Below are 72,089 nucleotides of genomic sequence, written 5' to 3'. Positions count from 1 at the left end.
TGGAGGTAATGCAACTCTATATGCAGCAGATCCAATTCGCTCCAAGATCTCATACGGGCCCATAAATCTAGGTGTCAACTTCTTTGCCTTAATGGATCTACCAATGCCTGTCACGGAGAAACCTTCAAAAATACATGATCTCCTACTTCAAACTCTAACGGCCGTCTCCTCTTATCAGCATAGCTCTTCTGTCGGCTCTGAGCTGTTAGCAATTTTTGCTTAATCATTGCAATCTTCTGGGTGGTCTGCTCTACAATTTCTGGACCAATGATACTCCTCTCACTTAATTCTGTCCAACACAAAGGCGATCTACACTTCCTTCCATACAAGGCCTCATAAGGCGCCATCCCAATACTAGAATGATAGCTGTTATTATAAGCAAATTCAGCTAATGGCAAATGATTATCCCAACTACCTGGTAGTTCAATGGCACAAGCTCTCAACATGTCCTCCAAAGTCTGGATCGTCCTCTCTGTTTGTCCATCTGTTTGGGGGTGGTATGCGGTGCTAAAACTCAGTCTGGTACCCATAGCCTTCTGTAGCGCACCCCAAAAGTTTGAAGTGAACCTTGGGTCACGATCTGACACAATTCTAGAGGGTATACCATGAAGTCTAACTATCTCCTTAATGTATATCTCAGCAAATTTCTCTAATGTAGAGGTAAACTTGATCGCCAAAAAGTGAGCTGATTTGGTGAGTCGGTCTACTATCACCCAAATAGCATCCTTACTCGAGGGTGTTCTTGGCAGTCCAGTGATGAAATCCATAGAAATATCATCCCATTTCCACTTTGGAATATCTAACGGTTGCAGTGTTCCAGCTGGCTTCTGATGTTCTATCTTTATCTTCTGACACGTTAAACATCTAGAAACAAATTCAGTTACATCTTTCTTCATTCCTGGCCACCACCAACCTCGCTTCAAATCATGGTACATTTTAGTTATACCGGGATGAATTGTATATTTGCTCCTATGAGCTTCTTCTAAAAGGATATTCCTCAATCTTGGATCATTAGGTACACAAACTCTACCTTTATACTTCATCACTGTGTCCTCAGAGATGGTAAAATTTGGGGCCTTACCTACCACTATCTCCTTCCTTATATTCCTTAAGTAGTCATCACTCTGCTGTGAGACTCTGAGATCTTCCCAGAATTTGCTCTCAAAGTCTGCTACCTGGAGTGCGGCCATTTGATGTTCAATCACATCTACTGGAACATCATGAAAACTGTTCCATAAATGATATTCATGAACCATCAAATGTGCAGCATGAATAGTCTTTCTACTTAAGGCATCAGCTACCACGTTAGCCTTACCCGGATGGTAATGTAATTCAAAGTCATAATCCTTTAGAAATTCCATCCATCGTCGCTGCCTCATATTAAGCTCTTTTTGATCAAATAAATACTTCAGGCTCTTATGGTCACTGAAGATTTGAAACTTAGATCCATACAAGTAGTGTCTCCATATCTTCAGAGCAAACACAACTGCAGCTAACTCCAAATCATGAGTAGGGTAATTTTCCTCGTGTGGTCTCAACTGTCTGGAGGAATAGGCAACCACTCGGTCATTTTGCATCAAAACACATCCTAAACCCTTTAAAGAAGCATCAGTGTACAGAGTGTACGGCACCACAGGGTCAGGAATAGTCAATACTGGAGTAGTGGTTAACCTCTTTTTCAATTCTTGGAAAGCAGCTTCACATTTGTCAGTCCAAATAAATGGGGCATCCTTCTTAGTCAGCTTAGTTAAGGGCATCGCAATTTGCGAAAATCCCTTAATAAAGCGACGATAATAACCTGCTAAACCTAAAAAGCTTCGTATCTCTGTAACAGATTTTGGCTGTTCCCACTTCATCACTGCATCAATCTTGCTAGGATCCACCGCAACTCCGTCTCTGGACACAACATGGCCCAAAAACTTTACTTCTTGGAGCCAAAATTCACACTTGTTAATTTGGCATAAAGCTTATGTTCCCTCAAAACTTGCAAGACGATTCTTAAATGTTCACCATGAGCCTCCTCATCCTTTGAATAAATAAGAATGTCATCAATAAACACTACTACAAACTTATCTAAATAGGGTCGAAAGATCCTATTCATGTAATCCATGAATACCGCAGGAGCATTCGTAAGTCCAAACGGCATCACCATGAATTCATAATGCCCATATCTCGTCCGAAATGCTGTCTTAGGTATATCCTCTGCTCTCACTCTCAATTGGTGGTACCCTGACCTTAAGTCAATCTTTGAGAAAACTGCGGATCCCACAAGCTGATCCAGCAAATCATCGATTCTCGGAAGTGGATATTTGTTCTTGATGGTTACTTTGTTCAATTGTCTATAATCAATGCACAATCGGAGGCTTCCGTCCTTCTTCTTTACAAAAAGGACTGGAGATCCCCAAGGTGAAACACTCGGTCTGATGAAACCCTTCTCAAGTAGCTCTTCAATTTGCTTTTTCAGTTCCGCTAACTCTGAAGGGGACATCCGATAAGGAGCCTTAGAAATTGGCCCTGTACCGGGTACCAATTCAATTGAGAACTCTACCTCGCGCTTTGGGGGTAAACCGGAGACTTCGTCTGGAAATACATCCGCAAATTCTTTGACAATTGGGATATTCTTCACGCCTTCATCAATCTCAGCTTGGATAGAGAAGAAAACCATGTAGGCCTGGCAACCCTTCTTCATACATCTATCAACTTGCGCCGCCGACAAGAAAACATGATCTTGAGTCTCGACTGGGGTCACCGACAAAGAAGATAAAGACACACTCCTCTCTCTACAATCTAGGATAGCACCATTTGCAGCCATCCAATTCATTCCCACAATTACATCCATACCTCTCAGTGGTAGGATAATTAAGTCCATAGTTGTTTTCCTATTTTTAAACTCGACTACTAGGTTAAGGCATGCCTTAGCGGTCCTCACAGATTCTCCCGCAGGAGTAGACACATTCATATCAAAAGGTAAAATACACACAGGCAAATCAAGGTTCTTTACACAAGTTTCAGAAATAAAAGAGTGTGTAGCACCCGAATCAAATAGTGCAACAATATCATGATGAAGGATTTTGATGTTACCTCTAATGGCATCTGGGGAGTTCATGGTGTCCTGAGTAAGAGCAAACACACGGCCAGAGACAGTAGGATGTTGGGAAGGGTTCTTCATATTTGAGCCCTGGTTGTCCCCACAAAACTTTGCAATGTGACCGGGTTTCCCACAAATGTAACAGACCCAGCACTGTCCGAAATGACGACGCCCGCATTTAGTGCACTGTTGAGAGCTCGCTGTACTCGGGGCAGGGGTAGATACTGTTGGGCTCCTCTGTGACCCGTGATAACTACTATGATAGCTCCTCTGTCCTTGGCCCCTTTGAAATGGACCCTTCTGCCTTCCTTGGTTCCATGAGCTACTCGAACCCTGATGGTTTTTTTCATAATGCCTCCGGTGGGTCGAGGGTAGGTTGGGGGTCTACTATATGAATAACCCCTCTTCTCTCTCTCAACCTCCTTCTTACTGCGAGCTACTACTTGTAGTTTTATGCACATTTCATCATAATCTCGGATATCTAGATGAGCCAATTGTTCCCTCAATTCTGGTCTAGCCTTCTCCAATAAGCGCTTAGCCTTCCATTCGGAATCATCCCTATACTGCAGGTACGTGGAGTATCTAGATAACTCCTGAAACTTAGCAATGAATGTGTCCTCATCGAGGTTCCCTTGCTTAAAGGCATGGAATTCCGCTTCCTTCTCAGACCTTAACTCTGATGGAAAGTAATGCCTGAATAATTTTTCCTTGAATTCCTCCCAGGTGAGTGTAGAATCATCCCTGGGCCCTGCTGTCTCCCACCAATCTCTTGCTCCTTTCACTAGGAGCACTAATGCTACTTGTACTTTTTGATTGCTGGTGCATGTGACTACTCGAAAGATGGATTCGAGTCTCTTCACCCATTCCTCTACCACGGATCAAACGTAGGAGGGTTAAACTTCCTAACAGTTTCCCACACATCAGTAATGGTCGGTGGGGCTCTCTGTTCCTCCTGCCTAATTTCCTTCCTTCTAGACTCATGATCTCTCGGAGTGGCAGGATGTGAGGAACTGCCTTCCCCCACATGACTCTCAACATGAGCCCTATCTCCATTTTCAGTTACCTTTTGCCTCTTTAGCTCCGTCAACTCTTGTTCGTATCCTTGAACCTTGTCTGTTAATGTTTTTACAAGCATTCTTAATTCCGCCAAGTCAGGCTCCTCATTTGGCAGTGGCGGTGGCAGGTGCTCATGTTGGAATCCTGAGTTACCACGAGTAACAGGCATTTTCTCTCCCCTCCTAAAGGATACAAGATATAAATAATAAAATTAGCCTAGCTATATAATGGCCATACAATGAGAAGCACCATAACAATGTATATTGCCAACCGACTATATGCAATGCACCACACATAATAAATACATATTAAATTCACACAAGTAATAGTTTCAAACAAAAGTTTAAATAAGTATTACTAAAATAGAGGCTCGAAACATGATGCTCTGATACCAATATGTACACCCTCAAATTTACAGACCGATTTTTCACAAGTTATTAATTCAACAAATCCTTTTTTTTTATTTTTTTTTCATTGAACCCTTATCATGGTAGAAAAATTTCTACCACGATACATCCAAGACAATATACCACGGGTCTTAAAATATCTAAAAAACAATTAGAACCATGAGGGACAGACATAATCTCTGGTCATATAAATACTTTTAATAAAAAGGATTAGAGTTTACATGCTCACAAAGAAGATATGTCCTAAGTTGGCACAAGATACATTGTATAATCCAAAATAAGAGGCAACGTAAAAGATGGTGTCTCATACACCATAATTACACCTCTGGTGCTTTCTCGGCCGGACTCGCTCCTGTAAAAATATTAACCACGGGGAATGAGACTTAAAAGTCCCAGTAACCAAAAATTAATATGTAATGATGCATGCGGATGTAACTAATCATGCGATTGCTAAGTGGGCACACAAAACATTTAACCGAACAATATTTTCAAACAAACCGAACAAGTATTTAATTGCATGACTGCACCTTATATCCTCCTTTCACCATGCTCGGACGCCAAATCACCCGGCCAAAGGTGAGTTGGACCAAGCGACACGCCACTCATTGGGTCCAATGAGGGCTTACCACGTGGTAATAATTAACCGAACAGAAATTCCCATTAACACCATACATTAAAATACCCTGACAAGTCATGCATCATTCAAATATCCAAACAGAAATATATCCGAACAATAATATCTCATCATGATAAACAAAAATAAATTTTTAACCCACTTGGCAATAATTTCAAACAAGTATATAACAGTATTTATTTTCAATAATTCATAATTTTTCCAAACAACAAAACAACACATAACCATTCACAAACACACTCATCACAACACATTAATAATGGTTACCTTGTGTCTTGAATAACAAGTTCCCCTTCACAACTCCTTTTTCACCACTATCTTTGTCAATATAATCTACATAATTATTTCACAATACTATATATTAATTTTACATTAAAATAAATAACTCTAATTTAAAGAGTTAGAAAGTCTTAGATCTATAGTCCATATTAACACTAATTTAAGATTTATGCCTCATTTAACTTCAAATTCTTTTCTAAAATTCTCGTACCCTAATGAACTATTTTTTTTTATCCTCAATTCACTTCTAGTATCACAATTTCATCCTTCTATATTCTAAAAATTCATCCAAAAATAAATTAAATTTTTAGAATTATCCTGAAGCCTCAAATCACCTTTCTATAACCTCAAAAATACCTATTCATACTTAAATAAATATTTAATAATCATAGGTTTATCCCTACGTCTCAGATTCCACATAAATTCAACCATATAGATCTAGATTTTAACTCAAAAATTCTTAAACATGAGTTTCAACCTTAAAAAAATATTCTATAATATTTTTATATCCTAAGAATTTTAACCTATATTTTTAATCCATCATATCATCAGATTAACTATCCTATAGAAAAATCCTAATCAAAATATTTACTCTATCCTACAAAATAATCATATCACTAGAAAGCTAATATTATTTAGAAAATAACTATAAAATTAATTTTGTAATTAAATAAATTTTTAAATGCTAATCTAAACAGGAAAGTTAGAACATACCTGAAGAAAAAGAAAATAATCCCCCCTTGCGAGAAAACGCCGAGCAACGTGAGAGGAAGAGAGAAAAATAATATAAAAATGGGATTGTGAGTCCCAAAATTATATTAAAAAAAACTATAGGTTTGAATTTAATTATTCAAACCTTTGGGCCAAAAGTTGCAATTTTCTCTAAATTGCATCTTAGCCTCTCATGCTTCCTAATGCACACACCCCCTCCTTTTTATACATGAGGGCACCTCTTCTCTTCCCTCATCTAACCAATGTGGGACTTAGAAACAACAACCTTCCACCCCCTTTTTTTTTGTTCCTTCTACCTTCTCTTTTTTTTAACACATACATAAAAAAAAATTATTTATGTATTATATCTTAACTAAATATTTCTTATGTGATTTTAAATTTAAATTTTTAAATTCATAATTAAATACCTAACCATAATATTATTTCTAAATAACCTCAAATAATATAAATTCCTATTATTATCATTTTTTTCTCAAAACCTAAATTCCACAATTTCTTTATTATATAAAAAATCAGGATGTTACATTTATAGCCTCTAAAATGCTTCCAATGTTGTCTAAGAGTGAACCCTAGCAGAGCTTGATTTGTCCTCTTCGTTTTCTTCTTCTTTTTTTCTCCTTTTCTGTCTCAACTCGTAATTGATAAGCTACAAAAAATGGCCATACGCCATAATGCATGGCATAGAGTGGTCCTTATTTCACATTTGAAGTGTCTGTGTGCCACGGTGGATGCTCTCCATGCCACGGCATGTGGCACAGCAACATCAACTCTTTATTTTTTGGTCCTTTTGATGCTCGGGTGGCTCGACTTGATACTGAACCCATATTTAGGGCTAAAATATAATCAAATATGATTATTAAACCTCCCTAGTTACACACCACTATAATTTACTCAATTATCCTAATTAGTTTTAGTTAATTAGGGGATTAAAAAATGAGTTGTTACATTGTGTAATCAAAGCCAAATGTTAGATGATAGTATATTAAGTTTCTTTTCTATGAATTGTGTTGGGTGGTTATAATCCAACTATAGTTCTTTTTGGGTTTAAATAGCAGAAGTAGTAGTTATATGTTATAAGGAATATTTGTGAAATGGTCAAAAGATTTGTTGAAATACATGATGGCTTTAAATTTTCTATTTTATTTTGTTTGTTATAGTTTTAGATTATACGGGAGGGTATGAGCTTTTCACACTTATTTTTGTTTATGAATGCTTGGGATCTTAAATTTTGAAAATGATTATTTAATAAGCCAATTTTTTTTTTTTACCATGGTAGTCATTTAAAAAGAAAGATGGTTTCATTTCTTTCTACTATTGTAGTCATTTTTTAAAAGGTAGATTGTTTTTATAAATTATATTTTACTCTTTTCTATCATGGTAGTGCTTTCAAGTTAAAGAATTGTTTTGAGAAGGGGACTGGTTGACTTTTATTCATCATAGTAGACATCTATCTACCATGATTAGGCTAATTATTTTGGAAAAATAATTGAGAGCATTGTAAGAATCTAGCAGAGAAAGAGGGAGATATTAACAATATTAACTTCAAATTAATGGTAGGGGCCAAATTGCTACAAGTTTAATTATTCAAGGTTTAAAATGCACCAGATATGAGTTTAGAGTTCAAATTGCTTCTGGGCTTATAATTTATGGTTCAAATTGTTATTTAATCCTAATATTAATTAGTGGGTAAGACATATATATTTAGCCGTATATATTTAATATATTTTTATCTAAGCAAATCAAGACAAGGGCATTTTAGTGTATTAATAATATTAATATCAAGAGTTTGTTATAGAATGAATAATTTATAGAAAATTCACATGTTTTGATTTAATTAAAAACAAATATCTTAAATATATATGACTAAATATATGAATTGTTGTTTTAATCAGTCAACTAGCTCTTACATTTATAATAGGAGGGAGTATTGCTTGAATGTTTTAGGCGCGCAAAATGATCTGTTTTCTAATTTTATCGATTTTTTTCCCCTTATCAAGAGGAAAAATTGTTGGGAGAGGTACGAGCTACAATATTCTATATTATGTGTGCCAAGCAAGGATGACTCCAGAAACCAATACATGTGAGGGCAAACATTGAAAACTAATTAAAATATGAGGGGCAAAACACTAATTTTTACAGTTTTTTTATAAGTAAAATAAAAAATTTCAAAAAAAAATTCAAGAGAGCTATGAATTTTTTTGGGGATTTTTTTTTAGGGGGGGTGGTCATTTGGAACGTCCCTAGTGCCAAGTGATATATTCTACGGTTTATTCCCTTCAATATATATATATATATATATATTCTATGGTTTATAATAAAAGGGTAACTGGAGGACTTTCGAGGTATGCTGCAGAGGAGGGTGACTGTTTTGGTTCTCGAAAAATGCTGACACGTAAAATATTTGCCAATCCTTTCTATGAACATGCCTTGTGCAGTTGTACTACGAGACGTGATGTACATCATAAGCATCCATCGCGCAACAACTTGGTAGGGAAAGAATTTAATATATTTAATAAAGATTTTTAACAAGTAAATATTCATAAATTAATTAATAAAGTTATTTTTTTAAAAAAAATCTAATTAAAAAAGGTTATTGTTTTGAAAAGCATTAGATCTGTCCGAAATTCTTATAATCTACTCCCACTGTCCTAAATTATAAAATATTTTTTAAAAAATTTTTTCATCTTAAAATATAAAATATTTTGGATAGATTAAAATTTTATTAAATGCACCAATTTTAATATTATCTTTTCTCTCTCTATAATTAATTTTCATCTATTCTCTTTTTAATGTATTAAATGATGGGTATTTTAAAAAGTTTATATTTTTATTTTGGAAAGATAAAGTTGTTAAATATATTTAATAATATTTATTGATATGTGAGATTTTATTTAAAAGTGTCTTATAATTTAAGATTCAGGAAGTACTAAACTTTTTCTGTGATCCTTCGGTAATATTCTCTCAATTTTTTTTAATGCCATAATTGACGAAAATGCCAAATTAATACTTCAACACATGGTAAAAGATTAGAGAAATTTACTTCAAGTCAAAATTATTTATTATGAATTTTTTATCATTTTTGGATGTTGTCTTATTGACAGTAATTTTATTGGATATAAAGTCATGCATTAAATATAAATATCTTTTTAAACAAAGATTTGAATTTTGATCATTACATTGTGAGTAGTTAATCTTTTTCCAAAAACCCAAGGTCTAACCCTGTTGAATTTTCACATAAGTTTACGTACATACGTACGTACGTATAAAATTAAATTTCAAAAAATGTAGGAAACTGTTTTAACTTAAAAAAAAAAAAACTTTTATCGCGAATTAAATGCCTGCAATTTTTTCTGCATTAGCCTAATAATTAATCATTACCCAACTCATTAGCACCTGATTATTCTTAATTGATCTCTAGTCCATTAAGATTTTCAAGGACCCATTTGTTTAAGATTAAAAAATAAGTAATTTTTAAATAGTTTAAATATTTTATAAAAATAAATTTATTTTGTAAATATTTTATAAAAAACAGACATTATTTTATGTTTAGTTACAATAATAAAAAATAATTATTAGTTAATTATTTTTAAATTGTATGATATCTTTTTTTATTTTTATTTTATAAAAATAAATTATTATTATATTATTTTAAATTTTTATGGTATATTTGCATATCCCATCTCTTTAAAACCCTCTCTCTCATCTATCATATTAGATTATATTCAAAAGTTAATCAAAATAGTTTATTAAAATAATCAATTTTTAATTTTGATTATTTTCAAAAATTTAAACAAATATTATAAAAAATCATAAAATTATTTTTTAAAAAAAATAAGTGCTTTTTTTCATAAAATAAGTTAAAATAAACGAGTTCTTATAGTAACCAATTGGCTAAAGCAGATTGTGCCCCGAATATGTATTGCGAACTGGATAGAGAAATTACCAACCAAGAAAACAGTAATGTGCTCTGAAGCCGCTGGAGCCGTCGTGGGCAGTAAATTAATAGAGATAAATATCTAAATTTTCCTGTCATAGTTTTAAAATCAGAACACAACGCACGATCAATTTTCATTCAATTTGACAATCTATTTATTTTCATATACATGATATTTTGGCAAAACCGAGCTTCAAGTGATGTGGTGGACCAAGCCATTGTGTTTTGTCTTTTGTGCGACTTACGAAACTTTCTATGGCTGAAGTGACATGACATATAGCGATGCAGGTTTGTGTAGGTGTATTTGCGAAAAGAAACAAAAAAAAAAAGGAACTCAGTCACGAATTTTCAGTGCCACTGCTTGGAGAAAGCAAGGTCTTTCAAGTTTGGCATGTCCCCATATTACAAGATCCTGATTTGCCTTTTTTGTAGCTATATATATATATATAATCTCATTATAATGACTTGTCTCATATTAGATGTTTAAATTATTGGGCTCAATTAGCCCCTCGAAAGGGAAAAAGAGAGCTTGAATTGGACAACCCCGTGGCAATGCAAGAAGACATGTAAGTTTGTTCAATATCACCTCTTAATTACTTCAAGAGCTTAAAGTAATGAATTTATGAATTATTTTACTTTCATACATTTTCTTCATTCCATACTCTATATCCAATGTGATATTTTTCTCTGTTCTCTTATATCAGGCGGCAAATTACTTTCATTTGACTTCTTAACATTAAATGTGAGTAGCAAAAACGTATTCTCATTATTTTGCTTGTTAGATTTCTCACATTAAATATGTTTAAAGATAGTATATTCCACCAAAATAGTTTAAGCCATTTGATTAAATATTTTTTAAACTTATATATTTATAATATATTTTTTAGTCTTTTAAATTTTGGATTTTTTGATGTTCTAATATTGCTCACATTCTATAAAGACCTTGGCTCAATTTGATTGGTGCTTGGGTTGGTGTGCAATATGTAATATTTTTAATCTAGGCTTCTATTGTATATATTTACATAATAACTCTCTATCGTGACAAAACTATGAGCACATTAAATAAGAGAGAAAAGTTTAAATTTATAGGGCCAAGTAGCAATAATAAGGTATGTGTGTATAAACAAGTTCCATATCATACCTCACCAAAACTTTATAATAATATCGTATTCTCTCACCTATATATCTTCGTAAATTAAACTCTCCAATTTGACTTCTCCACTCTTCCACATTAAGTGAAGTTCACATTCCAACAGAAATCACTTTAAAAAATCATTGCTCAACTATATAAGCATTCCAATCCATTCATCCAACTAAAGTAAAAGAAAGAAGACGAAAGAAATAATGATATTTAAGAAGGAAGGAAGGAAGAAGACAAAGAATCGGAGTTGATTAGAAGGTGGGTGATCCCCATACAAGCAATTGGTGTGGCCAATTATTTCCCACAGTGAATGATTAGGCGAAATAAAAGTGAAGTGAAAGTACTGTTTGTAATTTAGCTTTTTGTTTCTGCAAACATTCAGTGGTGGTGGCGGTGGACTCGTACCTTTCCCTGTGTTGGGTGTGTGTTCATTAATGTGTGTGTGGGGCCTCTTCCGTTCCAAAGGAGGGGCCCGTTTGTTTATTATTGAGCTTGTATAGTTCACTTGGGAGTTTTAATATTTTTAACATATAATGTTTGGTCCAATTACAATGTGGTTTTAACAAGTTTTTGAAATCTAATTCACTTAAATTTTTATTTTACTAAAAAAATAAATTTTTATAAAAATTTAAAAAAATACAAAAATAGTAGAGGTATAGTATTAAAAAAATATGACAAGGCAATACAAGAGGGGAGGGAGGGAACTCATAATTAATTAATTAATTAATTACAAATGGATAATTAATTAATTATAAACGCATCCGTTTGAAATTAGGTATGTGGACACGGGGAAATGGGTGGTCAAGTCTTGTCCCTTTTGCTCGTGAGAGGGGAAAATGAAAGACGCTTTGGGGTTCTGTTCCTGGTGCGCACTTTTGTTGAATGATATTGAAGTGAAGCGGTGATGCGTATATTTGGGTTCGATAACTATATTTGATATAGATATTTACTTAAATTATTAAAATTTAAATAAATAATTATAAATTTATATTTTATTTAAAATTAATAAATAAATAAATTTATTTAAATAATTTATTTATATTTTAATAATTTAGATAGTACTGGTATTTAAATTTAAATGTCTATATTAAATACTGAATTTAAATTTGTGGAGGGAGAGGCATGGCAGTACAGTAGCCAATAGTTAAGTGTCATGTCAGCCAGTAATATCAAAATGGGCCCACCCACAGGTCACTGATGCCACAACGTCTACTTGACTTTTGCACCCTCCTCTGCCGCTTGCGCGTTCCAAATTTTATCATGTCTCACGCTTTTCCTGTTCTCCCTCCATGTCATCGACCAACCCACGTATCCTCTCCTCGACACCATTCCAAACCAAAAGTAACATTAGTGTATTCGAATCAAGCCGATAACTTGCGCCAAATTTAACGAATTAACCCAGACTCAATTTAAAAAAAATTAGAATTGGATTTAATTATATATATATATTTTTAAAAAAATATAATACTTTAAGCTTAATTCAAATACGCCGGGTTCAAATAAGCTCAATCACCAAAATTTCAGCTTTATATATATATATATAGTTAGTAATTTTGATAAAGCCTGACATGCCAACTGAACTTAATTGTAAAAAGTTTGGTTCAAATTTGATTACATGAATTTTTTTAAGAAGATATAATATTTTAATCTCGACTTAAATAAATTTGACATGAATTGAGATTGATCTGAATAATCCAGCTCTATATTTGAGTTATTATAGATCTAAAATGTACAGACCTTGTAAGTGTAAAATTCAATAAATCCTTAAACAAGGGGGAAAATGAAGGAAAAGCACCCCCTACGGTGTTCACTCAACAGAGTAGTCTCCTTCAAAAAATAATCCATGATATTTAGCAACAAACTATCGATGAACTGTGAAAGGAAAAAAATTCTATATTTTCATTACATATTTTTTAAAAAAATTATAATTATAATAATTGTAGGTAGCATGACTTCTTTTTTTAATTCCATATAATACATGAGACCGTGTAATTGTATCTAAAGTTTATTATAGTAATTCTATAAAAAGGTAACCTATTGCTCTGAATGTCCAATAAAATAAAAATGTAGTTAATTGAAAAATAAGGAAAAAGAACAACTAAGGAACTCATAAAGAAAGTAATACTAAATTAAGATCTCATCACAACTTAGATTCCCAAATTTAGTATTTATTTTTTATACTTTAGCTCTGAATTTAGCTTTAAAAAAAGTCTAATTTGGTATTGATTTTTGATCATGAGGTTCTTAATTATTATTTTCCTGTAAAACAATTCCGTAATTAAAATGTTTAAAATTTGTTGTCATCATGGAATTTGGACATTTTTCATCACCTGTCGTTGCCTAGCCCTCCATGAAGAATGAAGAGGGAGGAATTTGAAGGGATAAGTACAATATCGTCCCCTCAGCTTCCATGATTTGAACGTGTAAGATGATTCATAAAATATCAAAGCTCATGAAGAAGTGTAGTTGTCGGAAGCTTGCGTGGAAGGAGGCAAATACAGGGAGCGGCACTTGCGGGCATGCGTGCGGTCGTCATCTCCGAATTAATGGAAGCATCAATACGCACACCAGACCGCAACTAAGCAAAGCTGTCTCTGGAATCATATATATGATGATGATGATGATTATGCATAGAAAGTGGCTCTACCTGCTCGCTCCTTCTTCATCTTCTTCAATTCCTTCCCCTTGTCCTTCATCTTCACGCCCGTAAAAGGACCCCCACGCCCACAACCGGACAAAACAAGGGACAACCACCAAAACCCAACTAAATATTGCTTAACTCATGAACAAGGCCTTCCACGTCCCACAACTTCATTGAGTTTTGAAATCTTCTTGATTTATAATGCTATTAACATGAGTCAATCTGCAACGGGATGGGTTGGTATAACTTATATCTTGTGCTGGTTGTAATTCTATCAACTCTCTGTGAGTTGACAAAAACAATTTTTTAATTTTAAAAATTATAAATTCACCTCTCTTTCTCTTTTTTTTTTGGCAAAAGAAAAATCATATATTTCTCTTAAAAACTAAATATTCAAATAACAATAAAAGTTCTTTTAATCAAGCCATGCTTATATAAATATGAATTAATAGAAATACTCCATATATCTCCTTTTCTCTTTACCTTATTTTAACATTTTTACTACAAGATTGATGCTCTGATTTAAAATACTAATTTTCTTAAAAAAAATATTATGATGATTTAAACTGTGACTATTAAATTACTATTTAATATATTCAATTCATACAAACTAAACATTTTGATCTCTGTGTCTACTATTTTTCCCTTTTATGTTCAAATTAAAATGATAGTATAATATTATATATTTAGCACCTCATAAATATGTTTATTTTTTAAAAATAAAAATGATAAATAAACTTTCTTTATTTGCTAACTTGGTCAGCACTATCTTGCGAACAAGATAATCTAAATAAGTTATCATGTAAAGAAAGCATAGTATAACATAATGTTTTATTCATTTTTGTCTCGATCATATTTAGATTACATTTTATCACCACTTAAATATACAAGCCATGTGCATTTATTATTTTTTATCATAATTTAAACTTGAATTAAATAAATGTATAAGTGTGAAATACTTAGATTGCAATTCCATATATGGTTGATCTAAATGTTTTACTTAAGCTCAATATCATTTATTTATTTTATGCCTATTTTTTTTAAAATATAATCACGCAAACACGCCAACTCTTAGGCTAGCTTGCTGCTGGTTTAAATTATGATGTGTGGGCCAAAATCACCCCACATCTAATTGAACTTATATTTTTCCAACCTAACGCATCCCTTTTTTGCTGGTTGGCAGGAGTGTGGTCTCAACTCATATTACTGACTTTATTAACTTGTATGTTTGCGATGTTATTCCTTAGGGATAAAAAACACACTGTATATATCCTCGATAGCAAAGAGAATATTACAAGTCACAACCACTCGCTAAAGCATATGATCGTGTTGTTGATTGTGTAAAAAGATGCAACACTTTGCAAGTGAGTAGAGATGGCGCGCGTGTGAGTGTTTTTTTCCGTGCGATATATTTGTGGGTGCTCCAAATAGTTTATTGAAGAATCAAATAAGTAGCTAGTCCTTTCTTTTTATTCTTCCCGCTCTGTACCCAACTATGTATACGGTGCACTTCGTGAGCTATATTTGGTGGATCGAAAAGCTTGTCTGCTTCTACAGCCTAATAAACCAAATGATACCAAAAAGGAACTTCCGTCCGTGTTTCGAAATTCATTTGATGACGAGAGGTTAAGACGAGAGTTAGATAATAAGAGAAGCACTATAGCAACTTTTTATGATTCAAGTTAAGTTTAGTAATTAATGATTTATTGCATGAATTAATCAGTAGAAATTAAGATTCATGCAAAGTTTTTATAAATCAAAGAACATACTGCACTCGGGAGCAAATATTATGCGATTATAACTTTTTCTTCTTTATCATAGTATTCTTTAGCTGGGCTGTCCTCCTTACTAGTCTGTTAAAATTAATGGCTTTAAGAGATATGCGTGACTTAGTTTATTAACAAAAAGAGAGAGATATGCGTGACTTTAGTTAATGTAAATGTATATTGTTTTGATATGACTATTCACTGGGTTATATTTGAGTACTGTTAGGTTCAATTGAGGGCAGCTTTTTTCAAAAATATTTTTTGCCTTTACTTGGACTAAGAACCCAAAATTTCATGCTTAAGGGGTCATAAGCTTTTTTACTAAAACCTGCATTTGTTGTAAGGGTGAGCAAAACCGAGTCAAAACTAAAAATTGAACTGAATCGAATCGAATTTTATCTATTTGATTCGGTCTATTTAATTTTTCAGTTTGATTCAATTTTTTTATTTTAAATATTTTGATTGATCGGTTCGATTCGGTTAGTAAAATTTAAAATCGAATAGACCAAACCGACCAAATTACATATAATTCATTAATTTATAAATTATATTTAAGTTATAAATTATTTTATTTTATTTTTATTTTTTTATTTTAATAAAGAATAAAAAATAATAACATCATTTGAAATTCTATTTCAGTCAGTCACTCTTAACCCTATTTTTTATAAATTATTTATTTGATTATCCATGCCTTATAATATTTGGGCTTTATATCATATGGATTTAATTAAAATAGGCTCATATTGAAAAAAATGAATAGAAAAAAAGGCCCAATTTTATAGTATTGTTTGTTTTAATATTTAAAAAAGGGTCCAATTTCAATAGCCCGATATAAAATTAAAAACTGAATTAACCGACCGAACCAAATTATCAAATTTTGATTCGGTCTTTATTCGGTTCGATTCGGTTTTCATTTTCAGTGTTATTCAGTCGATCGGTTCTACATATTTTGAGACCGAATCAAATCGAACTGACCGATGCTTATCCCTAATTTGTTGGTAGTTAATGTAAATGTTTGTGATAAATAGTTCTAGGCCTGTATTTTGTACATATATGAATAATAACTTCTTATAAATTCTATATATTATATATAGGTGAATTGATATGCGGATACAAATAAATTTTATTTTTGGGTGAAAATTAGTGTTTTAAGTGGAAATGTTTGATAAAATAATTGTTTCACCCACTTTCAATGAACTATAGAGCTCAATTGACAATTTAACAGGAGTAATATAGGCACGACGGGTTCAGAATGTTTGTGGGGTTATTTGGCGGCCATGATAATTTGCTGGGTAAACACGGGCGTGCAGTTTGATATTATGGCCCATACATTCAAGATCAGGGTTGCTTATAGGGCTTTTGTCATTTTTGTCGGTTGGGTTCAGAACCTTTTTACGTGGAGTCCAAGACAAGTCTCGGCCTGTAAAACTGAAACTATAAATTTGCTGCAGTGCGTAATGAGGGAAACGTCTATGGCTGGAAGTGTGATGGGCGCTCATCTGCAGAAAAAACTCTAGATCCTCATCTACAATTTTGCCTATGTGGGATCCCATGTAGAGTCAAAAATAAGGGTTAAACTTAGAGGATTAGGCTTGAAAATCTTATTTAAATAAAGGTTTGAGTTTTAAAAAGAATTTTTTTTTAATGTAATCAGGTTTAAGGGTTTGATCCTAATAAACTCTGTAAAAAAGGACTCAAGTTTGAGCAACCCTTCAAACCCTGTTATATTATTATTATTATTATTATTTTTGTAAAACATGTGTTTAAAATCAATGACTTGCTTATTTGATCCTACATGCATTATATTATTATTAATTTTAATTTATTCTAAAAATAATTTAATATAATTTAATAAATATTAGTGTGTAGTATAGAATTTTTGATTTTTTTTATAATTATTATATTTGTGTATTTATAAAAAATGAACTATTTTTTAACTAAGATTTAAATTTTATTACTAAACTTTTAAATGTGTGTTATTTAATTTTTAAAAAATTATGAGGATTTTATTTTTTTTAATTTTAGAATATTTTAATTAATTTATAATGTTTACTTTTTTTTATTTTTAAAAAAAGACTTGCAAGCCCAACCCTGAATCTTTCACATAAAGATCGGGCTTAAAAAATGAAACTAAAAATGAGAAATTGAACTTTAGAATTCATGCTCTTAAGAATCAAGCTTACTTATATTTTCAGCTCTAATTCCATGGTGGTTCTCTGTGTTCTAACTTTTGCTTCTTTCTTTGCTGGCCAAAGATTAGAACGTGAGAATTTCTGTTTGCCTCTTTTCATGCTTTGAGATTATAATTTTGTTTCAAATGAACACGTAAGCTCAGTCACGTTCTTCTTACCAAGTTGGACTAAGGCAGCACAAACTCTGAATGCAGTAGCATTAGGCACGCATCATAGCCAAGATTTATTACATTCTCTTGCATTTTCTCAGCAATTTGTATTACGCATGCACTTATCCTCCGTCTTTTTTCAATTTTTTTCTTTGATCAATGAACATTAATCATCTCTCTAAGAACTGAAGAAAAGATTTTGAGTGGAAATGATTTTATCTTATTCATCTTGTGAATGCTTTATATAATACAAGGAAGTATCATTCCATATGTTACATAACCAACTAAAGTTGACATGTGTATTTGCCATGGTTATAATTGAATAACTTATCTAACTGAATATTTATCCTAACATGTCCTCACAAACTGAGGGTTGTATAGGAACAACACTTAATTTGTCTCAAAATTGATGAGATAATTTTTGTACCCAAAGGTTTCGTAAAAACATCAATAACTTGGTCACATGTAGGGATATGAGCAATAAAAATCTCTATGCATTGAGCCTTCTCTCTTACAAAGTAAATGTCAACATGCTTGGTCTCAGCCTGAAAAATAAAGTTAGTTATGAGATGAATGGCACTTTAGTTGTCACAAAGAACTCGTGGAGGATGAATAGCGGAGACCCCCAACTCACGAAGAAGAGATTGAACACAAGCAAGTTTAGCAACAACATGTGCCAGACTACAACATTTTGCTTTGACTAGTGGGCAAAGATACAAGCTCCCAAGTACCATTACAAATCAAAGCATCATACTCATCATTCATGGCTTGTTTTTAAGGACGAGCCATGAGAATAGCTCAAACTGTTTGAGATTCACAAAAAGTAATAAGAGCCTTGAATTTAAAAATATCTACCTTAATTTTAGAAACGGTGGTAAGTTATTCACGTTGCTTTTTTAAAAAAGTAACGTTGATAATTTCACATATTCAATATTTATTTATAAAATTATCACTGCCTTTATTTTTTATGTCACTTTTATAAAAAGTAATGTAAATTGAGAAATGTAAAATGTATAATTTGTAGTAGTACACATGCAAATCAAAGATAGGAATTAAAATGTGAAGCAATGGAGGACCAAACCATGTACTCGTGCTAATCAAGCTTTTGCTTAAATCTATAATTAGTGTCTTACTCGTGGGTTATAATCCATTAAGGCTCTCTTAATCTCTAACTGTCCGGCTATCTGATGTTAAACAAATTGGAGGTTTTAAGGGTTTTTTCACACCAGCACCAAGACACTCAATTTGTACTAGTGGAAAATGCATAGCTAGAAGTTCCCCTTCATTGGAGAAGACAAAAGGCACCAAAAAAATTGATTATACATCAATTGGCAGCAAGTGATATGTACTCAAAACTTTAGAACGTACTAATTATGAGAGAATATCGGTTGGATTTGGGGACTATTGCTTGCTTTGGTAGGATGTTAATTGAAATTTATAGTCTGAAGCGGTTACTTTATGATAAAAAAAAAAACAATTTGTTTTTGTTCAGCTTGATTTATCGAAATGGTAGAGATCATTACTAAGCCACGAATAGAATTAACGGGGGAAAAAACTTTAAAAGCCAATTTGGATTGTTTTAAAAGATTTAGATAGTATATTGGGCTGCTTTTGATGAAACAGAAATATCATTAAATGGCCTAATCACAAACAAAATTAATGCGAATGATTTTCTGTAATTTAGAATCTTTAGGTTGATCATTTTCCCTTTTTTTGTGACTGCTCAATTTTTTTTAATGGATTTAGATAGTATATTGGGCTGCTCTTGATCTTATCGGATCCCGAAAAAGGAAAAAGACCCGAGTAGTCTCCTAATTGGTCCTACCGATAGAAATAATGCTGAAAAAAGATGGAGGTAAAAAAATGGATAAAGAGGGAACTTACTCGTGGCCTAAGATAGTAAGAGCACGAGGATAATGTTCGTGTCCAGGAGTTGTGGGGAAACAAGTTCGCCTAAAAATTTCTAAAACTTGTTGACTTCTTCGGCCTTCATCACCCTTCTTCTCCCCTGATGCCAAGTGGGCAACTACAAAGCAAAAACTTGTTCCTTCAATCAACATGCTAACTGCGACGGAACCTCTGTTTCCCAAATAGCCCATTATGCCACATGCTACTGAACAAACTCTCACATTTGAGATGCAGCACTTGTTGAGCAACTCCTGTCTCATCCACACACTAATGAATACTCCAACCATCTTCTTGCTTGCAAGCAGCGAGTACCTATTGTCTTCTTTCGGTTTGACATTTTGAGTCTTCCATTCTGCCGTCCCCTGTGTTCCTGCATGGCTGCTATAACTCCTCTTTCCAGATATGCTGTTCTCTTCATGGACATAGCTTTCACTTGGTGATGAATTTAGCATTCGTGTTAACCATGGACATCCATACTTGTCGTTCAAAGTTCTTCCTTTAAGCAGGTTCCAACTTGTTGGGTCTTCTGCTCCTATCACGGCCAATGTGTTCAGCGGTACAATCTCTTGAAATCTGAAATAAAATCATTTTAGTGCAACTTTCTTTCTTTCTTAGTTATAAAATATAAAGAATTTTATTCGTTTGACGTGACTCGGGCTCGAATATTACCCTAGAACATATATATCTGCAGCATTCTTGAGATTCAACCACTCATCCAATCTACGGCAAAGCTTACTACTGGAGATCTTCCAGCAACGTTCCAAGCACCTACAAAGATTCCAAAACGGGCAAAAACGTGCGTTACCATACATTGGCCGTGAGCTAAATTCTCTTTACTCATCCTGATTTATTTTCTAAAAAGAAAATCATCTGAAATTATACCTTAGCTCTTTCGTTAAAATACATGGGTCAAATTCCAAGGAGCGATGGGAAAGATCGTGGCTGGTGTCATCACTTTCATCCTCAACTTTATCTGTAACAGAACTCCATTCGAAATTACTTTAGGAACAACGATAATAAATCCGATTTGTCCCTTTGTTTCTATTTTCTTGAATTAAATATAGAGGAAACCTTTTTTTCACCCAGACTCTGTGATGATTTGTCTTTGTGATTCCTAGTAAAAAAAACTTGGGAAACGTCCGAGATCTCGGCTTCTGGTTCTACTTGCCCATTACTCTGGTCATGTGGTCCAGTCCGTTCAGACCACACCAATGATGAGAGGCAAGGTAAGCACGCAACTTCTGCATCCAGTTGAGAGCTCTAGTTTGTTTTTAGTTTTTTTTTTTTTTTTGAGAGCGGCTTCTAGCTTTCTACCTTTTTTGCCCTCAATAGCATACCAATGTGGGATATTTTGCTGAAATGGGTTATTGGGTTAATCGCGTACTCCAATTAGAAAACATAGACTGTCCTAGCCAATGCTTTGATAAAATCAAGCCTTCAACGTTAGACACGATAGAGACATGAGGTGTCAAGTATTAAAAAAAAAAAAACATAAAAGTGCGTTAGAACTTGGAAGGCAACTAAGTGGGACCGTGGAAGGAAGCTTCTTTCACCAAACATTAAGCCTTGAGGCCAAGGGTGTATTAAGAAGGCTTAATCTAGAGGCAAAAGGAAACGATGGGCCTATGACTAATAAGTTTGTATCCACTGTTGAACTTTTATTATTTTTAAAGGAGTTAATCACAACTGATGGACAAAAATGTCAATGTGAGAATTGCACTTAGTTTGAATGGAGATAGTGTTGTTTAACTATCGTTGGATGCTTATTCTATTTTTGGTTTCATTAAGCATCGTACCATACCATATTTGCAATATGTTTTTTTTTCCCAGAAAATTACAGATAAGGACCTCTGAATATTACAAATAACTAATTAGGATGAAATTATGAAATTAAATTTTAGGACTAGGGTGTTACTTGTAGCTTTAAAAATAATATTTTGAATTAAAAAGTCCTTGCATGAAATGTCAACTTATAATTTGTTAGTGCTAAAATCATTTAACTGGGTTGAAAATTTAGTTTAAAGAGATTATGAAATCACTTTATTTGAGTTGAAAATGTTTTTATTCTTGTACTTATAATTGGCAAACTTAAAACTGTTAGTGCTAAAATAATTTTAATTGGGTTACGAATTTAGTTGAAGGGGTTATGAAATTGTTTTATTTAATTGAAAATTTTTTTTCTCTCAAACTCACAAAATTGGTTACCAAACTTACAATTGATTAATTTAAAATCTGTTAATGTTGAAATCTGGTTTGAAATTCAGGTAAAAGGGGTTATGAAATCATTTAATTTAAATTGGAAAATATTTTATTCCCAAACTTGTAAATTTGGTCACCAAATAAGGTATTTTAGTTAAAGTACTATTTTTAAAACTACAAAAAACTTTAAAACTACAAAAAAAATATGATCCTAAAATTCAGTTTCAAATTTTCATGGTCTTAATTGATTATTTGTGATATCTGAAAGCCATTATTTGTAATTTTTTCTCTCTTTTTTACGTCACATTCGTTGCTAAACTTTGACTTTTATTCCCAGCGCCCCCTATCCTATCCCAGTATCCCTGGTCAAATATTTGCCTTATTGCCTATACTACTATTGTTTCATGATCACAATAATTTTTTTAAAAATATATAAATAATAATTTAATCTTTTAAAATGTTATAATTTTTGTAAAATTTTAAAACTTTTTTATATTTTTTATAAATTTATATAAATTACCAAACTATTCTTGTCAAAAATAAGTAATTTAAAAGTTTTGTTTAAATATTCACAATTTTTTTTCTTATATTCATAATTATGCAACAGTAAATAAAAAATTTAATATGCAAAGGTATGATTTACTGTTATATTATTGCAAATATAAAAAAATTGTAAATATTTAAATAAAATTTGTGAATTATTTATTTTTAATAAGGGCAATTTAATAATTTATATAAAAAAAAATATAAATATTTACATGTGAAGCTGTGTTGATATTACATTATTGCAAATATAAAAAAAAAGTTATGAATATTTAAATAAAATTTGTGAATCACTTATTTTTAATAAAGATAATTTAATAATTTATATAAATTTATTAATGATAAAAAAGTTTTTAAAAATTTCAGGAGAATTATGACATTTTGAGAGATCAAATTATTATTTATATATTTAAAAAAGATTTTATTATCATTTTTTTTTGTATCATTTGTCTGTGTTAAGGTCAAATATTTTTTTTTTTTACATTTAAGTGTTAATATCATAGTCATATGTTAAAAATTGAAAAAAAAAAATGGTCAGAATAGAATTCATCAACAAACTGGCAACTGGCCCTCACATGCAATACCGCCCTATCCTTTTCGATCCGTGGCATCTCTCGTTCCCAAACCTTGTTTTCCACTAAGGCGCCTTTGGCTACCCGTTGATAATCATTCATTCGATTTTTTGTTTTTTCGCCACATATTCGATTTTACTTATCCTAGTTTTGCTTCTTTTTTTTTTGGTTTAAATATTTAGCCAGAAAAATGCTTATATTAAATATTGTATCTGAATATTTGTTTCCATATTTTTGCAGAATATTGTTGAATATAATGTCTTTATATACTAAATTAATTATACGAATAATCAAAATATTCATATTTTTAATTTGTAACATGCACTCATTTAAATTTAGAGATGAAGATAAAAATGGGTCTAAATTGAAATGAGTCATTTTATGTTTATATAATTATAATAGTTTCATTTCCTTTTTATTATATTTTATTTCATTCTGCCTATCAAAATCAAACCAACTCTATCACCGTTCCGCCTCGTACATGAAGTATGTGTATGTATTATAGAGATTTCTATGTTAAAATTAAACTGATAATATGAGGATCAGAGGATTCTAAATCCAGCTGATCGGGTAATTGAATAATGGTAATAGTTGTGTTATTTGTTTGGTCATTTTACTTGGATAAATTTAACATGAATTTCTCCCATTCAGTGGAAAAAAAATTGCTGATTTGGAATTTTTCAACAAACAAATGGGTTGCCTAGAAAAGAAGACATGGATTCAGTCCGAAGCACCAAAAAAAAAAAAAACAAACAGAGAGATGTGGATTGCGTCTCTTAACTTGGGTCCAACACGAAAGGCACCATTAAAATCTGGAGATCGACCTTTAAAAAAAAAAAATTAATTGGAGATCAACTAGATTGTGGGGTTTTATGTTTCTAATTAATTTGAGGTAAGTTACCAATAAGTTTTGGTCTAGTGAAAAAAATTAATTTCTCACAATATCATAAATTAATGTTCGAATTTTTGTTAAGAGAGTGCTCATATTTAGTGGTCGCAGTGCCTCAAATATAATTATTTTCAATAAAATAATAAGTGTGGTTAACCCAAAGCAAATTGAGGTAGGTTATATTGGTTCATGATTATGACTCATAAATAGCAGTACAACTTTCTATAAATTTATTTTTTGGTACAAACTTTCCATTAATTTTATATCTTATATAAATACAGGTATATAGACATGTAGATACAACATCTATGCATAATATTTCTACCTTATCATTTCTATATCTTGTTCGATCTTAAAAAGTATTTCAAAGTTCACAACTGTGCTGCTATTATTTTAATTTTTTTTTCCCATGAGGAATGACTTTAAGTTTGATGTAACGAATGATGAGCAGGAAAAAGAAATCTTATATGATTTTGTGAAGAAAAAGTTTCTTTTTCTTTTTTTACACTCAACGTCAAAATAGAATTTGTAATGACCCATACGATTCAAAGGTCATAAGAATATTGTCACTTACATACTACTAAAAATTTGATACAATGCATGGAAAACATGTTGACTCTGTAATATGCACACTTATATTCTTTGTTGTTTCAAATAAGAGGGATAATATTTTTATTATTATCTATATTTGATTTGATTAAAAAAATGTGTTGGTTGTTAAAGGAAATTAAAGTGCACTTTTCTTTGTTCGTTGGCTAATAAAAGAGCTTGAAATCCCTTTGTTTTAAATACAAGTCTTTTACTCACTTTATTAAAAAATATAAAACATTTTAACTGACTTTCACTCCTTAATAAAGTAATTATTTATTTTTAAACTAACCCTATATTTTATATATATCCTTATTAAATAATATTTAGATATACAAACTAAGAAATACAAATTATATATTAACATATTGACGAACTTGCTTATAATCTGTGTGTCGAATAAATTAAAATTATACTTTGAAACGGAGGGTGTACATTGGTTCAAGATGCATCGACCAACACCACTACCACAACAACATCAACTAGAAATGAATGAGACATTAGAAATATTCTTTTGCTGTGCCATCACGCGCGGTACTGCGAATTTTACCACATGGGAACCTTGCTTTTTTTCTTTTTTCTTTTTTCTTTTTTTTGGTAAAAGAGAGGCGGGGACCAATAAGATATATTAACTAAGAAAGTGGGGATTCAAATCCCATAAAATCGGTGAGCACTTGAGTCCTTAGATAAGGAGGGACTTCATCTGAGAAAGTGCCTCTTTTGCAAGACTGTCAGCGACTCTATTTTGATTTCTCTTGCACTTTTTTCTCTTGGGAATTCTCACATCCTTTGACACTGAAATAAATTCAAGCTTGTTTAGTTGAGTTAATCCACATAGGTAACCTTGCTTTTCAAATATAATTACTAATCAATATTGAATGATTTTTCTTTCAACATGGATGGATGAGAGTTAAGATTAGATAGAATATATGATATACATGTACAAGCAGCATGGGGCCTGTATGAAGAGTCTGGTGCATTGTTAAGTTAGAGGAATATGATTTGGAGAGAAAGTTAGAAAAGAACATTTTTCTCACCTCTTCTTTTCTTTTCTTTTTTTTTTTTCAATTGAAAATCAGAAACATGGATTTGAACTAAAACAAACATATTAAACAGATAGTCACCCTGTCGAGCATGTGACCTGCAAATGCCTCATTAATAACATTTTAATTGGTGTTGATCCATACTGTAGGTAACTAGCAAATTGCTAGAGTTGTGTCAGACTAAGGGCGTGTCTGATGTGGTGTAGGCCATCCCAAAAACCACGTTCCAGAACATGAAACTCGGAAGCAACCTTCCATGTTTACTCCAATGTAAGACGCACTTTTTCACATTTCGAAACATGGTTTTCGGGGAGGTGTATAGTGCTAAATTAGGCTAGCAAATTCTTATACTGGTAGTTGGTGAATGAAGCCAATAAATATGAAAATTGACTTGTTAAATCAGCTCATGACAGTTTCGTTGATATTACTTGATTGGCTCTCCCTTAGGGGGTTGTCGGAGGTTAGTGGAGTTAGATAAATAGGGGACCCTGCCAGCGAATAGAGGACCAAATTATGCTATTTGTATGGACTCCCATGTAGCCTTTTACTTAAGAAACAGGTAAATAGTGAATGAAGGCTTTTTTCCCCTAAGAAATAATGATGGCTAGTAATTAGTAATTATGAGAAGGGTAAATTAGAGGCACTCAAATAAAACGTGAGGGAGGGCATTTTTTCATAAAGTTAGAAAAGAATACAAAATTGTAGCTGTCTTTGGGATTAAGCTTCTACAACAAGACACTTCAATCCTTTAGGTGTCATGTTGGAGTTCTTCTGGAACCTGTAATTTTCAGCTTGTCTAGCGTCGGAGACTAAATGCTGCCTAAACATGGTAATGAAAGCTTCCACTCTCTCATTCAGTTCCTCCTTTGACAGCCGTGGTACCTCATCCTCCACCACCGCCTCTTCCTCCTCCTCCTTCTCATCTCTCTCATTCTGAAAATCCCTTGTCCAACACTGTTCTTTGTAGCAATCTTTTCCATCTTCTATTTCTTGAGAAAATTCACATGTCCTCTTCTTCCTTGTCTTGTCATTCTTCACTGCTTCAACAATGCCTTCATTTGCTGAGCTTCGAGGGCGCAGGGACATGAATACAATGGCTAAGAGGATGAGATTGAGGATAAGAAACACCCAGGCACGCCACTGCTCAACTTGAAAGCGTTTTAGACACACCATTAGAAGAACTGTACCTGCTGTGAACACTATTGTCTGTATTGTATCCTCCTCGTGCTCTGTCTCCTTGGCTTCTCTCTCACATTCCTGTTCTTCACCTCCATATTTAGGCTTCCTTCGATGTATGTATGAATTGGAGAGAAAGAGAAGCGGGGGGGGGGGGGAGAATGACGTTGGGTTTGCCAATGGAGTGGAGCTAGACTTGACCATATATATCGCTGGGGAAAAGAGAAAGTGAATCCTGTGTGCGGGAATGATTTGCTTAGTTGGTTATGTGAGGGATAGCAATATCCACTATGAGGGATAAAGTTGTAATGATGAGAGGACCTCACAGGAATCGGTGAGTGGTGTAAGCTGCTGAGGAGACAAGCGAACATAATACATACAAAGGCCTGCCGCTCTGCCACAACTGCTAAATATTCCATGTGCTCATCATTGCCAGCTCCTTAGGATTTTGTTTTGTTAGTCAGTCTATGTTTTGAGCTTGGCGTGCAAACCAATAACCACTAGCGCCATAGGAGTGATTGCCTCCTAGTGTTGGCGCGTGGCGATAATCACCCTTTCCCATTTAAAGTTACAGTAGTCATTGCACTCCCGAAATCTCTACTTTCTTTGAGTTTTTACCTTTTGATGTTGCCTTGAAAAAGAGTAAAGCAAATGGGCACAACGAAGAATTAATATCCCAGGAAAACCAGGTAGAAAAGTAGGGAAATCAGAATGTCATGAGCTGCTGATTGAAATTATTTTTATTTTATTATTTTAAAAATTAGTGTTTTATAAAACATATTCTGAAAATAAAATAATAATAAAATAAATATTTTTTTTCATTCTTCCTTATTTTACAGAACAATAATTACAAAACAACTACAAGTTATTTTCATTTTTTTATTCTCTAAAATAATATTTTATTTTTTTATTTTCTAAAATATTTTTTTAAAAATAAGTTACTAAACAAGATTTTTTGTTTTTTTGTTTTAGAGACCAAAAAAATATTCTTAAAACAGGTTTTCAAACAAGCTTTTAAAATCGAATTACTTGCAGGTGCTTTCTGAAAGAAAACAAGTTCTTTAGTGTTTTTCTTTTGGGCGAGGGAAAGGTGGTTCACAAAACGTCGCAGAGGTGGTGGAAGTAAGGATTATAACGTGACGGGCAAAGAGCACGCCTGATCCGCACAAACAATAACAGAAGACCCCACATGTCCTTTTGATATAAAGCTATGTTTCCTTCTTGCTTCATGCTAGTCTCCTCAAAAGCACTCAGTCAGAGTACATCCTAGATTCTTTCTCGATACAAAGGTTCGTGTCTTTCTGGCCATCTGCGATACGATCTTTCATCAGGAAATATCAATAAAATTTCTCTCTCTCTCTCTCGAATTTGGCTGTATGATTTGTTGCTGGAATATTTTCAAAATAAAAATTTTAAATTAAAGAGTTATATCTTTATAAATTAAAAAATATTTTATAAAAGATTAAGTAGAGAGTTATAATCATTAAGGTTATGTCTTTAAATTTTAAAAGTATCTTTAAAGAGTTATACAACTAAAAAAAATATCATATTAAAAGCATGTTTCTTTTTATAAAAAATTATTATAAATAACTTTTAATTAATATTTAATTATTAAATTATGTAGATTTATAAATTAATATAGGGATATTCATAAATTAACATAAGATTATTCATGAATCAATATAAAAGCTATGAATCAACATTGATTATTACTTTTAAAGAGAGTTGTATTATTTAAAAGGTATCACTCCAAGACATTATTTTAATAACTATAAATATCCATTACCATCACTCTAGGATAATTAAAAAGAGATTCATCAATTAAAATTCATTGTCCTTATTTTTTTGAGTGCAATGGGGATAAATTCAAATTATCACCTTGTAAAACTATTGTTGTCTTAACTTGAATCTTAGTAATACAAACCATACTTGATTTTTATTATATTATAAAAGAAATTCATCATCAACCCAACTTGCACATAAAAATTAAAAAAAGGTGAGAGTAAATTAAACCTAAAAAAAAGTGTTGTCCACACCTTAAAAATGATGTGTACAACTCTCTTCTTTATTTTTACCTCTTTTGTTCCCTGCCAACATTTATTATTGCTTTTTAAGAATTACATGTACCTATTTGAGGTTGAAAGTAAGACAGGAGTCAAGACTAGGTTGCAGCAGCCAAGTAGAAGAATTTGAATCCTTAACTTTTACAGTAATTGTAAATATGAAATGTGGGAATCATTTTAATTATTTTTCTTCGTTTCAGTTCGTCTTCTTTTCCTGAGCCATATTCATCTCCAGCGAGAAAAACATGTGGCTTTACACTAAAATTGTGCAATGACGACGCGAACCAAATTATCTTTATGTGATTTTTTTTCCCCAAAAAAAAAGGGCTATTCTTTCCTTTGATATGGTTTATTTACAAATATACCTACCAATTTCAGAAGTTGGAAAGAATTTTAGACATTAGAAAAGAAACAATTGAGAGAAGTGAGTCTTTAAATTTGGCGAGCTATAATATTGAGAAATAACGTTTGTTTCTATAACACTAAAAACGACTTAACTCTGCTGCATCGACTTCTTCAACTCGCAAATCTAGTTGGTCAGATTTGCTCATTCAATCAAATGTACTTTGTTATTTATTTTTTTAATGCATGCTTGTTTAATCTGTGACCCTAAATCATTTGATCCATACGAATTGAGCTGTCCTATCGCCCCTTTCGCAGTTCCATTTGTCACAATCCTTCCGTGGAAACCAACTCCGGCATCAATCATATGAACGTTCCCCCTTTGCATCCCACTCATCTTTCTAGAGTTGAACGGAATTACCATCAACATGCCAACGAGAGTGCATCCAACATAATGATAAAAGAAGTCACAGTGGAGGCACCCCAACGTACTGTCTCTCTGAACCCAAAAACAGTGCGGGTTTTGGAAATGGACTCAGCTTCCCTCCTCTGTGCCTCTGAACAGTTCATAGTAAATAAGTATTTATTTTTTATTTGTTAAAATAAAAAATTTATATAAGCTGTAAAAAATTTTAATAAATCTGTTCATTAGTTTTGACTGTCCAAAATTAATATTAATGATCTAAATTTAATATTAAAAATACAAAAAAATTAATATTAAGTTTTCACTGTCTAGCATGTATTTGAATAATTAATTTGTAAAAAATTTAATATTAAATGTGAATTATTCATATAAATTCTAGATTGTTCAGGCTGGTAAACATATTTATTAAACTTTTTTTACAATTTATATAAATTTTTTATTTTAATAAATATAAATAAAAAATAAAAAACATTAAATTTGAATAATTCAGATTTAATTTGGACAGCTCAAATATATCCTCTCCTCATGAAGGCATGGAGGGAAGTCGAGTCCTCCAGAAATTACCTTCTTACTATTACATATTTTGTTTTTTTTTTTTTTTTTAAAAACGGAATCGGGAAAGATTATCAGATTACTGGCCACGCCCTTGTTTAACATCCAAGAGAAGCATGCTGGCATTCTCATCATTTTCGACATCACCCAAATTAATTCAACCTTCAGCGCAGCCATATGCTTGAGAATATGTCGAGTCCATAAATTATTTCAAACGACAATCAGTAACATGTTAAATACAATCAGAATTCACAGGTTACAAAAAGAGTTATAAAACAAATTGCCTGCATCACGGCTGCAGGATTCATATTTGGTTTTGATCAAATTCAAAACAAACATAGCTCGCAAAAAGACATTTAAATCCGCGGTAAACGAGTTGGAAGATCTGCCGGAACATCAGCACTATCCTGCCATGTGAAGAAACAATTTTAGTACAGGCATCAAGGAAGTTAATAATGCCTGTAACCAACAAAAATTAAACCATAAAGACTATGCCAGCAAGCCAAAGCATCAGGGCCAGTTTGTTTAAAGATTAAAAATTTGATTTTAGTTGAGCAACTAAACATGAGAAAATTGCTCGGAGCATGTGTCAATTGTTGGAAGAACTCAAACTAAATACGAGGAATTCTGGTGGAAAAACAAAAACACTAAACATGAGGGATGTGTTGGAAAAACTCATTTCAATAAGTTATTTGGAAATAACTTATTAAAAAAAGCTAAAAATAGATTTTGCCCCCCAACAAAACCTTCATGATTAGTATAATGTTCTTCCAATAATTCGTGTTAAACTCAATTAAAATAAACAGGCCCTTAATCACATGAACAAGCCAAATCACTCTCCTATACTGAAGTAGAGCATGAATTCATTCTCTCGTGGTGTCTGTCGTTAACCGTTACTGTCAACAAAAAGAAAATGCCTCCATTTTTATAAATATTTCCGTGGTTTTATTTTATCTGGTTGCACCTATAAGCTATCGTATGCAAAATATATTGGATGAAGATACTACAGACCTAAGTCTGACGTCAAATTATATTTGAAGTGCTGACACTAATTTTCCATAAAAAACTTCCAAACTAGTCCTAGACCTCCTAGGAAGATAACTTTTATATACTTGATTCTTATTGGAGTAGAATTAGGGCCAGTTGTACCTTGAGATATCTTGTTAACATTCTTGTAGTACTGAAATTAAATCCCTGAACTGGTTCTCCTTTCGTTCGAGATGCATTAAGTTGCTTTCTGACTTGAGTGGCCAATGACTACATAAACATTTAAAAATAAAAATGTTTAGAGAAGAAGCATATCCAAGCAGAAAGAGACATAACAGCTAGAACATTGTATTTTACCACAAGGGTAAGAGCAAAGTATCTATTCACTTGTAGTCTTATTATACCCCTGATACCTTTAATTTCGGATGATTATCAAAAGTTAACTATTTATATATTTAACTGGAGAAATGAAAAATTATGATTCATGGCCCAATGTTTTAGTTGATAGACTACAAAAACTAAATCATATTGAAAAATGTTAAAATTAAACGTATAAACCTCAGGGTAAAAAAATTAAAACTTCTAAACAAATTATTGTTTTTTTCATGAAAGAAGTCTAACTTCTCTAAATGATTCTTCAAAGAATTCCCATTTCCCACATCAGTTTAATCCCTTTGTAATTTTTTCCGATCATTTGAAAGTTATCATCTTTCCTAGATGGAAAGAGTAACGCAGAATGTTTTTTAAATTTATCATATTTATTGGTAGTATACTTAATACTACATTTCTTAGTATGAATAAAAAGCTACAAGTCCAAATTATTGCTATCAATATCAAACACCATATATTTTCAAATTTCAATAAAATTATCTATGGACTGTATTAAAAATGAACATGATCTAGACTGTCAAAATTATGATATGTGATTTTTGTTCACTGTAACTCAAGTTCAATATTATACCAAATATTCTAGCCTTCCTTTTGTTTTCCCAAAAAAATAAATTTCAGCTTCTAGCATTGTCTTTCGGGGCAATTTTGACAGTTGATTTTATTTCCAAGGTTTTTTATTTTGATCATATGAAAAAGAATTTTTTTTACGACAACATTTTTTTTAAAGAAGGTGAAAGAGATTATATTCCACTCAAAAAATTATATCAATATTAATTTGCAAAAAGGTTCTAAAATCCTTTAGTTCATAGCATTATATTTGTTAAGTGTTAATAGCAGGAGAAGTATCATTTGTTATTTCAAAAAGTATTTTTAAAGAAAGGAAAAACTTATATACCTAGCTTTATATATTTAAAATGTTTGTTTCTAATTAAATCAAGGCATGTGTATTGTTTATAGATATTTATTCTATAAAAACTCTTGTTATTAATATTACTAACACATCAAAATCTATTCATTTTGATTTGATTGGAAAAATATATATTAAGCATGTAAGGCTATGTATCCAAGTCTTTCCCGATAAAGAATCTAGCATGCAATCTTCTTGACAATTAAATTTATAATCCGGAGAAAAGTGAAAACTAGCGCTTTACTTCACACATTAAATTGGCAAGGTGCTATAAGAGTCATATTTCATTTATTAATGCATACCTTTCCCAGCTCCACTCCCCACTGGTCAAAAGAATTGATGCCCCATATGAAACCTTCTACAGCAATTCTGTGCTCATAAATTGCCAATAACTGGAAACACAGAGGAGAGATGATAGTAAGTCCAAGAACACAATTTGCATGACTATGGGACACATTGCAAGAAAGGTATGTACTATGTTATTAAGATCTAGTGCATGCATCATGATCAAAGACTAGCGCCATAAAGATTTTTAAGAAACTTGACCAAATTGCTCAGGCATTCCAGACTCTCATCTGAAAGGCACAAGCATGCCAAGTCAGAATAATCAAAATTTTCTGGATAAAATTATTCACAAGACTGGGGATGTGGGGAAACAATATAAATTTGGTGGAGGAAAACAATTCAGTGCTTTAATCCATCCATCAAATGGAAATTGGTATTCTAGTAATACAAAGGTTAGAAGTTATAACTTGAGGAATGAGAATCACAAATAAGCATGATGCTGAATGAGATGAAAGGATCCTAAATGGAATTTCATTGCATGATGGGTTGTCATCCAACGCAGAACTCATGTTTGAAGAGGCATCTTCGGTTATGTCATGAAAGCATTCAGTGGATACCAAAAGGAAAATCAGTTAAGAGTCCAGCATTTTATATTTTCCACCCACATGTTTTTCTCTAGTACTCAAGTAACAAAAGAAATTTTAATTGGATGTTTGGTATAAGGAAAAAATGCTTTCTAGAAAGGAAAAGGGAAATGTATCTAGAAAGAAAATGGCATAGATGCATTTCCCATTTCCTTTCTTGAAAGCATTTTTCAATAAACCAAACATGCACTAAAGCTCCCCAAGCAGAAGAGATGTTCTCAATTTTCATGGGAGATTCCATGCCAAACATGAGGAAGGACATGCAAAGTTAAGTAAGGTGAGGAACAGACTAGACTTGCAGCTTTGTAAGACAAGTGTCATATTGCTAATATGGCACATCAAATAGATAATACAACATATGATTTGCCCTACCTTTCTCAGAGGTAAGGGCATCAGTCAGATAAAACTTTAACTTTCGGCTATGAGAACACAGGCAATTCTTAAGAGCCTTCCATCAATTCTAAATAATTTCCTTTTCTTTCTATTGAGGGCACTCTTTATTCAAATATTCAAATTCAAAAAAAAAAAAAAGTCACAAGCTCGAGGATCTCAAACCTGTCCAATATTATAAGCATTCAGTGATGGAAGCAAAAGGCTGAGAGAAGGGCGATTGCCAGAGAATGTCTACCATAGAAATAGTCAAGGGTAAGGAGGACCACTTATCAATCTATAATGCAAAAAGTAGCACAAAAACATATGAGAAATCACCTTGTGAGGAATAAGATGCGGATCAACATTCTCTTTTTGCAACTGCTCTGCGGTCTACAAGATATTGATGGTTAATTATGTACCTCTAGAAAATCAAATAATGCGAGTATAATATTAATATAGCCCACGACTGGATAAAACTTAACATGTTCTCTGCCATCCATGCTGTCTCATTAACTTTGAGAGTAATGCCACTTCACGCAAAGACTATAGTAAAAAAAAAAAAAATTAAAAAGGAAGGATCCTTAATTTTTAGCAAGAAGATAAGGTTAATCTAATTTTTTTATTTGGAATTTAATCATTGGAAGTAATCACAAATGTCATCACTAGTGCCAGTTTCTTTTTTCTTCCCTTGTTTGCTGCTAGTTCTCTAAAAAATGACATTTGGATGCTTTACAACTTCCATAAGAGAAAAGAGAAGAAGCGTACCTTTCCATTTGCAAGGGCATCTGGTTGTGCAAAGAAGTTGGACATTAGCTCATCATGGTTGCTCACAACCTCACCTTCAGAAGAAGAAAGCAAGCAAAGAATCATTTCATTGGTCAAAAACCAAAATATCAAAATAGAAACATTAAACAAGCCACCATCCATGATACATTTGATTATGGAAATAGAGGTCTTCAGCCCCTAAAAAAAAAAAAATCAGAAATAGAGGTCTCACCTTTCAGGTAAACTGGTTGTTGACTTTTCACAGCTCCAACAAAATCACAAGGAACAATGCGCCCCTGCAAGCAAGGAGATGATGTGTCATTCAACAATCAAACCCCCGGGGAGTTCATTGATACTGAGAACTAAGAATCTAACTTCCGCATATATTAATGAAAGAACCAGAAAGGAAATGAGGTACATGTTACAGAATGATCATCACCATCTGGAAGATGGTATTATATTTTGTATTCTTTCATAAGAGAAAATTGTTCAATATATAAAGACTTTGTTCAGTGAAAAGCACAACTCAAAAATTTCTAAAACCTAAATATCCACCATTAAAGGTAAATATGGTCATTTACAATAATCGATTCCCCAAAACGGTGGAAACTCAAAGCATCCAATAACATGGTTTATTCTGGCTTATGACAAGATACCCTGCATGACTGAATCTGAATATAAACCAAGCAAGCCTTTATGACTACAATTGGAGCAAATCATTGAATGTTATAGGGATGACTGGAACTAGTTAAAATAAAGTCAAGTTATGAATGCAGTGAGTACACATATCACTTGGGAAGTTGATGCAAATGTGCTTATAAAGTGGGGGTTTGATAGAAGAAAACTGGACAACAAAAGATGTTGAAAAACCTATGAATACTTTCAAATGTGAAAGAGGGTTAAAGAAGGGGTCGATTTATATATATTAGCATTGTCAATTATAGTGTTTTATGTATATTTTCAGCCCAAAAAATAATATATTTAACATGTGTAAATCATCATCTTCATTAATAAAATAATTTAGGAAGTTGACATCAAAAAAAGGCTTTTCTCTTCACCACATCCTGATCAAGAGTTTCAGTTAAGATTAAAAAAATTCAAGCATACAATAACAACAACAACAACAAGAAGAAGCCTTATCCCACTAGGTGGAGTCGCTATATGGATTATATAATCCCATTGTACTCTATCATTTAATAAGCTTTTACAAATATTGTTCATTAAAGGTTTTGATCAACAACTTCCAAAAGTATTCGTTTCGGTCTTCCTCTACCCTTCTTAATAAGGCTCAAAGTTATCTATTCCACTCTCCTTATAGGTGCCTCTTGTGGTCTTCTTTGTACATGTCCAAATCACCTCAAACAATTTTCTATCATTTTTCCTTCAATAAGAGCGATCCCTACTTTTCTTGTATGCACTCATTTCGGACTTTATCTGATATCAAAGCAATCAAATCACTGCTTGACTGATATGAACCTAGGTGGCAGCCATCTAGGATGCCGCCTAGGTTCACATCATTGACTAAGGGGCAGTGAATAGCCGGTTCTAACCATATTTTTCTTTAAATCCCTCAGACAAGTAACAAATCACTTTAACAGCCCACCAAAGTTTATTAAAAGAGAGAACAAACTAAATTCCACACGCTAGCTAGAAGTCTACAGCACAGAAATCTGGGCATAAATACAAAATAATGCTTGCAGTGTCAAATTAACTTGCCACGGTTATCAAGAATCAACATTGTCTTGTAGCTGATACTAATACTAACCATTTAAAACAAAAAAATCCTAGACAAGTAATAATAGCACTTTAACAGCCCACCAAAGTTTAACGCAAATCTTTCCAGGTCAGATAGGGATGAGTGTAGATGACCTGGTGTATGAGTTGATAAAAGCTGTGCTGCCCATTAGTTCCTGGTTCACCAAAATCAATTTCACCAGCTTCAAATGGTAAAGGAACACCATCAATTGATACCCCCTTTCCATTACTTTCCATGCTAACCTATATAAAACATTAGGGAATCTATAAGAAAAGAAAGAAAATTAAAATTTTTTAAAACAAATGTCTGATGCCCTGAGCACAAGGTTGTGACCAACATGCCTGTTGAATGTGTGGGGCAAACTTCTCCAGGGCTTGAGAGTAAGGTAAGATAGCCTGAAAGAGCACAAGTTTCAAATCAATAATGACAGTTAAGAATGATGGAACCTAAGGAGCAAAACTACTCACTCTGGCAGGATATCCAAGAAATGAAACATTCCATACGCTCAACAATCCCAGAAGCACCTGCAGGGTAGACAAAGAACATGTTATCATGAACTTGATCAAGCAACATCTCTAATACCCAAGATATGTTCAGGTAAGTAAGAAATCTGCAGTGAGTTAAATTCCAATCCACCTCTACACACTACACGTTATCACTTCTCATCATATATTTTAGAGATGAGCCCAAGATAATCCAATTGAAGAATTAAATGGGTTTAATGGAGAGACTTATATATTTTGAAAAATAGCTGATTTATAAAGACATGCAATCCAGAACTGCAGTGTGATTCTAAACTTGAAATTATGAGACGTGAAATATTTTAATGTTTCATGGTCAAAAGCAATGGTGTGATTCAAATGACAAAGATAAAAGGAAAGTGAGATGTCATTATTGTTGGTTCTCACAGGCAAGTTATGAAGGAAAGAAGTCGTTGGCGATTCTCCTGTACCGTTTTTGCCAACAATAATAAATCTTTCCAGGGGCTTATTCAATGCTGGTACCACATGAGCTAAAAAACATTGGCATATTGATGCATGAACGTGCAGGAAATCACGGATGATGCAAATAAATACAAAAATACAGATTAAACCCAGGGTACTCACAGGTATATTTCTTTCAAAAGGTTCTGAAAGTGTATGTTGATCAATGCAGGATGCTCCCTTTAAAAACCTTGAGGAAAGAAATACATCATATACAAATCACATATATAAACAAAAATCATTTCTCTTACTCCCTATAAAAAGTAAAAACACTCAAGATAGAAATAGAAGGAATATTCTTTACTTTCTCTGAAACGATTTGACTAAAAAGAATAGCATTTTATATAAGATAGAAATATTTATAGGCTGTCCAAACTATATAATTATTATAATTGATCACAAGAAGAAATTTTCCATATGATTTTTTGTCTACTATAGGCTACAGCTCCACCATCAAGAAGATGCAGGAAACTATCCAAATACATTAGGAACGGGAGCATTGTGCCACTTTTGTTGTTCTAAATTAAGTCACAGGAGCATATGAATAGGAAGAAGCCTTTTCTATGTTATCCATGTCTTGTATGCAGCTGCTTCTTTCTCATGCAACTTATGTTTCTTTACTGAAAAGAATGACGCAGAATGAAGTCTGTTTAATCCATGATGCTTCCAAGGGTGCATCAGACAATATGCAGCAAGAGTTTAAATGAATTAAGCTAGAACTAGGATGGTTATCCTTCAAATTAAGAGAATCATACTGACACTTCCAACAAGAGGAACCAAAAAACTTACTTTTCAATTACTGAGAAACCATATTGTAGAGATAATGGCAACACTCCAACAGCACTACAAACTGCAAGCAGCATTTCAGATAGGAATCAGAATAAAATATGTACAAACACTTCAAAATTTGACTCATAAAGAAATGAAATGAGCAGAGAGAGAGAGAGAGAGAGAGACTATACCACTATACCGGCCACCAACCCAGTCCCAAAATGCAAAAGCATTATTTGGGTCAATGCCAAATTTCTCCACAAGCTGCACCAGAAATTAAAGATCAACAAGAGAGAGATTGAAGGTTAAAAAAAGTTAATGAGCTTACAAAAACACAAAAACAAAAATAATACAAGGAAGTGAATATATAACAAAGCTTAGCTAGCTTATACCAATACATCAAAAAAATGGCAGTACCGTGAGATTTGTACTGACTGCCACCATATGCTTTGCTATGGCAGAGGGCCTGAAAGAAATGGAATTATCAGCCAATTTTCAAACCAATATCACATTCATTTTATATCCCCCTTCCCCCTTTTCTATCTTAAAAAAAAAAATCTATGAACACATTTTCAAGATACCAATAGGGATGCATAAGAAACAGATGACTAGGTCTAAAAGGTAAAATATCATACAAATGGAAGGAAAGAGCAGGACACCAAAATAGCCTTTAGCCTTGATGAACTAATAGTCTTAATACTACAGTTACCCTAGGGCAGATGAAATCCATTCCCTGAGTGTTCGTGCATTCAACATCGTTTCAGCAGTTGTGAAAGTCTTTGAAACAACCACAACTACAGCAAAGAAAGAAAAAAATTTCCATCAATATCAGACATACATAAGATACAATTTTCATAACTTGCTGAATAAATACAAGTGGTGTAAAAGAAATATTCATTTATCTACCTAGGGTAGTTTCTGGATTCAATCCTGTGACATTCCTAGCAACATCAATTGGATCAACATTTGCAAGACTGCATATTGAAATGAAAAAAATGAACAGGTTAATCTTAAAAAATAGTTTAGTTTTCCAAAGTACGTAATTTAAGTAAGATAAAATTATTACTGCACTATCACATACACGGAATATAAACCCTTGTAGACACACATGCTTGTAGCAAATATGCAAGGCACATCTCTAATCAGAGCCGTCCAGTATCATTGTTCCCTTGAACAAGGATCATGCAATACCTCTCAACCATTAGACAGCCAACTTTACACTCATTTACAGACACATTTACATGCATTGATTCACAAGTTTCAAAAATAATCAGCACTCGGTAAATTATGAAATATCATATGAATGAAACTTCTGAAAACAGCCCTTCTACAGATTAAAGTTAGCCTTGTGATCAAAGTAGGGGGGAAATCCTTAAAAGCTTGAGCATGCAGACTCAAAATTAAAACCACTCAGGTCGTTTATGTGATATAAAAGACCAGACTTTGAAAACCACAGTAACAAAATAACTTACAAGCGTAGCTGACGACCTCTTGCAGATTCAATAGCTTCAGGATCTATAAGATACCATAAATATATATTCAACAATTCTTGTTTTAAGATAAGGTCAATGACATGTACATGTGGTCAAAGAAATATTAATATACAGACAACCCAAGAGAATGGTAGGGCTGCGATAAGAGACTGGTAAACATTCACCGACCTGTTTGAAGAGCAGTGTGCACAAACAATGGACCTAAGAAGCTGCCTCCAATACCAATTGCAACAACATCCTTCAAAGCCTTTCCTGTAGCTCCAACCTACAAAAGATAAAAATGCACAATACTCTCGAGTTCCATAATTTTCCATGTGGTGACAAAATGTAGTGGTAGATTACCCAAGATCCACTGCGGACCCTCTCAGAGAATTCTTGGATCTTATCCAGAACTTTCCAAACTTCTGGAATGACATTCTTTCCATCACTCTGCATAACAGCATCCCTTGGTGCACGAAGGGCTACATGAAGCACTGATCTATTCTCTGTGCTGTTTATCTGAAAGTCCAGTAGAAGGTGCACAAGAATTAATAAGTCAGGCAATTTAGAACCTGAATCCACTGTGTATATATATATATATATATCACTAGTATTCAGCAGAGTTACGATGTATGGAGCATTCAAGGCAAGATTTTCAGACATCAGACATCTTTTTGAAATCTAGTAAAAACCTTTCATTCAAAAAAAGAAAAAGGAAAAGAATTGTGTTAATATGGAGAGGTGTAAAATAGGTGCACTTGAGACTAGTTATATATGTACATAACCACTTACATGTTCCCCGCTGTACATGCTGTTAATCTTTTGTTTCAAAGATGCAGCCTATATAACAGCACAACCAACAATAATCAGAGGGTAGTATATCAGTATGGCATTTGACTTTTGGTTTAAAAGAACCGACCACACAAGTGCTAAAAAATAAATTAAGCTCTTGAGATCACTAGATGCAACGAACTGACCTCAGCCAATTTAAGGAGTTTATTCATTGTTTCAAGAGTAGCCTGTTGCCTTGAGTAATCCAACAGAATTCCATCAAACTCACTACAGAGGCAAAGTATGCCAAAGTCAGATATTCACCATAATCCAAGTTTTTGGGTGTTCTTAACATTTGAAAATGATATTTTTATCCTAATCTTTTAACATTATTAAATCATCAAAATTGCAGGCTCTTTATTTCATTGCTACGAGTTCTAAAACATATAATAGCATAGTGATTATATATAAGCATCATACACTGCCATTGATTCACATCTTTTGACATCACCCAATAGATCACGTAAATGGGTCTTTTTTATCTCATCAACATGGGCCTGGAAAAAATGAGCAGTTGTTAATAGTATTTTTCACAGCAGTTCAACATATTACATGTGAAAGAAGCATTATCCCAGTTACCTTCAACTCTTCCCAAGGTTGAGAGTCACTAATGAGAGTGGAGGAAGCCATTTGAAAAAACTATCACTAGCCAGCACCAAGAAGTGCCGCCAACTTAATATACTGTTTACCCAACTGTATCAAATTTTTCAATGTTTATACGATCTATCATTATTCACAAGTGTCTAAAGACAAAGTAATAAGATAAGAAATTAATCAATTAACATTTTACAAAAATGAATGCTTCAAAAAAGTTTAGTGCAGATAAATAGTTGTATGTTGTATTCTATTCTAGATAAGTCAAGACTTAAAAATGTTGCAGCGGTTTTCTAGAGCTGGAAGAGTGTATTGCCACACAACGCCAATCAAAAGCAAACCGAAGTATCCTCAGTTTACAGATAATCTAATAGACACTCAAATTGTTAAAAAAAAAAAAAACAATCGTTGATTATTCAAACACCATGCACATTTAACAAATTCACAATCAACAAGACTCCTTTAGCGCAGCAAGAAGCATGATGGATGAGGTTTTCTTAAAATTTTTAGTTACTCCAAATGCATGACTAAATTCATAATAAAAAAATAATAATTAAAAAAAATCGTTGATCATTCAAACACCAAGCACATTTAACTAATTCATAATCAACAAAACTCCTTTAGCGCAGCAGGATGCATGATGGATGAGGTTTTCTTAAAAATTTTAGTTACTCCATATGCATGACTAAATCCCAAGACAGTCCAAAAATATGTATTCAAACTGGGGGAAAAACAATCAGATGCAGAACCGTGTTCCTTGGAGCAAATTATCAAGCATCAGTTGTGCAATGAACATCCAATTAAGTAATAATGAAAATTAGGTGCATTAAATCTAAAATGGATTTGCATAAGCATACACAATATCAAGTGAGCACCGAGTCATCGTGTGAACAGCTTTTTTACATCAAAATCAACCAAATGCTAACACCCATGAGGAATCACACAAACTGATATGTAAGCTAGTTCTAATAGTTACACAGACCAAATCTTGGTCAGATAATCCGGGAATATTAACAGCCAAATAACAAAGAAGTGAATGGATCGTAAGAGAACAAAGGCAAAAGACTTAAATTCCAAGCATATAAGAACACGCCTCGCATCACTTAACTACCTAACATTATTCTATGAACTTATATTAAGCCGAGCCTTCAAATCAAATCAAACCTATTCTTGACCGCACAAACTCCAATATCAGCATCCATAAATCACACTGAGATAACAATCGCTGAATTTAGCTGTTACCAATTCAGAATCCAAAAACTTAATCTGATTTAGAAGCCATTTCCAACTCATATAGCATCCACTCCTAATGCAGAGAAACAAACAAACAGTCGGCGAAAAACAACGTTGAAGAATATGCGAAAACTTGGATTTTCAGCAAAGTTAAGCACAAATAAGAACCCAACCGATTGCCTTTATCGGATTAATCTCGAGCCAGCGTATACATAGTGAAACCGAGATTCAGAAACTAAATACGCATTGCACGCAGCTTCCAGCAGTTGTGCGTAGCAACGATTGGTTTGTATAGAATTTGAGTAATCGTTTTATAACAGGAAAGAAAGACAATATGCTGAGAGAGAAAATGCTCGAGAAGAATATAAGATGGTTGATGAGAGGAGATGGTCCGACTTTACCAATAGTATCACGAAAACGATGGTGGCATCAGCTTCTGCGGGCGGAGGGCAGCTTGAAGCGAGTGATTAGAGTCACCTATGGTGGCACCTAGCACACTGATTATGTGGCGGCTCGCTGAATTGCACAATTCAGCGTCGGTTTCGACGCCACGTGGCAGATCCAGCACATTTATGCTTGCAATAGTGCTAGGTAACTAAACGCATTTATGTACAAAGTCTAAAAAATGACTACCATTATGTTAGCCAAAAAAGAGAAAAAGAAAATAAAAACATAACTACAATTATAAATATAATTATTTATTTATTATAAACTTTATTTCTATTAATTAATATATTCATAAATAATTATGATTTTTAAATTATTAATACATCAATATAATATAGAACTTATATTAATTTTTACTATTCACTAACCGTAAACAATTTTATCATCAGCTATGTTCAATTAAATGTAAATAGCAGGTTGGCAAAAAAATGCAAATAGCAGATTTCACTTTACCCCGCACTCTCATTTGTAAAAATCATCTATGATTGGGCTATCAAAAAAACAATCATCTGCGATTAATACAACGAATTTAGGAGAGAATGAGAAGAAAAGTTTGGTCCCTATATTCTTTCCATAAGTTCTTCTCAAGACATGCAGTGCATTTATTTCCTAGCCCGGAGATGAGCTGCTGCCTAAAAGGATATGCACTAACAATATGAGCTTAAACAGGATTGAACTCGTCACCTTCCACTTATAAAGTAGTTTTACATATCACTCTATTACAAGGCTGTTGGTGAGATGAGTTGCTTCTTACCGAGACCAAAAAATCTTGTGAAAAGATATTAGTCATAACAAATAAGACATGTGAGAAAAAGATTAGCAGGATTAAAATCTAATTCAAATTGGCTAACAAACCTAATAAGCTGTGAATCACTATCTTAACTAATCTAATTAAGCGTTTTGGACAAACCGATTTGACTGAATTTTATGTTTTTTCGTTCTTAAATACTGAGTTTAAGAAAACCAGAGATTACAAATAGCACAATTCGTCATATTTGTGTTTTAGTAACTATTATGTTGGATTAGGGTGGTTTATATATGAATGTTTTATTTACTTATAATTTAATATTTTTATTTAAATATTACCTTTTTTAAGTTATATGAAATTTTTTTATATATTTAATTAAATTATATTATTTTAATTATAATTAGGTTGCCTTTATTTGAACCATTAACCTTTAATCAATTGAAAAAAGATTCTTTATTTAGAACATCAAATGCAAGCAACGTAGCAAAGAAATGCTTAAATCCTATCAAAAGAGAAATATTTATATTTAGTATTCAATCGTGTTTAAATTGTCTTAAATAATAGAAGGTATTAATAGTTAAAAAGAAAATTTGTTTTCATGTTAAATTCATTAGAAGACAAGCCATTGGCTCCCCCTTATGTTTAGTGTGGTTTTAGATATTAATTTATTAATGGATTATGAGAAAGCATGCATAATGTCATGCCAACACATCTTAGGAATGAAAGAGAAGAGAGAGCAATAGCGAGAAAAAAAGAATGAGGTCGCTGAAAGCTTTTGAAAAGTGAAAGAAAATAAGCTAATGAATATGCTGATTGAATGGCTCAGTTAGCATCCATTAATAATTTAAATGCTCAGATTTTTGATAATTCACCCTCTGGTTGTATGAATATTTTGTGCGCTAATAAAACTTAAATTGTCTGTCTACACGGGTTAATCCCGTGGCCTTCTACTCAAGAAAAAAAAGTGAAAGAAAAGTGAGGAGATGGAGATGAAACTGAATCAGCCAACTACAAGCATTGTTGGTTGAGATATGGACTGTTCTCACAAGGTAGGAGAGATAAGAGAGTTTTAGGAGAGGTTCATGTTATGAATAGAATATAGAAAAAAAAATAAAAATGAAAAGAAAGAGGTGGAAGAGAAGAACAAAGACAACATAAATAAGGATGACTTCTCCCATGTTTTTTTCATACTTACAAGGCAAATGAGATGCCATATATAGGTAAGAACTCACAACTCAAAGGTATCAACAATTTGATTGTGAAATAATGTATTATAAAAAAACATCATATGGAAAGATAAAGCTCAATAATATGATGAGTTATAACCTTTGAAAAATGTGAAATAATATGAGGAGATGAACATTTATATATAATTAAAATAGGAAGATGGACATACACACATAAAGTTTATATTTATAACACCCTTATATTATTTAAAAACATGCCTCATTGAAAAATTTCAGCTAGTAAAAACCTTATGAGATAAAAACCTAGCAGAAAAAAAAAGTCATTCTTTAATGCATTATTCAATATTGCCTCGTTAAAAACCTTACTAAAAAATCTAATGAAACAAAATCTTGGTTTAAAAAAAAAAGAGTACATTGCATTTTACTCCCCCTAATAACTACATCACTTTTTACATTATTACACTTCTAAATAATATACTAATTTTTCATATGTGACTAAGCAAATCTTATTTATAGTTGAACCATACTGAACACATTGTTATCACGCGCGCGTGCACACAAATTTTTTGGATATCATAATATATCATAATATCATATCTTTTTTTACACAATATTTGGATATCATAATATCATATCTCTTTTTCAAATCCACAAAATAATATCATATCTCTTTTTACACAATTTTTGGATATCATGATATCATATCTCTTTTTCAAATCTATTAGTTTACTAAGAACTCAAACTTGTTAACAAAAGTACATCATCTACACTATTAGCTAGATACATAATCATAAATTTATGGTACTTCAAGATTAATCAATTCAGTATAGTTTGGTAGACAAAATAAACATATTTTGATGATTTTATAACAATTGGTATTAAATACTCAATCCACAAGTTGAGTAAACACTCAATTTTTAAAATTTTAATATGATTTTTTTATCAAAACCTATTATTTTCAATACATTTGCAAAGATAGTATGTGTACACACACACACTTGAACTATTTTAATTCATACAAGCTTAAGAATTTACACATGTATCATCATGTATGTATGTTGAATAATTTTCTCAAAAAAAAAATTTCATGCTTTTGGCATTTTAACTCTTTCAAAGATTGCATGTAAACTTCATCATGCAATGAGTGATATGCATAGGCTATAATAATATTCAATAAATGTGTCATATTTCAATTACCTATATTGCCAGACTAATAATGTATACAAAAATCTATTACAAGATAATATCTCATGATAACTTTACACTTTAAGTGTTTGAGTTACATGTTCATGATTTTCACATATTAAAAATGAATATAATTCTACTTACATTATGGTTTTTCCTTCACTTTTTTTTTGTTTGGCCAATCATCATTTTGTCTATTTTTATGACAAATTTGTATACAAGATTCCCATTTAATCACCTAATATTATTATCAAAATTGTTATTGACAACTTTATTTTGATTCCATTTTGTTTTCAACTATGACATAACTTATTAAGATCTCTCTTTATTACTTTAGGTACCTAAACCTCTTCTAAGATTTTACAATTAATTATATATTGACCCTCTTATAGAGTATCTACCTCCTCAATATTATCTTGATTATTTTCTCCTTTTAAAAAAATTTATATTTTGAACCAATTGATCTTTCATGCTATAGACATGTCTCATTTTCATTTATTCTAATTGGAACATTTTAGCTAGAACAAAAAATTTAATAATTTTCATATAAGTCAGCCATTATATATGGTAGATTCTTTTGTGATATTTTGGGAATACAACATTTGATGAACTTCTAGTTCATATTGTTATATGTGAGGATCTAAATAAGATATAGTGATAATGTATTCTATATATTTTCTTTTCTAGTTACTCATTTTCTCCCCCTTATGTTGAGAAAACTTTATCAAATGATGATAACCAACTAATCATGTAGTATAAGTCTTCTAAATCCATTTGCTTCCTTTATAAACTTTTCTTTATTTCATTTGGAGACAAACAAGAAGAAAGAGGTTCTTATCCAACATTTATCCTAACTTTTTATGAATAATCATCTATGTGCAACATGGTGGAACAATAATAATAGGCATTGCACATTCAAAAACTCTATGATGGCATATACTTGGCTTCTAACCAAAAGCCAAGTTTAATGGGGAGAATTTACAATAATTTATTGATTTAATGTGTATTATGTTGTAGTTTGTGAAATTAAATATTCCAAATTGAAAATAGAAATTTTGTTCTCATAAGCATTGATCTCACTATTTGTGAAGGAGGTTTTAAGAAATAATTTTGCTAGATCACACTTTTAAATAGGATATTTCAACTATTCTAATAATCATAAGCATATATTGAAAGTTTCATGTATAAATTCACTAGCATTTTCAATTGAAATTGTCTTGCTCATATTGTTTGAAAATTGTATACTTTTACATTATGACCTATGTTTATAATCTTGCAAATTTTAGGTTCCAAAAACATCTTATAGATGCATTTATCAAATTTATTAAATATTTGCACTATTCACATGCTATCTGAATGGACTCATATATTTGAATTTATTATATTTTTAGAAAAGGATAGATCCATTCTTACTCATAATTAGTGAAAACCTAATATTTTTTTTAAGAACAAGTAGCACATATAAATTCTTAAAGTATACAACATGTTTGCCATTCACAAAGAACCTTCTAGTTCTTTAATGGATATCAATGCATATCCTCAATAACCATTTGCATTATATATGATTTGCAATGATCAAACAAGTTATGCTAATAATATGTGCAGTTGGATTAGTAAACTTCTGATTTATTATAACAAAAATCAGCTATAAAATTTTCATTTTCCCTGACATGTAAGTGATTTATAGTATCAATATATGTCCTTGGAGAGATCCATTGAACTTTGAGAGCAAGTATAGGAGTGATACCAAACCACATATTCTTAATAAGATATTAACTCACACTTATGTCCCTATAATTTCTTCCTCAAGTAGGAGTTAGATGAACATAATTTTCATATAGTTAATACCCTTGAGTTGTAAATGTTTGCCTATATATATGACATTTCAATTGTTATTAGTCATAATACTATTGGTCATGTGATTAGATGGTCGGTAGCCAAGTCACTTTTGATTGTGATTTTTATTTTTTTGTAAAAGATCACTTTATGGTTTTGATAAATGACATGATAAGAAAAATTTGTGATGTTTTGATGATTTGATGGTTACAAATATTAGAATCATAAAGGTCAATTATTCAAATATCAAAAGATAATAGAGAGTTGTGTAAACTTGAAAGACTTTTACTATAGCTTTGAAGACTAATAGTAATTATGTGCTATTAAAAGTATGGAAAATCTTTATGAGAAATAATGATCATGATAACATGGCATTATAAAAATTAACAAGCCAACAATTTTTTGTTTTAGCTATTGAAAAGATATTATCTTGCTATAATTGTTGAAACAATAATGTTTTAATAGGCATTGAAATAAAATTGTAAGCAGAGAGAAGAGGAAGAGGAGAATAGAAGCAATAGAAATGAGGATGATTTCTCTTATACTCTCTTTAATCCTTACAATGCAAATGAGATGCCATATACAATCAAACACTTACAACTCAAAGGTATCAACAATTTGATTGTAAAATAATGTATTATAAAGATACATCAACTTTATGTAGAAGGATGAGACTCAAGAATCTCATGAATTACAATATTTGAAAAATGTGAAGTAATATGGAGAGATGAACATTTAATTAACATAGAAAGATGGATATCCATGTATACAGTTTATATTTATAACAGTACATGTCTTATAGTTTTTGCTGTCGAGCATATTTTACAGTTGAATATGTATAAACATTGAATGATGGTTGATTAAATTTGTAAATAATTTATATCTTTTAGTTGCTTAATGTTATTATATTTTCTATTATAGATTTAATAATATAAGAGAAGAAGAAAAGATAATGAAACTACTATTTCTTTCCTTCATTTCTTCCTTGTGAAACAAAAATGTTATCATTTGGACAATATATTGCTATTATTTTACTTATTTTCATTTCATCTTTGCCTTTTTTGTATCAAAATACCAGGCTCTTTTTTTTTTTTTATTTTACGGCTCCACTTATGCAGATACTATATAATGATTGTCAGTTTGTGTGACATTGAAGCTTATACTTTTTTTTTTTTAACAAAAGCATGGTGATCTCACGGGCCTCCCCACAGTAAACTAATAGGATTCTAACAAACTAATCTCAGTGTTGAGTCGTGACAAGACCTTTCAAACAAAAATTTAAAACTATATATATATATATATATATTATTATCAACATAATTTTTTGGAATAAATATTGAATATAATTTCAAAAGAAAAGTTCACAACAACAAACAGATACAGCCCATGGGGGCAAGTCGAATTAAGGTTGGGTAATTGATCAAAAAGGTTAAAAACATTGGGGATCTAAATGCTAAATTAGCCAAATGTTCATCAATCCTATATACTCTCTGTTGAAATTTGGAGTGGGAGAACCTCTTGCACAAGAAAGGAGGGACTTAAAAATAATTTTTATTGCAAACTGTCACTATTGTCGAATAGCATTAAAATTAATAAAAATTAAATTTTACAGTAAAGCACAACTTAGGTCGTCTCCCTAAGGATTAATAGAGTAACTATTTAAATTATGATTATGAAAAACTAAAAAGTAGAGTTTTTTTATGATGAAATTAAAAACTAAATTAGAAATAAATAAATAGAGGAAATTTAACTATAAAAATTATCAAGCACAAACAACACAATCAATTACAACTCAATCACTTAAACTTAATCTTCCTCGTCCACAGATTAAATTAATTTTATTTAACTTTATTATTCTGATTTTATTATATATTTTTTAAATTATTATTCAAGAATTAAATAATAAATTATGTTATAGATTAATTGAAGTCTCTCTCAACCCATAACTTAACAATTATTCTAAGTTAGCCACACCAAAAACAAAGCATGGATAATCACCCAAGCCAAGCCAAATTACTTTTATATTACTATATCAATCGATTATAATAAGTAAAATCTCAAATAAATTTATGACCCAAAAATTATACAATAAAGTTACTTTAATCAGCAATAATAATTAAAGCATAAAATTCAGAAGTAGAGAGAAAAAAATAAATTTAAATAAAGCTAAAATAAATTCTTTCTTAAATATCAAAGACTCTAACTAAAATTTAAGATTATAGTTTGTAATTGATCATACTAAAAATTTAACTCTCTATAAAATTAAAAATCAAACAGTATACTGTGAGAAAAAGAGAAAGCATCGCCTAAAAGAATTGGAGAACGAAATCAAAAGATGAAGAGTGATCGTTCTCAATTCTTCCTCTCGTGATGTTCCACCTTTATATATCTGATGTGCCTCATTTTTGTCCTGTGCTCCTTGCTTTATATATATATATATATAATGGATGATGCGTACTGCCAAAACAAAAGCTGAAGTTAATAAATAAAATAATAAAATTATTCTAAATAATCCTAATTAAAAATTATATTAAATAATTCAAAATAAATTTAAACAAAATTTTAAATATTTAATTCTTAATTTGATCTTTAAGCATGTCCAAATTTTTCTTATTTAAAATATTCTTTATCAATATCTTTTAAATTAAATTTTAAAAATCTACACAAATAAAATAAAATTAAATTGCACCTGTGTACAAATATTAAAGATATCATTTATATTTTAAAATCAAAGATTTAGTTAGTTAAAATTTCAAAACTAAATATTGACTAATAAAATTAAATAATATTTAATTAAATTCAATTAGTCTTAAATAAATATTTAAAAATTTAAATTAAAAAAATAAAAATATATAAAATTATTATTTATCACAAACTCTCCCAACAATTTGCACGCGCTGTTTTTGACTCTTCGACACTCACAATCTCCCACTAACTTTACTTTCTTTCTGCTTGCTTCTCTGGCACGCACAGCACTTCACACGTTCACTTCTCTCTCATAAAGCACGCCCAACTCCCAATTACTCACTACAAATGCTTCTTCACTTCAATCTCTCATCAAACACGCACACCCATATTTATAGTTGAGGAGAATGACGGTGAAGTTATTTTTAGATCCCTCTTATTATTATTTTTTATTCTTCCCCGCTATTGAGTATGCTTGTAGAGAAAGAACTGTCAAACAAAGATCTAGAAAATTCTGAAGGAAGAGAGACGTTGATTTCAACGTCGTCCTTCCTATAAATAAAGGCGCTAACTATATTACCAACATTATATTATTGATGTAATTTTAGAACTAAAACTGAAAACCTTTGATTAAATTAGTACAGTTGAACCATGCGTGCAATGATTGAAACTTATTTCTTACTTTTTCGTTGGAACTTCATGCTTTTGTTATCTTTTATTTTAAAAAACAATTATTTATTATTCCAAAACCAAATTATTGACCATTGTTTCGCAGCAGAGGAGGACACTGGCATGGCACCCACACGCATGATTTTATCTTCTCCCTATCTGTCCGTACATTATAACAATAGGGCTCTTTTCTTTCAAGACATAAGTGTCACGGGCTGAGAGTCTGGCGCAGCACACGGTGCCCGTGCGGCGTCCTAGAGGATCCCATAATCCTCAGGACAAGCCTTACCACATACGGATCACACTGGTTTCGCCCTACCATGGGCTCTTCAGGGAGGCGGCACTAGCCCCCGATCAGTTGTGCACTCAGTCCGAAGACTGAGGCAGAACACCCCCAATGCTAATGTCGCCCCTTTTACCCATATTGTGCGAGGCTAACCAGCGGATCATTCATTATCTTGGTCTCTACACGGTCACGGAGATATCATCCGTGACATTCTCCTACACCCAATCTAGCACGCCCTCGTGCTAGGGGAAAAAGACTCCTCCCAAGGATCGTACGTACAGTACTGCCACAAACACATCAGCTTACTGCTGAGTGGCCACCCGAGTCCTGCATTCTTCGGACCCACTCGCACCCGTGAGCCAATAGGAGTGGAGTCGACAACGGCCAACCTTCCCGCCCGAGTCCCCACATTTGGACCCACCTACTGGGAGGCCTTTCTGGAGTGGTGCCGAGGTTGACCAGTCCCAACGTGGAACCCCACAGGCACACGGCAGTAAAGTACGTCCTGCTCTGATACCACTCTGTCACAGGCTGAGAGTCTGGCACCGCACACGACGCCCGTGCGGCGTCCTAGAGGACCCCATAATCCTCAGGACAAGCCTTACCACATACGGATTACACTGATTTCGCCCTGCCATGGGCTCTTCAGGGAGGCGGCACTAGCCCCCGACCAGTTGTGCACTCAGTTCGAAGACTGAGGCAGAACACCCCCAATGCTAATGTCGCCCCCTTTACCCATATTGTGCGAGGCTAACCAGTGGATCGTTCATTATCTTGGTCTCTACACGGTCACGGAGATATCATCGGTGACATTCTCTGTCACGAGCTGAGAGTCTGGCGCAGCACACGGTGCCTGTGCGGCGTCCTGGAGGATCCCATACTCCTCAGGACAAGCCTTACCACATACGGATCACACTGGTTTCGCCCTGCCATGGGCTCATCAGGGAGGCGGCACTAGCCCCCGACCAGTTGTGCACTCAGTCCGAAGACTGAGGCAGAACACCCCCAATGCCAATGTCACCCCCTTTACTCATATTGTGCAAGGCTAACCAGTGGATCGTTCATTACATTGGTCTTTACACGGTCACGGAGATATTATCCGTGACATTCTCCCACACCCAATCTAGCACGCCCTCGTGCTAGGGGAGAAAGACTCCGCCCAAAGATTGTACGTACAGTACTGCCACAAACACATCAGCTTACTGCTGAGTGGCCACCCGAGTCCTGCATTCTTCGGACCCACTCGCACCCGCGAGCCAACAGGAATGGAGTCGACAACAGCCAACCTTCCCGCCCGAGTCCCCACATTTGGACCCAACTACTCGGAGGCCTTTCTGGAGCGGTGCCGAGGTCGACCAGTCCCAACGTGAGACCCCACAGGCACACGGCAGTAAAGTACGTCCTGCTCTGATACCACTCTGTCACGGGCTGAGAGTCTGGCGCAGCACACAGCGCCCGTGCGGCGTCCTGGAGGATCCTATACTCCTCAGGACAAGCTTTACCATATACGGATCACACTGGTTTCGCCCTGCCATGGGCTCATCAGGGAGGCGGTACTAGCCCCCGACCAGCTGTGCACTCAGTCCGAAGACTGAGGCAGAACACCCCCAATGCCAATGTCGCCCCCTTTACCCATATTGTGCGAGGCTAACCAGCGGATCGTTCATTACATTGGTCGGTCACGGAGATATCATCCGTGACACAAGGCTTCCTTTACTTTAATGGGGAAAATATGAAATGAGCATATGGATAGAAAATTAACGTTATTAGGTAAAATGGAGTGTGAAAATAATATTTGGAATGCATAAAGAATAAACATTGCACTGGCGCACACACCCGGTATGGGTTAAAGGTATTTTCTCCTCTTTCTGTATAAGCATGGGCAGAGATAAGGCGTTTAACTATGCTAGTTCTCACAACAACATCCTAAGAATACAAAGATTTCTTGTTTAGCCCTCCAGGAAATGATATATATGCCTTGTAGTCTAGAAAGCATTATCCTTTTGTAATCCATTGAAGTTTGGAGCTAGTGGAGTAGTTCCCATCCACCAATTCTTGATATTGTAATAACCTCTTTATGAGAGTCTTCGTCAACCACTTATATATGAGATTGGATCAACAGGAATTACTAGCTTGGCAGGTCACAGTATGTCGCACCCAAAATATACGATGCAGATGGCGTGAAAGTAGAAGTTCTGGCCTTTAAAAAAAAGACCGAAAAAATAAGAGTCGCCATCAAAATTTTGAAGAAAATCTTAGAAAAGTGTTTAAAGGTAGATAAGGATGGTCTGCGAAATCAGAGAATAGGGTCGGGAGTCGATTGAGTGTGAGGAAGGTGTTAAGCACCTTACAACCCCCGTTCGTCAGAATGGTTACCTGAAGTTTGTTGTGCTATATTAATATAGTTTTAAAATTATTTTAATTATCCCTTTTATATTCATGTGTTTGATATAAAAATGATAAGAATTAAGCGAGAAATATTTATTTATTTATGGGGAGGACTTGACTCAAAATCCGACTCTGAAGCCTAGGTACCCTGTGGTGAGGATTAAAGTTCACATAGTTTGGGCTTAAAAATTATTGGTGAAAATATTTTTTTTGAAGAGAAATTAATTAGAAATAATTTACTATTTTGCAAATAAAATAATTTCTAAAATTTTGATATGTGTGTTTTAAATTACCAAAAGTAATTTAACTTTAATTATTTTCTTAATTTTTAAATTTTTTGAATGAGAAAAAGGTAAATGGTTTAAATTATTATTATTATTCTTTATATTCTATGATTGTAAATTTAACTGCTATACCTACAGAATCTTATTGGTTCATACGGTAATACAATTATTCTATGTATCTGCAGAGAATCCAAATTCTCATACGATAAAAGAGTTTAACAACTTAGTTTATTTGCTTAAATTTTTAAATATTAATAATATCATTATTTTTTTAGTACTTTCATGCATATATACTTTTTTTGAAAGGACTCTTAATCATTATACATGCAAAGCTTTACTGACTTTTACGGTAATACAATTATCTTAAATATCTGCAGAGATTCAAAAATCCTTACACAATAAAGGATTAAATAATATATATTTTAAATTCATAATTATACAATTTACATTTTTAAACATAGAAATCTTAATTGCTATACCTGACTTTCACGGTAAGATGATTATTCTAAAGGTTTATAAATGTTCAAAAATCTCACAAGACTAAAAGATTTAATACTTTAATTTGATTAATTAATTTTATTAAAAACATTTATAATTTTATTTACAAAAATCATTTATTTACTATATAAATTAATAATTGTAAAATTTTGTGAGGATTTATTATCCCACACGATAATTCACTTAATTTAATTCTCTATGAAGATCCTTAAAATCTCTCATGAGATTTAAATATTTTCTTAATTATGAAAAGAGAATTAATTCTAATGATGATTTTTTGGAATCCACATTATTATATACAAAATTAATCATCATACCTGTAAAATGTTATTGATTTTCATGATATAGAATCATTTTAAATGCCTGTGGAGATTCTTAAAATCTCATACAACCAAATAGATAATTAAGATATTTGCATTTGCAATCAGTGCATAATATGAATTTAGCATTTGAAGAAACAAAGAAAGAAAAAAACTATTTTGACACTTCACTCCTTTTTTGATTTGAGGATGTGTTCTTCAAGATTTTTCAAAGTGGCTTAATGCTCAAATATGACTTTCAAAAGAAAATAATGGGAGTAGTGATGATAGCATCTAACAATTACAATAAACACAATTCACCTGTCATCTATACCATCAACACCCAATTTATTTTTTGTAAATTTTTCATATCATATAAATATCATGATTTTATGGCAGACCCAAAAAGATGTTAAACTCTTACTATTATTCACAACTAAAGGTGTAATATGTCTGAGGCTCAAGAAGAACAAGTCCTTCTTGCACTAAATTTTTCCACAAATGCAAATAATAATAATAAGGACAAAAACTTTCCATCCAACCAAATAAATAATCGAAATAACACGCATGATAATAAATAAAGAGAAAGAAGAAATACCTTCAAGGCCTAACTACAAGACCAATGAAAAATAGAGAGTATGGAAATGAACAATGCAGAAGTAGTGGCGGTGTGATATGGATGCATTGATTCCACGCAGCTGCTCAACTCCACGGATGGCTGCCTTATCATCTTTTCCCTTCTTTTCTTCATCGTCTCCATTCTCGTCCTCCTCTTCTTGGTTCTCTCTCTCTCTCTCTCTCTCTTGTTCTTGTTTTTCATCCTCTCGGTCTCTCTTCTTTCTCTAATATCTTCTCCATCTTGCTCTCATTTTCTCCCACTCCTAAACTCTCGGTCAAGTACTTTCCCTCCATTTTTGTCCGGCTTGAATCTCTCTCAGTCTGTGCTCTATTTTTCTCTCCGTCTCCCTTTCTTTCTCGTCTCTGCTTCTCGGTTTTCTACTCTTTTTTTCCGTTTCTTTCTTCTCATCATCCATCTCTCCCCCATTCCCACTCTCGGTCCCTTCTTTTATGTGTAAACTCCCCTCCTTTCTCTGCCTGTGTGCGTGCGGTCTATGCTCTGTTTTTTTCTTCCCTTCTCTCTTTTCCTTTTTAGATGAAGAGTGCCATAAATCTTTTGAAATCTTACCAAATTCATTACTAGCTTTTGCTTCAGAGGCTTGTGTGGGAGGTAGAAAACCAATTGCGTGCTTCACTCCTCTCTGGTTGCTGCATCCAGCAGCGTTCATCCTCTGTGTTTTTGCTCTGATCCCTGTTTGCTCTGTCTCGCATGTGTATGTGTTATCTGCGTCCAGTTTGTCTCGCGCGCATGTGTGTGTTCTCTGCGTCCGGTGAGGGAAAAGCCTTTTAGGGTAGGGATCAGCATTTTATTCAGCGCCCCCCCTTTTTTTTTGCCTTTTAATGTTTTTGTTAATTAATTTTAGAAATTAAATTAACAAACATATTTTTTTAATGAAAAATAATAAGATTTAAGGAGCGAAATAAAAGTTAACTTTCAAAAATTGATTTTTAATATTTTTTGAATGGTTGAGATAATTTGAGAGAAATTTTTCAACATTTAACCCTTTTTTTATTTTGTTAAATTATGATTTTTTTAAAAAAATATAATCTTAAAAAAGGATAAAATTTTATTTTTGTATTTTTATATTTTTTTAGATATTTATTATTAATTTTATTAAATTTAAAAAATGTTCTGAAGTATTCACACAGTGAAATAAGGACAGAGTGCCTCGACAGATTTGCTGCGCTGCTGGTTCCACAGTGAAGGCCATTGATAGCCTTACGGATTATAAGCAAAAGGTGACACATCTGGATGGATTCTAATTTCTAAGCCATAGAAGCACATAAAGAAACAGTGATGTCATCGTGTTATTGTTGTTGAGAGTTTGCCAAGGCTGGTTGCGTCTAATGAAATAATGATATGTTCTACGATTGGATTGGATTGGAATTACGATTCAAGAAATAGCGGGCAAGTAGGTTTTCACAATCAAACTATTTACCATCTGTGTCTTTCAGGATGGATGAGTTCCATGGCATCAAACACCAGCTAGCCATGCTCAGAATCTGACATTACTGAGATCATTTATGCCAACACATCAGCCAGCAAAGAACAATTCTCCAATTCTTGGTTTTAGTTTCCATCTTGACACCCCGGGGGCTTTTCCCATAATTTCCAATATTTGCTGCAAGAACTGATCCATCACGCCTGTTAACCATAGCATGAGAGGAAATTTGCAGATCACAAAAACAGTGGAGCAGCACTGATAGCAAATCGCCATAAGATTCAAGTGTAAAAAAAATGCGGGTCTTAAAGTTTGGAAAACAAGATTAAAATGCATTTTAAACATTAGTTTGAGATATTTTATTGAATAAATAATAATATATTAATGTAAATATTTTTATTTTTTTAAAAATCTATAATATAATTTAAAGATTAAACTATCTTTAAAAAAATATAATTTAAAGAATTAGTTAATATTTAATACATTTTTAAATGCAAATTTTTTTATTCAGGATATCTGGGCCAAGATTAAACTCAATTGGATTAGGCCAGAATTTGTTTAGGCCTATTTATATCATTTTGCCAAATCTCACTCTAATTTTTTTGAGTTTTTTTAGTGCCTGTTTGAATAAGTTACAAGAATTGAATATCTGTACGGATATAACGTTTTGGAAGCAAATACCCAAACGCCTTCGTTTTTGCTTAATCGATAATCTTTCCCTTGATCGCGTTTTGCAGAAAGCAAAGGAGATCTGCTTGTCAATTCCAATTCTTGCTGTTAGTTGCATTTATTAGTTGTCAGATACCCTCTCTTCCGTGCATCTCTGCTCCTCTCCACCCCTACTTCTGTGTTGAATTATATTATAACATTAATAACTTACATTAAATTTCCAGTATTACATTATAATGTAATGTAATTTAAATTTTAATATATAATCAGTATATGTGTGTGCTAAGTAATTATATAAGTTTTAAGTATGTGACTATTATATATATTTTATTTGTTTAATAAATAAAAGTAAAATTAATAATATCATATGAATCTTTATTAATATCACAGTCAAAATTAATTATGACTAAATCATCTAAATATCTTCAATACTATATAAGTAATTGTCCTTAGAATTTCCACTACTACTTTCAATCTCTTCTATACTATCATTAACTTTATCTTCTTCCTCACTTAATTCCTCACATTCCACACTTAATTTTATACGATCATTTACTTTATCACCATTGACTTCATAATCTACTCTGCTTGTAAAAGCCTCGTTTTTACTTTTGTTAATCTCAACATCATCTTTTTCTATTATCTTAATGTCAGTGTCTGACAAAGGGCCTTCGTCACTAGCCTCATCTCTTGAATGACCAACCTTATCCTCTTTATGTTGTTCCCATATGATGATAATTCCTAATTTCTTCAACAATGGATGGGTATCCACCACGCAATTGGTTACGAGTCTCTTCCCAGTCATTCTTCCTACACTTGAACTCAACGAATAAATCCTCACCACACTCCAATTAACCACTTTGTCCCCATTAACCCTAAATGACCCTTTATTACTACCCTCGTCGACCTTAATTTTATTATTAGACCCACTAGACGCCATATGAAAACTATCCCAAATGAGAAAAAAACAAGGCTTCAATGCCAATTCACTATGACAGTAAAGTAAGGAGTGTTTGTCAAAAATTACACACTTGTAACTTTTGCATGGAACTTGGTCACTATCGTCCTCTCTGAAGCTAACAAGCTTCCTCACAAAGATTCCATGATCACATGTGCACCACTTTATCTACTTGAACCCTAGCCCTAAATTAACCTCTAGCCTCACCTTTAGTTCAAATACTCGAGTGTTTTAAATGAGGCTCAACTTTTCAACTTCTGGACAAAATATAGTTAAAATTTGCATACACTTACGTGGACGATGACTTGGTAGCATAGATAAAAGAACATGGCTAACATTTGAAGGATAACAATTAAAGCAATCAACATTTAACGAGAAGGTGACATTGTACTAAAAAAAATATGTTGGAGTGAAATTGTGCCAAAAGATAATCTAGGATATGGGGTGCCCCTGGAGGGAAACATTGAGGACATTTTTGTACCTCAACACTTTAAAATATGTGTGTATTAACTAAAAATTAAACTAATAACTAATGGGAATGGGAATTAGCATTTTTATATAAACTTTTGCATTGCCTAATTAGTATTCACATTTGAAAAAAGTAAGGCATTTTGTAAAGATTGAATGTTAAAAAATGTTTTACATTTTTAGTGTTTTAAGGTGTAATTAATATGTTTTTTTTCCCCCAAAAATGGCTTTAATAAATAAACTATTTTATATTTATTTTAAGTAAAATACCCTATTAAATAAGAGTAAATTTTAAAAAGATTAGTTGGAAGATATTTTATATTGGGAGTAAGATTCGATTAATACCATACATTTTTAAAATTAAATGGCATTTTTGCCCTTCAACAATTTGCTTGGGAGCACCTGATATCATAAATTTTCATGTGGTACAATTTTTCTTTTGAACTTTTGAAAATGATGCATTAAATATTTTGCCATTAAAATGTTAACTTTGATCGTTTGTCGATTTTAAAATTATAGGAAATGATATCAAAAATTACTAAAAGAGATAGAAAAAATTACATATAAAAACCCTAAAAAAATATCAATTTAGTCCCTTAAATTACATATAAATAACAAGAAATAAATGTTATTTCTTATCCATGTAAAAAACTAAAATATGATTTTGACTAACCATCATTTTAAGGACTCAATTAATATTAATATTTTTTAAAATATGATTAAAAATCAATAAAATGTAAAGTAGAATTTTTTTAGGGAGCATTACACATAAGTCTCACTTAACACAATTAATTACTCTAATGTTCATTGACATTGTATTGTCATTCTCTTAAGTTCAGTTGTCAATTATCAATGGATATTAGAATAATTAATTATATTGAATGAAACTTTACAGTAATTCTTCCTATTTTTATTGTAGGTCTACAATAAAAGTATTTTTTACTATACAATGACAATAAAAAAGTATTCTACTTTAGTACCCATATTTTAAATTATAAGATACTTTTGAGAAAGATTCAGCGTACTAAAATATAAGATATTTTGACAAAAATAAAGTTTTATTAATAATATTTTTTTAATATTATTATTCCCATATATGCTCTCTCCTTACTATTCTTTTATAAATGTAATATTAAATGGAGGGTATTTTTAATTTTATATCTTTGTTTAACAAAAGGTTATGAAGTGTATTTAATGAGCTTTATTGATATGTATAATTTTATCTAAAAGTGTCTTATAGTTTATAATGAAGGGACTATTATTCATTGAAGGTCCACAATAAAATTATTTTTTTACTATACATGTAAAATAAAAAAAAGTATTCCACTCTACTATCCTTATATCAAATTATAAGATACTTTTTAAAAAAATTAAAGTCTCAAAATACAATATATTTTGACAAAAATAAGGTTTTATTAATAATATTTTCTCAATATTACCATTTCTATATATTTTGTCTTCTTAATATTTTTTTTATAAATAGAATATTAAATATAGAATATTTTTAAAAATTTATATTTTTGTATTAAAAAAATAAGGTTGTAAAGTATATTTAATAAAATTTATTGATATATATGTTTTTATTTAAAAATATCTTATAATTTAAAATAGATAGAGTACTATAATACTCTCCATGCCAAATTATAAGATAATTTGATATAAAAATATACGTATCAATAAAAATAATAACGACACTTAACAAACTTATTTTTTTAAAATAAAAATATAAACTTTTAAAAATATCCTTACATGTTCAATTATTATGTTATAATATAATTTTAATTTTTTTTCACTTGAAAGGTAATATTAAAAAAGTATCATAAATGAAACCTTATTTTATTTTTAAATTATTTTATTTTTGTAATAATATTTTTTTAAATTATCTTATAATTTAAGATAGATGGAATAGTAAATAAATAGATAATATATAACTTTTGCCTTCCTCCATTCCAAATCCTGTCCGCCTGCTATGCTTTTTTTAATACAATAATAACTAAATTTTAGACCTGTGTGATGCACAAAAAATTTAATCCTCTGATTGATTTGGAAGGAAAGAGGAGGAGGAAGATAACTCTAATGAGTTAAATTAATAAATTTTAAACTTTTAACCTGAGTTCTATATTTTTTGAAAAAATAACTGATGTCATTAAAACCGCGGGTCTTTCATTCCTGTCCTTTAAATCAAAGTACCCAATACACTATCAAAACAAATAAAAGTAAAATATTTAGTAAACATTAAAACGATAATTTTAAAAAATAGCAACTAAAATGTATGAAATATTCATAGCAAAGAGAAATAATATATTTTATTTTTTTGATTTAAAATTGATAGAAAGAGAACCAATAGAATAGCACAAAAGAACGTTAAAAAAAAAATCCACACAGTACTACATCCTACATTTTTTTTGGGAAAATCATAGTAAAGGACTTCTAGAGTATTTTATCTATAGAAAAAGATTACAAGATTTTGCATTCACTCTACAGGATTAAAATATAATTAAATTTTAGTATACAAAGATAAAACTATTCCCTATTTTTTTTTTTAAAAAAATGTCCCATGGTCACCGGCCATTAGAGTTTCAGCATCAATGGCTTGACCACTCTATCGGGCCTAATGCCAAAACTCCAACATCAGTGACTGAATTGCTCTCCAATGCCAATCATTGAATTGATGAGGGAGATAAATTAAATTTTTTTAAGGTGGTCAAGTGAAGATATGGACCTACATTCCTTTGGCCATCAAAAGAATAGTCAGCCACTAAATTAATAATTTTTTTCAATTATATAATGTAAATTTTTATATATATTTTACTTTATTTTTACTTTCCATGCTAATACTTTTTATGAACTTAATGATTCCTTATCATTTCGTAAATGACTACTTGTTAAATTACTAATTAGACTTATTAAACAATTTAATATGCACTTACTTTTATAAATATTTATTTATTTTTATTACCAAAAGCTTATATGTCAAGAGCTTATATGCACTTATTATTTTACTAAAATTTACTTGTTAAATTATTAAAAAAATGTTTAAAGCTAATAACGAAACTTATCATTTTACATATAGTTTTTTGTTCAACTAACAAAGGAAACTTGTTAAAGAAATTTAATATGAAGTAATTTTTATAAATATTTACATGTTTTTATTATCAAAAGCTCACATCTTAGAAGTATAAACTTGTTATTTAACTAAAATTTATTTGTTAAATTATTAAGAGAAATTTTTAAAGCCAATAACAATATAGAGTGGTTTTTTATAAATATTTACTTTTTTATTATTAAAATTTCATATGTTAAAAATTTATATGAACTTGTTATTTTGCTAAAATTTACTTGTTAAATTATTAAGAGAGATTTTCAAAAACAATGACGAGATTTGTCATTTTATAAATAGTTACTTGTTAAATTATTCATGAGGATTTATTATTAAATTATTAAGAGAAATTTTTAAAATTAATAACATGATTTATCATTTCACAAATAGTTACTTATTAAATTATTACTGGAGACTTATCTTTTTAAATCATAAAAACAAGTAAACATTATAAAAACTAGTGTATATTAATTTTTTTAACAAGTTTCATTAATAATTTAACAAGTAGCTATTTTTGAAATAAAAAGTAACTATTAAGCTCCTAATAAGTATTAATATAAAAAGTAAACACACACATACTAACAAGTAGCCATTTTTGAAATAACAAATAACCATTAAGCTCTTAACAAGTATTAACATAAAAAGTAAACACACACACACAAAGATTTGTATTATATATGTGAGATGGATTGCTAGTCTAGTGGTTAATTATTTATTTGGTCACCAAGGAGATATGGGTTTAACCATCCAGCTACTTTAAAAACTTTAATTTGTCTCCCTAAATCCAAAAGCCGATGATGGTAGGGAGATTTTTTTTTTAAAGGTTAAAGTGCTTTTTAATTCTTTAACTTTATATAAAATTTTAATTTAATTTTTTTAATTTTAAAAAATATCTTTTTAGTCCTCTAATCCTGACATTGTTTGTTTTAAATAATTATTTACATGCTAATCGTTGTTATTTCAAAAAAAATTAAACTAAATATGACAACATTTAAAAATATTTTATCAAAATTCAAAAGTTTATTGTATAAATCTTTTTTATTATGAAACTAAAGATGTTATAGTTAAAGGACTAAAGATATGCTTTATAAAATTAAAGAATTAAAATAAAATATTACGTAAAATTAAAAAAAATTAAATATATACTTTAGCTTTTTAAAAAATGAAGAGTAATTTTGTCTTTTAATATTAAAATTTAATTATATTTTGATTTATTGATCCTGCAAAATGAGTTTAAAATTCTTTGATCCTTTTCTATAAATAAAATGTTCCAGAAGCCCTTCGCTATGATTTCCTCTCTCTCTCGCCTTTTTTTTTGGGTTAGATTGGTGGATATTTCGTAACGTTGAAAGGAAGATACTATAAGATTAAGATAAATTATGGGGCACAGTAGAAAAAACAGTAAAAATATTGTACAAATGACACTAATTCAATGCAATTTAAAAAAAGTAAAGAAGATATTTGCACGCGGAGACCCTACTAATGTTTAATAATAAATTAATAATATCAAAAGGCAAAATTCTAGTTTCATTTCACTCTTCGCTTCCTTATTTCTCCTTGGCTCCTCTCTTTTCGCCGCGGTGAGTCCTAATGAACTGCAACATTTCCACTTCGAGCTCCTCTGAGACGGTTTAGTGTGAAATGTCTTCTTTTCTTTTGTTTTGGTTTCTTTCAAATCTCTTTCATCCTCCATCTTCATCTGCTGTCTTCTGTCTTTCATTTCCTGAACCGATTAACTCGCTGAACCGATTTTTGACCAGTTGAATCAACCGACGGTCCGGGGTCTTTAAGCCTTGCTATTCAATGATGGTCTTATTATTATTCCAGTGGGCCCACCTGGCTTAAAGGGCCTTCTCCTCTTCCTAGCCACATGAAGCTGATCAAATATATCTCTTGGATCTCAGTCTGCTGCGTATACAAGTCCCTGCCGCATGTAATCAAAATATCAATAAATAAATTCTAAAACCTCCTTCATAAACACCGCGTATTGCAGTGTCTCTTCCAATTTCATGGGACAAATATTCACTGTATTCTCATTTCTCACGCGTCTCCAATTATTTTATTCTCTCACACAAGATCGTAGGTCCTCCACCGAACATGGAGTCTATCCAGTGTAACCAGCCTGCCCTGCAATAGAATGTGACCGATCGAGAAACTTCCTTTTATTACAGATAGGAACCTCCTATATATTTCTTGTTGAAAGAAAATGACTCATTTAATGTGGGTACGAATTATAAATTCAGATCGTTAAGATCTGGTTCCCTTCCACTATGAATCCAAAGATCTTATTCATGAAAATGAAAGGAAAACACCAGTTTCAAAGTAGTTGACAAAGACACGTCTATCAGGCCTTCAATGCTCGACGAGACACAACGTAAGTTCGGTAACTTTCATTTAGATTTTTTCAAACATGGCTGAAATTTAGTGGCTCTTAAGAATTATTAAGTACAGAGAACAAACTGTAAAATATTTTTCTCAATTAACTCATGAACTGTTCATGAAATAAGAGTAGAGCAGCCGGATCAGCCTCAGCCGCCTATATTATTGCTTCTAATCAAGTACTATTGTTTTAGCTGGACATTCTTTTCCTTCCCTTCTCCTTAGTAGTTTGTCTATAAATGCATCGACTTGTTTTGGAAACTGAACTGGGAACTTGTGTGGTAAAATGAGTGAGGGAGAGCAACAATCACAGCCACAGATAGTATTAGAAATTGATGATCCGATCACAAAAACTGAATCACATCCCAAGTTTATAATTCATGTCCTGTCTTCTTTATCCTGCATCTTATCTAAGATCCATGCCGGGTATTTCAGGATCGCTCTTGCTCTGGCCAGTCAAGCTTTACTCTGGAAATTCCTCATAGAGCCAATCCAAGACGCGCATGCTCTTAGACGCTTGTTTTTAATAATACCCTCCACGGCTCTCATTCTCCTATGGTCAGTAGCATTAGCCACACTGGTCACACTTTCTATTCTCTACACCCTAAGATGCTTCTTTCACTTCGACAAGGTCAGGAAGGAGTTCTTAGACCCCGTGGGAGTAAATTACCTGTTTGTCCCCTGGATCTCCGGGTTGTTCCTGCTACAATCATCACCCCATATTCCTCCAACCACGGTACATTACCAAGTATTTTGGTTGGTGCTTGTGGTTCCTGTGGTGGTTCTTGATGTGAAGATCTATGGGCAGTGGTTCACCAAAGGGAAGCGACTTTTGTCGATTGCGGCAAACCCAACGAGTCTGTTATCGGTGATAGGGAACTTGGTGGGGGCGCAGGCTGCTGCGAGAATGGGTTGGAGAGAAAGTGGCTTGTGCATATTTTCTTTGGGGATGGCTCATTATTTGGTGCTATTTGTGACGCTATACCAGAGGCTAGCAGGAGATAATAGCCTCCCTGCAATGCTGCGTCCTGTTTTCTTCTTGTTCTTCGCCGCACCCAGCGTGGCTAGCTTGTCCTGGCATTCCATTTCTGGCAAGTTTGATGATTTCTCCAAGATGCTCTTCTTCCTTTCGCTTTTCCTCTTCATGTCCCTGGTAAGATTTTACTATTTGATCAAAATATATGTGATGTTTTATATATCTCTTTTCAAACCAGTGAGTATGGGTAATGAAAGGCTAACTTGGTGACCTTTGATCGATATCAGGTTTCAAGGCCCTTGCTATTCAAGAAGGCGATGAAGAAGTTCAGTGTAGCGTGGTGGGCCTATTCGTTCCCTGTGACGGCTTTAGCCTTGGCTTCAGCACAGTACGCACATGAGGTTAAGGGGGTCATAGCCCATGCGCTTATGTTGCTGCTATCTTTAGTTTCTGTGTTGGTGTCCCTTATCTTAATGGTCGCTACTGTTATCCATACTCATAAGCCCCCATCTCATTCTAACACACCTCAGAACGACTGTGCAGCCACGTCTTCAAGTATTGACTTAAATTAATCCCTTCATGCATCTTTTTGTAGCACAAGATGCACTAGTTGAACTCTAGATTTTGGGTCATCTACATATGTTAAATTCAACTTAATGTATCGGACCAGATCACTGCTGTAAATTGATCAGCCTGTGGGAAGAAAAGCTTGTATCGTCGCCTTGTTTCCCCTTCTGCCAAAATTACTATAATGTCCTAAAGATAGTATTTATTTATGCCGGAGATTGTGTTCTTTTCTTTCCTTCCTTTTCTTATCCCTCTGATTATTCTGATAGCAAAAATTTTTGTGAGCTTGAAGCTCAAATGTTTGAGCAATAAAAAAAGTTACATAGTACTTGATCGCCGCAGTAATACTTCATATGGGTGAGATTTAGAACTCCAACTTCATAAAATATGAATTATTGCCAATTGGATCTGCTTGATGGCATTACAATAAAATATATGAAGGGTGGTGACCAGATTACCCTTACAATAAAATAATGTTTTTGGGGAATTACAATTACTCTCATTTCAGCCTCTCATTGTGTCTCGTTTCATGCTGATGCGGGTTACTCCATTTGTTGGATATTCCAACTGGTTTTTCTGTCGAGCTCACCCAATTCAACCTGATTCCTCAGGTGATCTTGCATTGATGTGTCATGCGAATCAAAGAAATTTGGGGCAAATTAGTCCTTTGGTTTCAACACTTCATTGTTTATTCCTTAATCTCCAGTACCAATCCTCCACCTCAACTACGGAATGATTTGGTCTCATCTTCAATGGAAAAGGAATGGGAGAAGGAATACTTTTCAAGCATACCAAACACAATGTTAACGCAACGAAAGGAAGAAAACGCACAAGTGGAGCGGAGCCATATATTTTGTTTCATTGCGATTTGGAATTGATAAACTTCTCCTTTCTCTTGATTATGGACTGAAAATACTGAGTGAACAATGAACTTCATATTTCCTTCGTAAGATACCCTAAGCATACAGTCAACAATTCCTGTTTTATAAGGTCAATGACATGTAATGTGGTCAAAAAAATATTAATACAAGTCAACTCAAGAGAAAGGCAGAGCTGCGATAAGAGACTGGCAAGCATTCACTGACCTGTTTGAAGAGCAGCGTGCACAAAAAATGGACCTAAGAAGCCGCCCCCAGTACCAATTGCAATAACATCCTTCAAAGCCTTTCCTGTAGCTTCAACCTACAAAAGATAACAATTCTCAACACTCTCAAGTTCCATAATTTTCCATATGGGAAAATTTAGTGGTAGATTACCCAAGATGCACTGCGGACCCTCTCAGAGAATTCCTGGATCTTACCCAGGACTTTCCAAACTTCTGGAGCGACACTCTTTCCATCACTGTGTGTAACAGCATCCCTTGGAGCAGGAAGGGCTACATGAGGCACTGATCTATTCTTTGTGCTGTTAATCTGAAAGTCCACTACAAGAAGCACAAGAATTAATGACTCGGGCAATTTAGGACCCGAATCCATTATACATATATATATATATATATATCACTTGTATTCAGCAGTGTTACGATGTACGGAACATTCAAGGCAAGATTTTCAGACATCTTTTAGAGATCTAGTAAAAACTTTCCATTAAAAAAAAAAAGGAAAAGGAAAAGAATTGTGTTAATATAGACAAGTATATAGTAGGTGTACTTGAGACTAGTTATATGTGTCCATAACCACTTACATGCTCCCTATTGTACATGCTGTTAATCTTTTGTTTCAGAGATGCAGCCTATATATCAGCACAACCAACAATAATAAGATGGCAGTATATCAGTATGGTATTTGACTTTTGGTTTAAAAGAACGGACCACACAAGTGCTAAAAGAATAAATTTGCTCTTGAGATCAATATATGTAAGCCAATTCAAAGAGTTTATTCATTGTTCCAAGAGCAGCCTGTTGCCTCGAGTAATCCAGCAGAATTCCATCAAACTCACTACAGAGGCAAAATACATCAAAGTCAGAAAGATATCCATCACAATGCAAGTGTTTTTGTGTTTCTTAATATTCTAAGTGCAAAGGAAAGTATGATATTTTTATCCTAATCTTTCAACATCATTAAATCCTCAAAATTGCAGGCTCTTTATTTCATTGTTACGAGCTCTAAATCATATAATGGCGCATCATAAGTATATATAGCATCATGCACTGCCATTGATTCACATCTTTTGACATCACCCAATAGATCACGTAAATGGGTCTTTTTTATCTCATCAACAGGGGCATGGAAAAAAATGAGCACTTGTTAATAGTATTTTTTTGCAGCAGTTCAACATATTACAAGCAAAAAAAGTATTATCCCAGTTACCTTCAACTCTTCCCAAGGTTGAGAGTCACTAATGAGAGTGGAGGAAGCCATTTGGAATTACGATCACTACTCACTAGCCTGCACCAAGAAATGCCGCCAGTTTAATATGATGTTTGCCCAACTGTCAACGAATTTTTTTTTTTTTTTTATGTTTCTATCAGCATTCACAAGTGTCTAAAGACAAAATAATAAGATAAAGAAATCGATCGATTAACATCATACAAAAATCAATTCTTCAAAAAAGTTCAGTGCAGATAAATAGTTGTATATTGTATTCTATTCTAGAGAAGTCGAGACTTAAAAATATGCAACGATTTTCTAGAGCTGGAACAGTGTATCGCCACGCAACGCCAATCAAAAGAAAACCCAAAGTATCCTCAGTTTACAGAGAATCTAACAGACACTCAAATTGTGAACGAAAAAAAAAAAGAATTAGAAAAAACCCATTGTTTATTATTCGAACACCATGCACATTTAACAAATTCATAATCATCAAAACTCCTTTGGCGCAGCAAGAAGCATGATGGATTGAAACATCGTTGATTTTAGAATAAAAATAATGATATCAGCATCCATAAATCACAGATGACAATCGCTGAATTTAGCTATTACCAATTCAGAATCCAACTTAATCTGATTTTAGAAGCCATTTCCAGCTCATATAGCATCCACTAATAATGCATGGAAACAAACAAACAGTTGGAGAAAGACAACGTTGCTGATGTTAGTTTGTTCAAGTGTGAGTGGATAAAAAACGATATAAGACTTCTTACATCGGATAAAGTTAGGTTTAATAACTAGTATATGATAAAGAGGGAGAACTCATAAACTTAAGTCTTAAAGTTTTGAGTTAAAATATGGCATTCTTCTGCTGCTTTTGCCCGTTTCTCCTCTCCTTTTGGTTTCGGGTGATCGCTTTTCATTCCTAACAAATGGTATTAGAGCCAAGCGAAACTTGGGACTTGTAAACCCATTATTACTCACACGTTTGAAGCCCAAAAATGGGATTAGCTCTAGTTGCTATAGGGACTTGTGTGCGCTACATCATTTGAAGCTAAAAAACTAAATTGGTCCTAAAAAATAAGGGACTTGGTGTTTTGAGTATCTTTAATATGGGAAGCTTGTAAATTCATACTTGAAGGGGAGATTATTAGGTTGTTCAAATGTAAATGGACATAAGACAATATTGGAAGTTTCACATCGAATAAAGTTGGGCTTAATAATTAGTATATAACAAAAGAGGAGTATCTATAAACTTGAGTCTTGAAATTTTGAGTTAAGATGTGGTGTATTTCTGCTGCTCTTGCTCGCCTCTCCTCTCCCTCAGTTATCAAAGCCAGGTTTCGCCTGAACTTGTAAACCCGCTATTGCTCACACATGTTGGCTCTAAAAAATAAGGGATTTAGTGTTTAGGCATATTTGATATAGGAAATTTGTACACTCACACTTGGACTTAATAACTCACATTATAATAAAGAGAAAGGAGTCATAAATTTAAATTTTGAGATTTTTTCTCATTCCTAACAGACACATTATAATATGCGGAAACCTCAATTTCAAAAAGTTAAGCACAAATAAGAGCTCAACCGAGTGTATTTATCAGGTAATTGTTAAGATAGCGTAATATGCTGAAACCGAGATTCAGCATCTAAATACGCATTGCACGCAGTTTCTGGCAATTGTGCGTAGCAACGAATGGTTTGAATAGAATTTGAGTAATGGTTTGATAACAGGAGAGAGAGAAAATATGCTGAGAGAGAAAGTGCTCAACAAGAATATAAGATGGAAGAAGAGAGATGGTCTGACTTTACCAATGGTATAAAGAAAACGATAGTGGCGACATGGCGTCAGGTTCTGGCCTTGTGGGGACGGAGAGCAGATTGAAACGAGCGAGTTAGAACCTAGGACACTGATTATGTGGCAGCTCGCTGGACTGAACCATTCAGGGTTGGTTTCGATGCTACCTGCCAGATCCGCCACATTTATGCTTACATGTTACCATAGTCCATAGAAGCAGGCAAGACGTAGATACTACTTGATACTTTTAATCAATAAATGAGTTTTATTGTTATAATATTATTAATAACAATAACTTATTATAAAATAAATAATTTATGAAAAATTTATATGTCTTGAGGCTAAGTATCTAAAACATGACTAGTCGATTTCGACTACCATTACAATTACAAACAGCATTGTTTATTGTAAGCTCTATTTATATTAATTAATATATTTATAAATTATTAACACATAAATATCATCAATATAATATAGAACTTATATGTTTTTGGTGAAATATTTAGTTTTACAATCCACTGATCATAAACAATTTTATCATCAGTTATATCTAATTAATCTAAATAGCATATATTTCACTTTACCCCATATTCTCATCTTTCATTCAGTGGTAGAGCCAAAACTCTATATTAGAGAGACAAATTTATTTAAATATATATTAATAATTAGAAAATAAATTAATAATTACATACTTTATAAATTATCTATATGATGGTTTCATGTTTTAGAATGATTGAACAATTAGCTCATTTTATTTAAGACTCATGTAGAATTAAAATTTAAAATATCAAAATGTAGGAGTGCAAAATATGAGAAAGAGAGGGTGCAAAATAAAAAAAACTTGTTTACTAATATGTAATTTTTTTCAATAAGAGGGGCATATGTCCACCCTCAACCCCCAATTACAAGCAGATTCACTTAGGAATATTTAACTTTATATTTGTCTTAGTCAATCCAGTCCTATTTCAATCATATTAAGATGAGGGTTTTTCAATTCAAAAGGAGGGATGGGATGGGATATGGAGCTGTCCCTTTGGATGTCCTTATATATATATATATATATCACACATATATATAATAGACATTAAATATAATAATTATATCCATATAATTTATAAATATATTAATTATATTTATAACTAATATAAGAATAAATTATACTAATTATAATTTCAATATTTACAATCCCTATTCAAAGCTAAAAGTTTTTTATACTTATAATTTTAATAACATGAAACAAACAATACAAGGTAATCTCTTTTTTTTTACCAATATATTAATTACATTACTATAATTTATTCTTATATTTACTTATTTAATAATTTTATATCATATTTTTGTTTTATTTTCAAAACAGCCAATAAATTCAAATATATTTCAATTAAAGAAGAAAAATAATGACTTGATATTATGTCTAGTTTATCTATTGATATTGCTCTTGTAACCTAAATGTCATTTGATGTTGTTGTTGTCCTGATATGTTATATCTTATGTGCAATTGACTTTAAATTGTAGGCTTGTAGTTTTGATTGATATAACTCAATAATTAACTTTAAATTATTTTGATTTTTATACTCATTATTTTAGATTTAAACTAAACAAGTTTTGTGATTTAATATTTTAATGAATGTTCTTAGGTCTCTCTTGCATGTTGTCCACTTTATTGAAATGTTCTAATTTAATCCCAATCTCATCTCAATTTTTCATGAAACGAGATGAAGGATAAAAATTTAATTTCAATCATTTATTGGGATAGGACACAAGATTGAGGTGCCTTGGTCCTGTCCTCAATAGGAGAGAATGAGAAGAAAGGTTTGGTCCTCATGTTCTTTTAAGTTTTTCTCAAGATACGCAATGCATTTAGTTTCTAGATCAGAACGAGTTGCCTCTTATCGAGAACAAAGAACCAATGATAAATGATTAGAAACAAAGAAGACACGTGAGAAAAGATTAATAGGATTAAAATTCAATTTCGATTGGGTTTAT

At 32.3% G+C, this 72,089-nt stretch overlaps 4 protein-coding genes, 1 long non-coding RNA gene and 1 pseudogene across 12 annotated transcripts in view; 1 reads left to right on the top strand and 5 right to left on the bottom strand.

Moving 5' to 3' along the window:
- Positions 1-4,775: 4,775 nt before the first annotated feature.
- LOC129306365 (uncharacterized) lies at positions 4,776-6,396 on the bottom strand. Its single transcript, XR_008592203.1, has 3 exons — positions 6,179-6,396; positions 5,453-5,518; positions 4,776-4,903 (listed from the first exon to the last, which is right to left on the bottom strand). It is a non-coding gene; the product is annotated as an uncharacterized LOC129306365 (long non-coding RNA).
- A 13,503-nt stretch (positions 6,397-19,899) lies between these two features.
- LOC129301812 (type IV inositol polyphosphate 5-phosphatase 7-like) lies at positions 19,900-20,735 on the bottom strand (annotated as a pseudogene).
- Positions 20,736-26,410: 5,675 nt separating this feature from the next.
- Positions 26,411-27,141, bottom strand: LOC129301801 (uncharacterized). Its single transcript, XM_054940408.1, has one exon. The coding sequence runs from the start codon at positions 27,139-27,141 to the stop codon at positions 26,479-26,481; it is 663 nt and encodes a 220-aa protein (XP_054796383.1). The 3' UTR covers positions 26,411-26,478.
- Positions 27,142-30,496: 3,355 nt separating this feature from the next.
- On the bottom strand, positions 30,497-42,849 carry LOC129315516 (glucose-6-phosphate isomerase, cytosolic). 8 transcript variants are annotated; one of them, XM_054959292.1, is made up of 25 exons: positions 42,482-42,674; positions 42,240-42,381; positions 41,061-41,174; positions 40,902-40,978; positions 40,628-40,709; positions 40,443-40,490; positions 40,014-40,169; positions 39,840-39,936; positions 39,651-39,693; positions 39,085-39,152; positions 38,888-38,972; positions 38,596-38,644; positions 38,370-38,442; positions 38,197-38,257; positions 37,531-37,597; positions 36,892-36,948; positions 36,766-36,819; positions 36,538-36,666; positions 34,901-34,964; positions 34,669-34,742; positions 34,240-34,293; positions 34,087-34,155; positions 32,905-32,994; positions 31,468-31,575; positions 30,497-30,725 (listed from the first exon to the last, which is right to left on the bottom strand). In XM_054959292.1, exons 3-25 carry the CDS (start codon positions 41,109-41,111, stop codon positions 30,675-30,677), a joined length of 1,707 nt encoding a protein of 568 aa, XP_054815267.1. In that variant the 5' UTR covers positions 41,112-41,174; positions 42,240-42,381; positions 42,482-42,674; the 3' UTR covers positions 30,497-30,674. The 8 variants fall into 8 exon arrangements, with proteins under 8 accessions (XP_054815267.1, XP_054815284.1, XP_054815241.1 ...); XM_054959309.1 differs by having other exon boundaries at positions 42,318-42,381; XM_054959266.1 differs by lacking the exons at positions 42,240-42,381; positions 42,482-42,674 and adding an exon at positions 42,710-42,849.
- A 21,867-nt stretch (positions 42,850-64,716) lies between these two features.
- Positions 64,717-66,206, top strand: LOC129289398 (S-type anion channel SLAH1-like). Its single transcript, XM_054926158.1, has 2 exons — positions 64,717-65,607; positions 65,718-66,206. The coding sequence occupies exons 1-2, from the start codon at positions 64,741-64,743 to the stop codon at positions 66,000-66,002; spliced, it is 1,152 nt and encodes a 383-aa protein (XP_054782133.1). The 5' UTR covers positions 64,717-64,740; the 3' UTR covers positions 66,003-66,206.
- A 134-nt stretch (positions 66,207-66,340) lies between these two features.
- Positions 66,341-72,089, bottom strand: part of LOC129301793 (glucose-6-phosphate isomerase, cytosolic-like) — a 16,381-nt gene continuing 10,632 nt past the window's right edge. The window contains exons 2-7 of the mRNA XM_054940397.1: positions 68,146-68,239; positions 67,859-67,934; positions 67,681-67,728; positions 67,254-67,409; positions 67,083-67,179; positions 66,341-66,953 (exon numbers count right to left, since the gene is read on the bottom strand). Of these exons, the coding sequence (XP_054796372.1) occupies positions 66,931-66,953; positions 67,083-67,179; positions 67,254-67,409; positions 67,681-67,728; positions 67,859-67,934; positions 68,146-68,239 (494 nt within the window). The 3' untranslated portion in view covers positions 66,341-66,930. The remainder of the gene's footprint in view (positions 66,954-67,082; positions 67,180-67,253; positions 67,410-67,680; positions 67,729-67,858; positions 67,935-68,145; positions 68,240-72,089) is intronic.

The sequence above is a fragment of the Prosopis cineraria genome, unplaced genomic scaffold, assembly GCF_029017545.1.
Source record: "Prosopis cineraria cultivar Desert tree isolate PC_DT_omini unplaced genomic scaffold, ASM2901754v1 PC1, whole genome shotgun sequence".
Classification (NCBI taxonomy): domain Eukaryota; kingdom Viridiplantae; phylum Streptophyta; class Magnoliopsida; order Fabales; family Fabaceae; genus Prosopis; species Prosopis cineraria.
The sequence above is the reverse complement of the archived record's forward strand: the minus strand, read 5'-3'. Positions and strand labels throughout refer to the sequence as shown.

What these genes read in the sequence shown, in the direction of transcription:
- LOC129301801 (XM_054940408.1), bottom strand. Translation starts at nt 27,141, where the DNA reads ATGGTCAAGTCTAGCTCCACTCCATTGGCAAACCCAACGTCATTCTCC.
- LOC129315516 (XM_054959266.1), bottom strand. Translation starts at nt 41,111, where the DNA reads ATGGCTTCCTCCACTCTCATTAGTGACTCTCAACCTTGGGAAGAGTTG. An exon ending in CTTTTGAAAGAAATATACCT is followed by an intron (nt 36,949 to 37,530) that starts GTGAGTACCCTG and finishes TCTACCCTGCAG; the next exon opens with GTGCTTCTGGGATTGTTGAG. An exon ending in ACAACCAGTTTACCTGAAAG is followed by an intron (nt 34,743 to 34,900) that starts GTGAGACCTCTA and finishes CTTCTTCTGAAG; the next exon opens with GTGAGGTTGTGAGCAACCAT.
- LOC129289398 (XM_054926158.1), top strand. Translation starts at nt 64,741, where the DNA reads ATGAGTGAGGGAGAGCAACAATCACAGCCACAGATAGTATTAGAAATT. An exon ending in TTTTCCTCTTCATGTCCCTG is followed by an intron (nt 65,608 to 65,717) that starts GTAAGATTTTAC and finishes GATCGATATCAG; the next exon opens with GTTTCAAGGCCCTTGCTATT.